At 37.2% G+C, this 72,089-nt stretch overlaps 1 pseudogene; it reads left to right on the top strand.

Annotated features, from left to right (window-relative positions):
* Positions 1-42,241: 42,241 nt before the first annotated feature.
* On the top strand, positions 42,242-43,297 carry LOC144284003 (L-lactate dehydrogenase B chain-like; annotated as a pseudogene).
* Positions 43,298-72,089: the final 28,792 nt, after the last annotated feature.

The following is a 72,089-nucleotide window of genomic DNA, read 5'->3' as shown; positions in this document are numbered from 1 at the left end:
AGCCAAAAGTTGTACGTGGATTTTTGACTGTGCCTGCATTGGTGCCTCTAATCCGCCCTCTTCTCTCACCTTGCACCATTCAAGGGTCAACTATATACTGAAATGTACAAAAATCAATTATATATATTTATGGGATTATAATGTGAAATGTATTTCCTACCCTAGACTATGTTTAAACCATTTGAATGGTACTGTAAGAGGAAGTGAGAAATAAGAGAAATATGGTCCTGTAAACCATAGAAGTTAACAGGACATGCTTTTCACAGGTTAGATACGTGCAGGTAGAAAGAAACATGGCAAAGCCATAACTACATCCAGCCTGAAACATCAATCCCTTGTCGCAGGGGGAACATCATAAAGCTGGGCCATACCAGGGCCTGATCCTCTCTGCTTTGAACATGGGCCCTATGCTTCCAGCAGATGGAATTGCTGATGGCTTCCTGAAGGTGGAAGAGAGGGTGCATTTAATTTCAACTTATAAAATCAAACACAAAAGAGGGCCTACTTAGAGCTGTTATCTGCTACCAGTTAAATGTTTCCACTGGGAGTTTTTCTCCCTTTAGATGTCCCTCCACCTTTTTTTTTTTTTCTCCTAAGAAATAAGTGAATAAAAAGTAAAAGCAACCTTGAAATGTTGGTGACACCTTGACTGATGCATTTACATGACTTCTGGGAATGGACCAGCTTCATGGGACAGTAACTTCACTGAATATTTCTTATGGGCCATTAACAACAGAGAGGGAGGTCTGTCCCAGGGATAGCTTTGCTGGCACTTTTTTGTCAATAATGATTGACAGGTCACTTCAGCCACAATGATGGGGAAGACATCTTCCCTTCACCATTTTTGCAAAGACAACGGAGATTTCAAGCATTGGATCTTTTAAATTACTCATCCTAAGGAGGATTTTGATTTTGCTGGAGATATAGGGGAAAGAGAAGTTCTTGAAAGATAGTCCCTGAGAGAATAAAGTTGAACATTTAGCCCTCACTGAACTAGAAAGATGGATCCTGTTTCAACTTTGGGAAGAGAATCTCAGAAGTAGAAATGTAGAATTCTGCTGTTTTGTCATGTGATCTTATACAAATAATTTAATCCAATTTACTTTTTCTGTGCCATCTGGTAGAACAGGAGTTAAGATCGAATAATTTCAATTTAATGCACATTAGAGTTATCTACATGAAAGGCACTGAGCAAAGTACTGGAGGCATAAAGAAGAATAGAGGGTCTCATCTGTGAATTTGACATAATGAATGTTAATGTAAGGTATTATAGGGTAGGCTGCATGCATCATAGAGAATAAGAGCACTAGGATATGTTGACCTAGGCTGTGAGGACCCATCCTTGGTTCCTCATGAGAGTGGTCTCCCACCTGTTAACAATCCTGCCCTCTTATTGTTGCTGCTCTTTGCTCCACCAAAACCACCCAAGTAGCCATCCTCTCTCAACTGGTTTCCAGCAATGGCATCCAATGTTTTGAGCATACCATAACATTTAGCTCCATGGAATTCACACAAGTTGTTCTGTTTTTCTGACTAATTTTGACTAACTTCTGCTGATCCTTTAGGTCTCACCTCAAATATCTTTTCTAGGGAAGACATTTCTTGACCCAAGAGCTTATTAGATCTATGGGCTCACCCCACTCCCCCCCACCTCAACACTCATCTACTGTGAACTGTAATTTCTGGTTTAGCACCTCTCTTCCCTGCTCCACTAAAACTTCTTTTGGGCGAGTTGAATTCTATTTGAGAATGGAATAAAAACAGTCCTTCCAATGACTCTGCATATAGATTATTGCTGTTAATGTCACATTTACTTTCCTATGAAGAAGAAGGCAACAAACAAGAAAGATTTATCAGTATGACTTCTTTATCTCACTTTAAAATGATGGAGTAATGCTTAAGTATCTCTAAGTTCATTCAGCAATGCCATTCTATAATTTCATTCTTAGAAAGGATATTTAGAGATGACAGTTAAGAGTGGGGGACTCCTGAGACCCTCCCCTCTTCTACCTCTTATTAACTCGGTACATATGGAGGTTCTTTGAGAGCTAGATTTCAGAGAAACTGGTATATGCCAGCACTCTTCAAAGTGGAAACTGGTAACTGCATTATTTGGATCAGCTCAGATATACCTAACAGGGATTTTTTTTTACCTCTATAAAGCCACCTCATTTGATACATCATTATAATTTTTTTTTCAGGAAAGTGAATTGAGATTGGATGGCATGGGGTCATGAAATGTGTTTGGACTGCTGAGTCAGCAGCCCTGAACAGCAGCCCATTCTTGGGGGGAGAGAGAAACTTGAGAAGGGCAGCCTGTCCCTTGGGGGAGGATTTTGTCATAGAAACTGCCGCTGCATGGTGACAATAAAAAGTAGGCTGACTTTTTATAATTGTTCTTAATTTCTCTTTAAGACACTACACTACCCTCTTATTGCCTGCAGAGCAACAAGGGATTTCCTTTTTTTTTTTTTTTTTCCATCTCACCTAAGCAATCTTGTGCACACCAATGGATGGGTTTGTTCTCTTACAAAATTTAGAAACTTACAGGTTTGATATTCCTTGGTTTATAATGCCAAGTCATATACATTTACTTGGAAACCTTAATACTCTCTGAATTTTGTAATAAGTGCAACTATGGTCTCAAAATTGTCATCATTCCCTTTCACCTCTGCGATCTGCACATTAGAACATTTCAGTATTAAATATTTACTAAAAATGTTAGATAAGGGGAAACACACACTGTGTTCGTTCTAATCATCTGCCAATTCTTCAAATTTCCAAGCTTTTGAAATAGGTCAACAGAAAGCTATTTTCAAATCAGATAATTCTGCTAACCAAGAAACTTCTTTCTTGGCTCTTAGTAAAGTATGAACTCCTAAAGCTTCCAAAAGTCATTCCATCCATACTTAAGAGGTGAAAAATATCTTTCCTAAATTGGATTAAATAAAGTAAGGTGTGGATAAATATGTATATAATATTTTAATAAGGGAAGTAGATTCTGCTTTCTTTCATTACATCTTCCATTCATGTCACCCTGACTATAGAGTACAGAGGAAGCTGTTAAATTACATTTAATAACAGAGCAGGGTGTAGAGTGTATATTAATTAAATATCAGCAGATGGTAAAGGCAGACCTTGCTGAGTATGAATAAGGAGAGAGAGAGAGAGAGAGTTCTCACTGCCGTGTAATTAGGCTGAATCTGTAGAAACAATAGAGGTGAGATTACTTTTTTATTAACACATTATACTTACATGTGATGTGGAAGGATTTTAATTACTCTGTAACATCTATTATGTTAATCCAAGTTGCTATCACATCTAGTTGGTCTGTGTTACCCATAAACACGATGAAGCAGTCTAAGTCACATTATTTCTAAGCATTTTGATGTCATGTTGTGCAAGTTCCTGAATGTGCCTCTGTACCACAAGGTGGCTGGCATATCACTTCTATTTCCTGCTAAATATTAGTGGGTAACTCCAGAACTTTAGAGAAGAGCAGAAATAGAAGGGCGAGCTTGTGTTTCTTGCTGTGGCATGTCTTGGACATATAATGTTTGTTCATCAGGTTTTACACAAGTTAGAAAAAGACAGGAAAAGAGAAAACAAATCTGTTTCTGCCTTGACGTTGGTAAGCAAGTTAGTTGCCTTGAATTGTAAGCAAGTTCAATCTTTGAGGGTATGTTTGCTTTTCATGATCACTTGTTCATTTGGATACAGATATATACATATATAAAATTTTATATTTTAATATTTTATTATATATATATTTATTTTATATATCTATGCATACATATTTTTAAATTTTAAAATAGGAGAATTTAGTCTTTTCTTTTCTGGTGGTGCTGGTCCAGGTCTAGCATCCACCAATGTTTTCATGGAATTCTCAGAATGTTGAAGGTTTTTTTTTTAAGGTTTATTTATTTGAGAGAGAGTGAGCAGGAGGGTGGGGTACAGAGAGAGAGAAGGAGACAAGTAGACTCTCTGCTGAGTGGGGAGCCCAAAACAGAGCTCGATCCCAAGACCCTGAGATCATGACTTGAGTTGAAATCAAGAGGCAGACGCTTAACCAACTGAGCCACCCAGATTCCCTTTGAAGCTCTTAGTTAAAGGAAAAATTGATAGATGTTCATGGGCAGGGCCCTTGATTAATATTTGTGATTCATCTAGACCTTCCCTAGTCTGATTATGGGCATATGAAAACTGATTTCAGGAAAGCCAAGGATGAGTAGCAAACTGGTAGTTCCTAGTATGATGAGCGCTTATGGAAAGAATTTGTTAAACAGTGCCAATCTTTGGTGAATATTTGCTTTTACGAGGAGAAATACCCTCTGAAATTATCTGCACAATTTCCTAACTGGGAAAGTAAAAGTATTAGCAAACAGGCAAACCATAGAAGGAAGCATTATGGATCACCCCTCAAATACCAGCCTTATCATTTTCCACTATATTGTGGTAAGACTTGATCTCTACCTCTTTCTCTGTCTTCTCAATGTTGGAGCCATGAATGATAATACCAGTTGTCACTGACTGTGAGCTCTTGATTCAAACATAGCCCAGGTCAGGGATAGTTTAAGGGGAGCCCTAATTAAAATCTGGGATGGCTCAATTCAGGGTCAGGCAAACCTTAGTTCTAATCGCCTCTTTCCTCTTTTTTGTTTACATTTAAATATGGATTTCAAACCAAATTCTCATCTTACACTTTACTGCCTAGAATTGGATCTTGGTTTTCTGGGCTGGCTGAATTGTGAACCTCCCAGTTTTCAAGTCTCTTGGGAATGTAGATAGTAAAAATAACTCACCCAAGATTACAGATTTATCAGTGAAGGGGCTGAATTATCCACAGCTTTGACTTAAGGGCCTGAAAATATTAGTCATGAAGTTCTGATGACCTGAGGTTTTTCTGTTTGGGGCCATTTATTTCTAATGCTCCAAACATTTACACCCCCTCTCTGAAATTCTATTTAAAAAAGACATATTCTGCAATCAAAGTCTTCAGTTTCAGGAACTGAAACAAACAAATAAAAAACTAAGCACACTCTTTTTTTTTTTTTTCAAGGCGGTAATAAAAGACATCAATCACTTTATAGACCTGGCTGAACCACTGACCATCTCTGCAATCCTGCTCCAGTTACTTCAAGTCTCTGTTCCTCTGTTCCTTTGTATTAAAAATGGAATGATAAATCCTGCTTAATTAGGATGCTGTAAGGATGGAAGAAACTAACAATGTGGTCAAATGTTAAGTAGCTGGTAGTCAGCTACCTTTTTGCCTTTCCTAACATCAATATAACGTTATATAGGGCTTGGGAGGGAGGTTCTCCAATGATGATGGGATCATTTCAAACCAGGAATAGAATACAAAGGAAATCTCTAAAGATCAATCCGTATCTGGGATGCCTGGGTGGTTCAGTGTTTAGCATCTGCCTTTGGCTCAGGTCGTGGTCCTGGGATCGAGTCCCACATCGGGTTCTCCATGGGAAGCCTTCTTCTCCCTCTGCCTATGTCTCTTCCTTTCTCTCTGTGTTTCTCATGAATAAATAAATATTTTTAAAAAATCAATCCATATATAGGATTTGTATTTTTAAATGATGTGATGAAGTAAGAATGCTCTCTCTTTTTTCTTTCTCAGAAGGAGATTCTCAGAAAAATTCTAACTACCCACTTTGGTTAATCCTGATAAATTTTGGATTCAGACTGTGCTTTAAATTATTAGGACCCAGAGTTTAAAGGCATTTGCTCCTGAGTCAAATATAAATGGTTCCAGTGATGGATCCTCCTGGTATAAGAACAGGAGTATGGGATCCCTGGAAACCTCCAGCCATATTGCAGAAGTGGCTGGGAGCTAAAGGGCTGATATTGATCCTGAACACAATACACAATCTTTCCTAACTGACAGTAAAGGAAGAAAATATCCACAGACATGTACATTATTATTGATCTATGGATAACCATTCCTTTTTTTTTAATTATCAAAAGTCATTTTAAAATACTGGTAGTCTCCCAAAGGACATTAACACTTAAAACACTTTTAAAGTGTTTCAAATTTCGAAGTGGCTTTAAAAGTTACTGACTCTGGGACACCTGGTGGCTCAGTGATTGAGCATCTGCTCTAGGCTCAGGGCATGATTCAGGGTCCGAGGATTGAATCCTGCATCGGGTTCCCTGTGAGGAGACTGCTTCTCCTTCCTTCTGTGTCTCTGCTTCTCTTTCTGTGTGTCTCATGAATAAATATAAATAAATTTTTTTAAAAAAAGTTACTGACTCTAATTGTTCCCATCCCTTTTTTTCAAGTAAGGAAACAGAAAGCTGATGTGCCCTGCCGTTCCTCACACCATTTAATATCTAGTTCCACCCTCTGCTTCCGTTACCCTTTCCATGCTCTACCCTCAAACATCACTGAATTAACTGTGTTGAATTAGCTTAATCATGCCTGGGAAATAGAAGGAGTATACATGGTCCCTCACGAATCTGGCATTAAATCCTCATGGGAGGCCTGCTTACCTGCAGTTTTTAATGAATAAATGGAACCCTTGTGTATATAAACACAGTCATTCCCATTAGACCCGACAAGCTCACTGGGCTTATACCAGCTGCATGCATTGCCAGAAACCCCAAGAGTAAAGTTTAGAGTATCTCTCTGCTTTTGTAATAGCCCAAGTGTCACACTCCATGCATGGACTCCTTTTTTAAATCCACTTCTCCCTCCTTTGGTTCTCTGGCAAGATTTGTAACCAGAGCTGCCTTCTCCAAAAGCAGGATTTGAAACAGAGTAGTATATCCAAATGTGCCCACTATAGTTCTAAATGGAACCTCTTTCTAAAAATAAACTTAAGAAATAAGCCCTCAACTATTAAATTATAAGACACAATTAATAATTCATTTTTATTAATACAGATAATTCCTCTGGGTCATTTGCAGTAGGGGCCAAGCCAACATAAATTCACTTCAAGTCAGTCTTACTATTTTTCTAAGAACCTGCAAAGATGTAGGTAAACTGACACACTGTGGAGGGAAAAGAAAAACATGTTTCAGACTAAAAAAAAAAAAAACACCAATTCCCAACAATAAATAAATCCACTATGGCCTTCAAAAATTGCAAGAATACAGGAAACCTTTATATCTAGAAATAAGATAGAATATTTTTTTTAATTTATTTTTTATTGGTGTTCAATTTACTAACATACAGAATAACACCCAGTGCCCGTCACCCATTCACTCCCACCCCCCGCCCTCCTCCCCTTCTACCATCCCTAGTTCGTTTCCCAGAGTTAGCAGTCTTTAAGTTCTGTCTCCCTTTCTGATATTTCCCACACATTTCTTCTCCCTTCCCTTATATTCCCTTTCACTATTATTTATATTCCCCAAATGAATGAGAACATATAATGTTTGTCCTTCTCCGACTGACTTACTTCACTCAGCATAATACCCTCCAGAAGATAGAATATTATATGTATTTCTTCACCACTGGCAAAGAAACATCTGATTTTTCTAAATTGTGAGAAGAGCATTAGGGCAGCAAAATCTCCTATTCTGCTCTATAACTAAAGAAAATACTCTAACCTTCCAGACAGTGGAACCCAGTGCATTTTTTTGACAAATACCCTATAATTTCAAGCATGGTGTTCCTAAACTGCAAATAAATTCCAGGATATTTAGTCCAATAGAGTAACACTTCTAAAGTGGTTATAGAGTGCTCGCTTCGGCAGCACATATACTAAAGTGGTTATAGAGTAGAACCTATTTCTGGCCCTGAAGAGGACACAGTAAGTGGATCAGATTACAGTATAGGGATGTGAACCACATTGACTAAGGTTTGAACTTGTCTTCATGGGAATGAAACACCCTTGGCTTCTCCCCTATTCGTCACAATCAAAAAATGTCCCTGCAGTTCTTAATACCTCTATTCTATGCAAGCAAGAAAGACCACATTGCTCAGTCTTTCTAGGCAAGGTAATAAGCAAAACACTGCAGGGGATGAGCCTCTGTCCATTTGAAACATTATATATCTCTCAATGTGTGTTAATTTCAGATCATTTTCCTTTTCTCTTGGATATGGGATGGTTTCCCCAGCAAGGCATGAGAGACTGTTTCCTGATTGGGGCCCATAATAGATCATAAATAATTCAGACTTGATTTTTATTGATGCTCACACCCAGACTTTGTATCCATTCTTAACTTCTCTTTATTTTTGCACATCCCACATGACTTTTCTTTTTTTTGTAGGTTCTACATTCACAATACTTTAAGAAAATCACTGCATCAAACTTCCACTTTCTCTCTCTCTCTCTTTTTTTTTTAAAGATTTACTTATCTATTTGAGAGAGAGAGAGAGAGAGAGAGCATCTCAAGCAGACTCCCTGCTGAGCACAAAGCCAGACTTGGAGTTTGATCCCACAACCACAACATCAGGATCTGAGCTGAAATCAAAAGCTGATACTTAACAGACTGAGCCACCCAGATGCCTCATCCTCTGTTCCCAGTCTTGTCCAGGAATCCACCATTCATCTTCTCCAACCGATTTCCCTTTCACCCACATGCCAGTGCAGCTTATTTGCCCAATGACCAAAGGGCTCCTTCTAAATGGTGCTAAAAATCCTCCTATAGCTTCATAGATAGGAAATTCACCTCCACACTGATTTTCGTTATATATTCTCATTTACTTCCTCTCTCGCTATGACTTTCTTGCTGATTCTGAAATATGTCAGGCATACTTCCAACTATGAAACTCTGCATTTGCTTCAGGGAACTCAACTTTGTCAGTATTAACACATACCGCACACCCTCAGTTTCTTACATTGTTGCTTAGATATTCTAAGAGAGGGCTTTTTAGACTGATTGAACCAAATACCCAACTTATCTGTTCTCCATATGCTTCAGCAATTTCATCCCTAGTATTTATTATCACCTGAATGATTTGGATAGATGGATGGATGGATGGATGGAAGGATGGATGGATGGATGGATTGACTAATTGCTTTTCCTCTAGGATATGAGCATCCTGAGAGTATGGGCTTTACTGTATAGATCTTGCATCTATGACAGTGCCTGGCATCTAATATCTATTCTATATATATTTGTAGAACGAAGTAGGGTTGAAAAGATTATTCTAATTGATTATAATTAGCAAGATTCAACATGAATGGCCCCTACTAGCTTTGAATGGTCCAAACAGATTTTTCCTGGATCAAAGAGGATCCAAGTTGTAAGGTTCAGTTTTCACATAGCTTTCTACCAACTCAAATAACAGGCAGCAGTTGGCTACTCTGTGATGTTTCTGAAGGAGGAACTATCACTTTTTTGTTGTTTTACCTTCGCCACCTAATATACACATGACCTGTATCAGGCACTTAATTAAGGATCATGAATTAGGTGTTTACCAGAACACAGTGCAGTAAGCTAATTCTGATTAGTTTGCGTAAGACACACTCTGAAGTTGTATTTAAATATGATAACTTACTAAAATTTCTCCAACAGCATACCTGCAGCTGATGAAGAAACTATATTTCATCATTGCCTTTTCTAGTAAAAACAAGTATATAGATCTTGTCTTTTACAAACTCAACTATCACAAATAGCATATGAAGTCAATTTGGAGAGAAGCTTTCTGAGTCTTGTAGAAAGTGAAACAAATTAAGATTAGTATAAGCAGAATATTTGAACTTTTAAAAACATATGCACTGAACTGTAATTTCAGTATGACAGAGTTGAGGGTTTCTTCCAAATTCATAGTGAGATCAATTCTGCCTTTCATGTAATTCCCTAGGAAAAAACTGTTTGCAGTTATTGATAGTCTTTATTTAAAGAAAGAAATTATGACAGAAAAAATTGCTAGCCATAGATAACTAGCTAATTACAAAGTCATAGTAATTATTAATTACTATGTAATACAGTAATTAACAATTAATATATTAATACTTATAATGCATAATATATCAATAAATATAATATATAATTAATATGCTATTTAATATAATTATTAAGTGTACTGTATTAATACACTTAATATTATTATTACTTACATCTCTTAGGTGCTTCACCAAATGCCAAGCACTATGTTAAAAGCTTCAGATGAAGTGCATATTTAATCCTTAAGCAGCTTATAATACAGATACTAATGTTATCTTTGTTTTGTAGACAAAGAAACTGAGATTTAGATAATGTTAGTTTTCTCAAGACCACACAATTAGTACTTGATTGAAGTTGCATTCAAATTCAGGTCATTCTGGCCCCAAAGTCTGGGTTGTTAGTATTCAGTTTTATTTTATTTTATTTTATTTTATTTTTTTTTAATTTTTATTTATTTATGATAGTCACAGAGAGAGAGAGAGAGAGAGAGAGAGAGGCAGAGACACAGGCAGAGGGAGAAGCAGGCTCCATGCAGGGAGCCCGACATGGGATTCGATCCCAGGTCTCCAGGATCGCGCCCTGGGCCAAAGGCAGGCGCTAAACCGCTGCGCCACCCAGGGATCCCAGTATTCAGTTTTAAAAGCTACATTCAGTTATGACTGGGGATGTATCCTGTTTTCTTATTAAAATACATGCAAATTAATTACAAAAGATTATCTAGAGTATACTATTAAGTATATAGAAAAAAAGAGATATGAGAAGATATGCACACATCTGCTCATTTCTGCAAAATGGAGAAAGTATAAACCAGAAACTAGTGAGATGAGTTGCCTAACAGGAGCATAGAGGAAGAAGGGGTGGGATGATAATATGATAAAAGGGATGAGGAGAGAGTGACTCTTTTTTAAGTATACCTTTTTGGGGATGCCCGGGTCTCTCAGCAGCTGAGCATCTGCCTTAGGCCCAGGGCGTGATCCTCGAGTCCCAGGATTGAGTCCCACATTGCGTTCCCTGCATGGGGCCTGCTTTCTCTCTGCCTATATCTCTGCCTTTTTCTCTGTGTCTCTCATGAATAAATAAATAAAATCTTAAAAAAAATAAAAATAAAAGTAAATAAATAAACATACCCTTTTGTTTTCTTTGGGTAAAGTTTAAATGTTTAATGTGATATTGTGACATAATTATATCTATATCTATCTATATCTATATCATCTATATCTATCATCTATCTATCTATCTATCTATCTATCTATCTATCTATCATCTATCTATATCTATTTGCTTTTCCTCCCCATTTCTGGCATAGAGCTCTTAAAACTCTTGGAAAGCAATATAGCTGTCTTTTGTTGTATTAATGAGGTGACTTTTGGAAGGACCTAAGGATGGGGCTGGTTGCCCCATCTATTGTAATTAGTGAGTTGGAGTTTTGAATCCTACACTTGACCTCTGGGGAGGGGAGAGGGACTAGAGTGGAACTGTCAATGGTCCATGATTTAGTCAATCATGCCTGTGTAATGAAGCCTTCATAAAACCCAAAAAAGAACAGGTTTAGGGAGCTTCTGGATTAGTGTACACTCAGAGATTTTGAGGGAGTGGCTCTCTCAGAGAAGGCATGGAAGCTCTGCGCCTCTCTTAACTCCATACCTCACCCCATTCATTGCTTCCATTTGACTTCCTGAGTTATATTCTTTTATAATCAGCTGGTAATCTAGTATACAAAATGTGTTTCTGAGTTCTGCGAGCTCTTCTATTAATTGAACCCCAGGACAGGATTGTGGAAACCTCTGATCTGTAGCCAGACAGACAAGCATAAGTAACAACTGGGACCTGCAATTGGTGGCTGAAGGGGGGCAGAGAAGTAGTCTTGTAGGACTGAGCCCTTAACCTCTGGTACCTTATGCTAGCTATTTCCAGTAGATAGTGTCAGAATTGAGTTGAATTTAGGACATCCAGTAGATGTCTGAGAAATGCTTGTGGGGTGTGAAGGGAAATCTACCTCCTCTTAGAATTTAGTGATCAGAACCCTTTATTCCACAAATAAATAAATAGTTAAGGGACACCTGGGTGGCACAGTCAGTTAAGCATCCAACTCTTGGTTTTGACTCAGACTGTGATCTCAGGGTCATGGGATTGAGCCCCACATCTTGCTCCAGGCTCAGCACGGAGTCTGCTTGAGATTTTCTCTCCTCTGTCTGCCCCACTTCCCCCCTTTAAAATAAATAAATAAATCTTTAAAAAATTAGTTAAAATCAACAAGGATGTCATGAGGGGGACCTCAAATGGAATTCAAACTCTAACAAGTAATGGTGACCATGTCATTCTTGGCTTGAATAACTTGAATAAAATAATCACATTTAAGAGGGAAGAAAGAAAAGGATTGACTTAAATAGCTTTGAGAGACATGACTTTGGCTACATGCTGTAAGGATAACAAGAAAAGGAACTGTACAGTAGCATGGCTTTCTTATTAGTAAATTTTGTTTCCACAGGGATATGACTAATAATTCTGAAACTAATTTATGTATATATTTGGAATGAGAAAATAAGTAAATATATAGTTGATAATGAGAGCTAGGTTTCTCACTTGTAGAGGAGGAAAAATAATTTTCCCTCTACCTTTCTAGGTTATTGGCTGAGATTTCCCTGCAATAAAAGACAAAATAACAGGAGAAATGAGAACAGAAGTTTAATAACTTGTATACATGGGAGAGACTTAGGAAAACTGAATAACTCTCCCAAATGGCCCAAGCCACCACCTTAAAGAATATTTCCAGCTAAAGACAAAAGTAGATGTTGGTGGTGAGGTGATGAGGGAGGTCAGTTAAAAGAAGTCTCCAGGAAAAGTAGTGTAGGCAAGTGTAAAATTTTTATGCAGATTTAAGTTATCCCCTCCTTGTAGCCCAAGTGTCCTCCGTGTCCATCAATTGATGAATGGATAATGAAAATGTGATTTTATATATATATATATATATATATATATATACCCACATATATATATATATATAAAATCATATATATATGATTCAGCCATAATAAAGAATGAAATCTTGTCATTTGCAACAACATAGATGGAGCTAACGAGTATAAAGCTAAGTGAAATAAGTCAGTCAGAAGACAAATACCACATGATTTCATTCATATGTGGAATTTAAGAAGCAAAACAAATGAGCAAAGGAAAAAAAAAGAATAGAGAGAGAAACAAACCAAGAAACAGATTCAACTCTAGAGAGCAAACTGCTGGTTATCAGAGGGGTGGTGACGGGGGGATGGGGAAAATAGGTGATGGGGATTAAGGAGAGCACTTGTCATGATGAGCACTGGATGACATATAGAACTGGTGAATCACTGTTATTGCACACCTGAAACTAATATAACCTGTATGTTAACTGACTGGAATTAAAATACAGACTAAAAAAGATGTTATTGCCTAACCATTGATAAATTTCTAGAGATTTAAAGTCCTTGTATTCCTGGTACTGAGAGGAAGGCCCTCTTACAAATGGTGATTTCTCTTTTAAATGTAAATGTCTCTTATAAAAGGGTAACTTCTACTTAGTTTTTACAGTTTTTCCTACGTCTGCTGACAAATAATAAGCCTAAAACAATTCTTATGCCAAAGAGGCATATTTTGGAGTGACAAATTTTGTTCTCCTTCACACTGTTAGAAAAAGAAGTTAAAGTTAAGAAAAATCAACAAAGCTGTATCTATGTGCACGTGAATAGACATACTTCTCACTTGTCTCTATCTAAACAAAGACCTACAAGCAAGCATACGCTTGTAGCAAGGAACACATCTGGTGCCCAGATCTTGGTTTCTAATATCATTCTTCAATAAAAAGAAGTAGGGCTCCTTGGAGGTATGATTGATATAGGGCTGGGGCAGGAGAAATACAAGATGACCTTGGGATATCTTTTGCTGCCAGAAAGTCAGAGAGTGTTTAAAACAACAGAGTTATGCCAAAAGAACACAGGAGCAAACTGAAGGATTTCTCAAAGGCCAAATGTGTGACAACTTGAATAACAACGAAATGATACCAATAAATCATAATACAAAGAATAAAAGAAATATCTTGGGACCATATTGATACAGATAAATAACTAAAATAAATAAATAAATTAGAGAGAAGGAAAAGCCTCTTCTTAGAGAAGAATTCCAGTTAAACAATGTAGAATGAACTATGAACAGAAATTTAGCACTAGGAAAACTTTGCAGTAATAATAATAGTTGCAGACAAGAATTGATGTAGGAAAGATATTAGGGTTCAAAGCTGAGGGCAAAGAAAGAATTCTTGAGATGCCTTTGGTGCAAAAAAGTGGGGACAGGACTCATGGGCAGAAAGAGCTGCACCGAGATCATGAGGAGTGGCTCTTTATGTATTTTCAGGTTGGGAGGGGTTTAGGGAAGGCATAATTCTCTAAGGAATTTTGGAAGAAAGGTTTCCAGGACCTGACTTGAACTATCATTGGGAAAAGGTCATTTATTACTCTCTAATAAACCCTGAGTCATGATACCCTTCAGATGTATATTAGTGGGCCTTATGCTTGGGGGATGATTGCCAACATGTATCTTGGGGGTGTTTGGAGATAAACAAATTTTCTAAAGGAATCTTTATATGTTAAAATAGACTTACAGAATCCAGGGGGGTTGGCTAGAATTGCCTTTTGCCCTTAGCAAAGTATTAACATGGAGGCAGTTGAGTCCCTAGAGGAATGTCACTCTGCCTGTTTCAAGGACTTGTCAATGGGCTGTAGGTAGCAAAGAAATTAATAACGTTTCTTCTGCCTTTGTTTCCCACATCCAGAACCACTGAGGGATGTGAAAATTAGTGACAGAAACATGAGGAAAAAGGAGACCTGTCTAATCTTAAAGTATCTCCTACAGGATACTTATTAATGACTATGGAAAAATTGTAACTATAAAGTGGAGATACCCATTGGATACTATCTTAACAAAGTGATCAAAATTAGCATCACTAATAATCATCCCTGCTAGGAAGCACTGAGAAGGGCACATAATCCTTCCTGTGGTATTCCTGCCAAAAGTACAGAGCCTTCATCTCATCCTGAGCAAATAGTAGAGAAATCTAAATTTTAAGATACTGTAAAAAAAAAAAATGCTCTTGACCAGTATTTTTCAGATACTGAAGTACACGAGAGATAAATATACTACTATATAATCTGGAAATAATAAAGACTGGAACTGTCACAAATTGGAGAAAAGAGATGCATAATAATGAAATACAATACAGAATCTTGAATTGGACCCAGAGCTGTAAAATAGGTATTAGTTGAAAAATTGGTGAAACAATTAAGTGAGTCTATGGATTATTTAATTATGTCATGTTAATGTGAATTTTCTGGTTTCAGTAATTTTACTATGGTAATATATGATGAGAACATTAGAGAAAGCTGGGTGAAGGGTATACAGGAAATTTGTGTCCTATTTTTGAAGTTTCTATGAGTCTACTGTTTGGAAAATCCATTTAAAAATATAAAAACACTTGAAAATAATTCTAGGAGAGCAGGATGAGGGAGTACACACAATTTAATGAAACATATTCATCATCAAGAAGAGAGAAGAGAATTTGGAACATGCTTTCTATTGAGCACTCTATTAGTCTGTTTAAGTTGTGGCAGAATATCATAGGCTAGGAGGCTCAAAAAAATAGAATTCTATTTTCTCATAATTCTGGAGGCTAGAAGTTCAAGATCAAGGTGTCAGCAGGGTTGGTTGCCAATGAGACCTCTCCCCCGGGTTTGTAAATGTCTACCTTTTCACTCGGTAGAGGAAAGTATGGCCTTTCTTCTCTGTATATGCACAAAGTGAGAAAGCTCTGGTATTTCCTCCTCTTTTTTATAAGGACTCCAGTTTTTTTGGATTAGGGTCCCAGCCTTATGACCTAATTTAATCTTAAACTTCCATAAAGGCCTTATCTCCAAATGTAGTCACACTGGGGCTTGGGCTTTAATATTTGCATTTGGGGGGAACACAACTCAGTTCATAAAAAGACCAACCAGACTCATAATATTTATATGTAAAAAAGAGACAGTTGGTGGAGATTTTTTATAGAAGGAAGAGAACAAGGAGGAAGATGAGAGGAGGGGAGGCTGACAGATTCTGTGTAAGATGATGTGGTGGAAGCATGCATACGTTTTGGGTGAATACTTATGGAAAAGTTTTGCTGGGGTAAGACCCACAATTTGATTCCCACATAAATCATATAGTTAGTGACACAAGAGACTACATGGAAATTATGTGTGTGCACGTACGTGTGTGTAAGGCAAAAAACCACTTCTATTTCTCATCAGACTGCCCAGATTTTCACATAACCTCTGAAAACAAGGGGAAAAAGGGGATTTAGAAGCAGAAGTAGCTCCATTAACTCATACTAGCTGAATCTCGGTTATATTCAATCTGACATAAAACTCCATGAAACAGACAAGAATGACATTTAAATGCAAGCAATTGACAGACCTACCTTCCCCCCTCCACTCTAAATAATAATGTACAGCCACATTCTCTAGCCAATTCCACTTCGTAAGTACCTTGTTTGACATTTTCCTGCAATGAATGGAACCCCTACCAGCATCATTAGCTTTGCAAGATTTTCTCCAGGGAATGGGCAAAGCAGCTGCCAATTCTAACCAGCTAGGATAGAGGGGAAATAAAAAGAAACAAAAAGCAGGATAAAATAAAGTAAATCCTCGCCGTAAATTTGAGAGGTTTTATTTGCAAAAGTAAAAGATGAAACAAATATTACAGCTTTTGGGTGCATCAGTAATAAACTACCAGACATTTACTGCAATTTAAAACAATCAAATCAGAGGCCACAGTGAATCAAAGGGTAAAAAGGGAGGGAGAGGGGAGAGAAATAGCCTCAACTTCCATGACCTACACATCTGGATATGTAGAGTTTTATACGTATGTCTGGTTAGCTTGTCCTCAGCTGGGGAAAGATTATTGGCTGTAAATATTTCAGGGTTTTGCTCATTAGAGTTGTTGTTCTAGTTTACCTTCGTGCTCTGGTTATAACTCCCCACACCTCCATCAGAAGGTGAGGTGGAGAGGCTCTTACATGAATGAAATCCATAGCACTGATGTGAGATGCTAGAAAATATGCATATTGATCTTTGCCTTCCGTTCCTGACACAGAACTCCTAAAACCCTGGATTTAGGAATCTTGATATCTGGGCTTTGTCTCATTCCTAGTCCAGATCTTAAAGCCTAAGTCCAAAAGTTCAAAACACTAGAAATGATCAAAACAGTCTTTAAGCCAAGATATTCTAACTTTATACTCTAAATATCCATGTGGCCTTTGATAAAGCCATGGAAGCTTCATAATTTCAATTTCTTTTAATCTATAAAAATAGATTATCAACAATTCCCATGTTACAGCAATATTCATCTGATGAATGAGGAAGTGTGTTGTAAGCTACAGAGACTATGGAAATCCAATCTATTGAAAAAATGTGGCCAAATTCTTGAGGCTGCCAGCCATTCTTCTTCTTCTCCTATGGAGAACTTCTAAGATTGCAGGCAGCAACATAGTACAAGGAAGAAATGAGACATGTATCAAGGTGTCTAGGAGGAGGTCAAAGGCCAGGCACTGGAAAGACTAACTTGATATGTCACATTTAAGACTGAGGGGATGAAAAGGAGCAATGCAGAGTGTTTCCAAGCTGGAGAGTCACCTTTGGTGGGAGGAATCTTTGAAGTGGGCTTGCCAGGACAGTTGCTATCACTCCAGGTAGATGTCTGCATTTGGTCTTCATGAGTTGAGATGTGTGGTTTGGACTGATTTAAGGGTCACAGGACAGACAGCAGGTAAGGGAAATAGAAACATATAGCTAAGCAAGGCCTGCCTTAAAGTGTGGGGGGAGATCCCCCAAAAGCTATCAAATAATAGAAGCAAATGTCACAGAACCTTTGATCACAACAAAGATGAGAATTTGACCAGCACCATTATAATTCCATACACCTTCCCATTATATATGCAACAATGTAATAAGAGCATTTCTTTGTGCAATGAAATCTTGTTAAATTGATATGGTTTTATTCAAAACAGCATGAATTTGAAGTAGCTATTTCTCCCTAGTTGACTTAAATGTCTTATCGCTCTTAAATAAAATATCAGATAATATATACTTAAGGTTCTTTTTTTTCATAGCTCTCTTAATATAGAATTAACAAGGTGTTCCTCAATTATTTAGAGTTTTCTGGTAAAGTGCCCATAAAGCTTTCACAAAAATAATGGGAAATATGTCCATAATTCTCATCTGACATGTGATAAAACTCAAATTTTAGAACGTGGGTCAATTTTTGTAGCTAGCAGGCCCAGCCTTCTGTTTCATGAACTTCAGTGCTGAGGCATGGGGCTGAGATCTGGAGTCAGTGGTGGTGAATGCGAGAGCCAAAGCGCGGGTATTGGTAGAAGCACAGCAGTCGCCAAAATCAGTATCTGCATTCTCAGCATATGCTGTTAAGCAAAACTGATTTGGACAAACCGATTGCTTCAGAGAAATAGCAAGAGGCGTCCTAAAAGGGAATAGGAAATGCAGTGGTAGAAAATAGAGGAGCAAGCTGTGTGCATCTATGGCTTCAGCACAGTAGATTGTTACAATAGGCTTTTGGAGTCAGACATACACGGGCCTTTGATGTCTTCCACTTTCAAGTTGTGTGACTTTATGGAAGACATTTCTGAACCTCGGTTCCTTTATTTGTTAAATGAAAGGCTAGCCTAATATTCATGCCAAAGGGCTAAAGTGAAAGTCCCAGAAAAATAAAGTCCAAAGATATTAATATTCTATTCTCATAGAATTATTTTGAGAATTAAGTGAGCAAAATTATGTACAAGTGCTCTGTACTCTGTAAGTCATTATGCAAACACTACTCTTTAATTTATGTATGCCATGTGAAATGGAAAAAAATGTTCTCTTCAAATTTTAAAAGTTAACTATAGAAATTTAAATATATATATATTTTGAAAGAGAAAATTTAAAAGGTACAGTTAAACTCACTACTCAAAATATTTTTAAAAATGATGGCAGAAATTTTTCTCTCTCTTTGTATGTATAAATACATGTATATGTATTTCAATCAGCATCATATAATACATACTAGACAGAACTAAAACTACTTTTTTCTTTTTATTTAATAACATGTTTCCACATTCTTGAATATCTCATTTCTAAATAGGAAAAAGGAGATATTATTGACTTAATCCCAATAAAATGAATCAGAGGTGACTTTTATAAGAAAAATATTTATTTAAGTCATTTGTTGGCAAGTACTTACAACTGGCTGCTGGGATTTTTGTTACCTCAGCCAAGGACTGTGAATAAAAGATTGAAAAATATATATATTCAAAGCAAAAGTCAATATGGTAATGAAAAAAAATCCACAGGGAGAAAAAACAAAACTCCTTACTACATGGTAAAGATTATAGAAAAGTATTAAAGATTTAAGATATGTTACCAGGCTTGAGGTTTAGAAGGCTTGCTTATTATAAAAATGAAATAAAATACAAAGAATGTATTAATAAAAGAGAAAAAGACTAATTCTGTAACTCAGTGAATAGTTGAAGAATGGCAGACACTAACCTTTACCAGCGTTGTAGAGACCAGCTTTTTTGTAAACCCATCATCAGCCCCTGGTAGAATAACTAACTCCACATTAACTCATTGAAATATGCATTCAGCTGTTATGGGGTACCTGGGTGGTTCAGTGTTTGAGTGTCTGCCTTTGGCTCAGGGCATGATCCCGGGGTCCTGGGATCCAGTCCCACATTGGGCTCCCTTCATGGAGCCTGCTTCTCCCTCTGCCTATGTCTCTGCCTCTCTCTTCTGTGTCTCTCATGAGTAAATAAATAAAATCTTTTAAAAAATATGCATTTAGCATGTATATAGCATGAAAGAGACCAGATAAACTGCATGTGATGCTGTTACACTTTACAGCCTGCTCCAAATTAAGAATTTTGTTTTAAACAAGTATTCCATCTAAGCTGGCATGTTCTTTTCACTTTGCAGCTTCAAAAACACTACACGTTCTCCCCTTTAGGTCATTGGCACTGGAAAGTATTACGTGTCCCAGGTGTGCCCATGTTTCTTGGCCAGGGAAGTTGGTTGTACACTTATTAATTATGCTCCTGGGTAGGTATCACTGTATAACAAATAGCCCTGCAACTTAGGGATTTAACAGAGCAATGTGCATTTATCTTACAGATCTGATACTTGGGCAGGATGTATGGTGTTGATCACCTCTGCTTCATGGCAGTCTGGGACCTCATACTTACTCATTAGAGAGGTTAGAATAGCTGAGCCAGGGCATCTCTCTCCTTGCTTCATGTCATTGCTGTGGTTTTCCACGTGGTTTCTTCAGCATGGTGGCCAAGACCTAGACTTGTATGGCAGCTCATGACATTAAGGAATGGGGGTAAGGGGTATTCCCTGAGCCCTTGGCAGAAAACTAATACCAGAAGGCCTGGAATTATTATTGGTCAGATGAGTCACTAAGGTCAGCCCAAACATAATGGGAGAGGAATCAGATTGGACATATCAGAGACAGGAGGAGCAGAGTATGGGAGCCATCTTTAATCTCCCATGAATTCTCCTATGAAAAATGCTCTTCTTTGAAAAAAATTTTTGAGAGAATAACTAGAGAGGAGTGTGAGACTGAATGTAAGAATTCATCCTAATTTTTTGACTATTAAAAAGAAGAAGTGTGGTATACAGTATCCCTTTTTCCAGTTTGCCTTGACTCTTAATAGCTAACTCCTTTGCGGTTCCTAAAAATATTGGTATCTGGGACCCACTGATTTATACTTTCAGGGAATTTCTCCCCTATGGTATTGCAGTTTTCTTCTTACTTAAAAAATAAGCAAGATGCTATAACTTATAAAAATATTGCCAGAATTACCAGATACCTTAGTTTTGGAAGAACAAAGTCTTCATTTTATTTTCTCCTACCCAGAGGCCACATGGGCTGAAACTAAGAGAAAAATTTTGTTGTTGATTTAATATTATCAGGTAAAATCTGCACAGGAAAATCATTTCACATCTATTCAAATTGCCACTGAATAGCAGTGATGTTTGGCAGGCGATGAGCAAAATAAACTGAAAAAAAAATGATAAAGTTAATGAAAGCCAGATTCGAGAATGGTACTGCTTATGGATTACAGAACAAACAGTGGAAGAATGAAATATCGGGGGAAGTGTGAACTAGTGTCAGTAATATCTCCATCTTTGGAGAAGCTGTCCTTGAACTGAGAGAAAAGCAGAAGCGCATTATTGTTTGACAAGATGATAATTTCCCTACTCTGAGCTGTAGCTTCCTTTATCACCACCTGCTGCCAGTGTAGGTGCAACTCACAGACGTTCCTTGGGTTTGTGACTCAAAAGCCTCTTTTGTGGTCTCTAAAGCCTCATGATATCATCCAGTTTCCAGGTTGTCAAGCTCACAGAACCCTCCTGTTTGAGGGGTAGTAATAGAAAATACCCTTATGGAAAGGAGACTATAGATCAGGAAAATACCCTCACTTACTTTTTTAGATGCCATGATGGTTCTCTTTCCCCTTCTCTCCCTGGAGATTACCTATAACCCATGTTGGGCATGGTGTGCTCCTATTCAGACTTCTTGATACCTGACATTATTCAGAACTCTTATACTCCCTAGTGTCTCCGGTCATTATTTAAAGCTATGGAGTTGTACTGAACATGCAGGACTCTGTAATCAACCTGCAGAAGAGCTACAACTTATGTGGCATCCATTATATCCCTTGTAGTTCTGACCACTTCATGTACAATCCTATCTTATCCTATCTTACCCACATGTTATCCTTACAACAACCCTATGAAGTAGTTACCATGAATTATGTCCATATTGCAAATGGGAAGGCGAAGACACTGTATAGTTAAATTAATCACTCAAGACGTTACTCAAATAGCAGGTGGCAGAGGTGAGATTCAAACCTAAGCAACCTGAATCCAAAGTCTGAGTTCTTACAAGGCCTCTTGAAAGGCTCATAGAACACATTGCTACAGAAAGTTATTAAATGCCCACAGAGAAGGAATGCTCTTTACCCAAGCTCAAATTTAGTAATGAGAATTATGGCTTTTCAGAGCTTTCTTAAATTTTAAGGCAGATTTACCTGCTGCTTGGTCCATTGCAGTAGGATGGAGCAGCCTGGGAGAAGATGGAATCGAGAGCTATCTCTGACCTTTGCTGTGGCTGATGGTCTTCCAGAAATGAATATCCTGGTACATAAATCCTTACATACATTTTTTGTTATTTTTAGACAAATGGATGAATGAATAGTTCAACTTCTTAAAGGTATTTAGCACATTTTTCCAAACCATTTTCCAGAAATGTTGTACCTATTTACCTTCCCCCCATAACTTGAAACATTATCTATTATCCTTTATTTAATCTTGGCCTATTTTATGGTTGAGAGTGGAATTATGTCACTAATTCTTCAGTAAATTGAATATTCATTTATGGAATGGTTATTGTATAAACATATACCTGGATCTGCTCTAGATTCCAGGGCATCAGATAATGTCTCACAGTTGCTTTATTTTCCACTTTAATAGCAACTAGCCATGTTTATCATATGTGAATTGATTGTGTCTCTTCCTTCATGAACTTTGTGTCTAAGTCCTCTGTTTTTGTTGAAATGTTAGTCTCTTACTTTCATATTTGTAAGATCAAATCACATACTGATTCAGTTCAGATTCAAGTACAAGAATATTTTGAAAGCTTTACAAAATTATGCAAGCATAGGTTCTGGTTTGAACTGATTCACTCATTGTTTTCATTCATCCATCTACCCATCAAACAGTCATTGAACTTCTATTATGCGTGCAAACTCAAACCTTCTTGTAAGCACTGGGAAATAGAATAATAAGATGCTATTTCTGCTGTCAGGTTGATCACAGACCAGTAGCAGAGAAAAATGAGACAAGCAATTATAATATAGGATCATTTTACTGTTAAACAGATACATTTGTTTTTCTATTTGGCATTCATGCCCCTTTTCTGGTTGAGAATGCTTTCCCACATTGTGTTGCTTTTTTTGGTGGCTGACAAGGTTGGGTTTCTAGTGTGAATACCTGAGGAGCTAGGTACACACACACTCTCTCTCTTCACTCCAGCAGCTAACTTGGCCATTTGATGCCAATAAGATGCTCTCATCCAGGACTTTGAATTTTAAGCAAGGGCTGCAAACATTAATGGCTGTGATACTAATGGTGTACAACAATGATCACAGAGGTGTCCTGGAGTGGCATCAATAGTATCCAGTTTTACTGGCAGTGCAGTATAGAGGCAGCAGTAGTGTCCTAGTAGGGTGTACCTGCTAATAGACTATAGTTGAAGTTCCTATTTTATAAGACCTGGAAGCTATGTTTATTGCTGTTGATTTTCCAAGTCTGTCCGTATGCTTTGAGAAGTCCTTTGTAAACCATTTAGATTCTCCTGGAAAATTGCTTTTCTTTCTCTTCAAACAGTAAGACCTGGTTTCTCCTACATGAAACCAGAGCATCGTAACTGTATGGACGTTAAGTGCTAGGTTATAAGAGAAACACAATTAGGGCTCAGTTAAGCAACGAAGAGTTGGTGTTGGCTTCATTATAATTTTCATAAAACACTTTTTTTTGTTTTATTTTACTATTGTTTGGCACATTGTATGGATCAAGAAATTTTCTTTAAAATGATTACTAGACAATTATTAATTGAACCCATTTAATGATGGAAAAATATCTTTGCAGAAGCCTCAAAAAGAGTTCAGTTCATAGAAAACCTCAATCTTTCTGTCTTGGTAGTATTTTACTAGCCAAGAAATACTTATCTCAGGGTGGGGCAACCTGTCCTTGGAAGATGTGTTTTTCTCGCCTCTCTGTATAACTCATCTGTGGACTGCTTGTAAAGTCTTTCTTGATTTATATGAATGTTTACCATATATCCATTATTTTCCTAACTCATGTAAACTCTTTTGGAAAAACCATCATGTTATATACTTCTTTGAGTTATCACAGAGCTGAGAATAAAATAGACATTCACTAATTATTGCATAAATTAATCAGTGTAAAAGAAAAGTTAAAAAAATAGAAGCAAAAATAATGCCTTAGAATTTTGATTTCAAATGCCATTTGCTTCATATAACCAGAGCCTATGAAGGCTGTGTGATAAGCTACATCATTTATTTAGTGAATGCAGAATGAAATCCATGAATTTTTCTACACTAAACACATATATAGAAGTCTGGATCAAGAAAGAAAATATTCCCAGCTCCCTAGAACACCAAACAATTCTGTGTGCCCTCCTCTACTATCCTGACTTGAAACTGCAAAAATTATGTTTTTTGGATATATATGTTTTAGTCATAAAAACATATTATTTATGTTTGTCAATATTTTGTTACTGATATTTTAATATATATCTATCTTGTGTGCAGCCATAATTGTTCTTTGTTACTGCTCTATAGTATTCCCTCATAGCAATGCACACAATGTGTTTATCCATTCATTTTTTTTTTTTTTTTGTTTATCCATTCAGCTGTTGGCAGACATTTGGGCTTTTTCCAAATGGTGTTTCTTTGAACAATCTTATACATACCTTTTGGTGACTAAACACACACACACACACACACACACACGCATGCAAGCATGCATGCACCTACTGGATCCATAGCTGGGAATGGAATTGCTTAATCATAAGATCCGAAATTATACACACTTAGAAATAAGAAAACCGAGAGCATATCTAGAAATGAAGAAAAATTATTAGGCAATTATAAGATTCAAAAATGATCTCCCCGGAAAATAGACTTTCTCAAGTGTGTAGCTCAAACCAGTTGGCAAATATCTGTAGTGACTTATTTTAGCATCACCACTTCGCCTCAGAGGGATATTTACATTCCTACCTGTGCAAGATTGTCTCTATTTAAATAGACTCTGAAGTGGGTCCTATGCTCCTGAGGCAAATTAAAAATGAAACCCGGGAAGAATTGACAGGCTGTTCCCTAGAACTCTGAGCAGCTCTAATTATGTTACAATACGTTTAGATGGTTTAGCACAAAATACTCTACCTGCCTTTTGAGAACTGAAACCTGAGTAGAATTTCCCCAAAGTGCTTCTCTTGATGTGCGCAGGGAAGCTTCAGTGTTACACATTAATGAAGGGAACAATTGTAGGTTTTTGTACTACTTAATTCATTGCTGTGTTTGACTTCTGTTTTTACATTCAGTAATACGGACAGTTTCATGATGCTAATTCCGAATCTGAATCTCTAAGTGTTACTGTTTGAGTTATGCCTGTCGCTAATGCTTTCGTCTTTGCAATCACTCAGCATACAGTGTGAGGTTCCTATTCATTAGCCACAAATCGGGTAAAACCCCAGTCCTAGAGGGATATGGGGGTGAGAGAAAGAGAGCACCCAAGCAGGAGGATAATTTGCTCAGCATCAGCAACTCCTGCTCACGGGAACTTCTCTGTGTGGTGTGACAAACTTTAGGCTTACCTGTCACCAGCCTGCCTGCAGGAAGTCCACCAGAGTGCCTCTGCTGTATTACGGTAACAGCAGGAGCTTGAAAGTTCTCCAGATCATCATGTCCTGCTTGTGTTACATAAGCATCCTGGGTGACATATTCTGGGAGAAGAATACAAATAAGATGATAATAAATGAGCAGAACTGTCTCAGATGGTAATGTATTTCCAAAGGTGTCTGTGGGGAGTCAGTGGAGATGTCGTAGTCCCTGCCTAATTTGCGTGGCTTTCTATAATCATTTCCATTTATCTGCAATCTAGTTAAAAGCTGCTAGCTAGTTCATCCATTTCTACATGGGGATCCATTATACGAAAGCACTTCTCTTGGCAAAGTAAGATCCATTCTTCCCTATTCCCCAGAGTGAACTATCAAAGGTTAAATTATTTTCCAGGCAGGCGCTCCACGCCACTGAACAGCTCAATCTGTGTTCTTTTATCTCTGCGTCTCTCACTCGATGTAATTCCTGTGCTAGTTCATTAGCTGCTTGTAGTCAAGGTTCCTCCTTTTCTAGTAGGCTTTATAGCCCCAGAAGGGTCTTCATTTGGGCTCCTTTCTCTTCATGACTTGATTTTCTGTTTACTTTGTAAATAGGGGGAAAAAAGAGAGAGAGAGAACTATCCCATCTCTATTTGTAACTAAACTGCATTTTGCAATTCTTATTTGTGTGTGTGTGTGTGTGTGTGTGTGTGTGTGTTCATGTATGTGTTGTTCGGTGGGAGGAGACTCATGACGGATTCTCAAGGCCAATATACTAATGAGTTATTCAAATTAAGATTAATTAAAAAAATGAAATTAGAAGTTTCATTCCTCAGTGACACTGGCCACATTTCAAGTGTTCAATTGCCACATGTAACTAATTGCAACCTAATTGGACAGTGCAGATTGTAGAACACTGCCCACACAAAACACTTCCCACGGAAAGTTCTATTGGATGGCACTGCTCTTCCAGAGAGTCAAATCCTTTGAAGAAGAGTGCCCTTTTTAGGCACCCTGATAGCCAAGGACATGGTTAGGAGCTTTGTAAAAAATAAACCTACTTTAACAAAAGTCTGTTTGATGCATGAGTGGCAGAGGAATGGAGCTGATGTGCTGGCAATGCCCAATCACAATTCACTGGGATTTTCTGATTAAAGAACATTTACCCATAGAGGTCTTAGAAGAGTATGTATGATTAGCAAAATGATATAAGGAAGAAAATAAATGTATTACCTGTTACTGAGAAATGGGAGATTAAAGCATTTGCAGACACGTGGCAATAACTAAATAAAACTTCAGGCTAGTGAACCAAATGCTACCAGGAATCACATGAGTAATTGCTGGGTGACTTACAGTAATACAATAGTTATACAAAAGGTCTGAGGAATGAGAGCATGGATAGATGGTAATCAGTGAAAGACTTCACAGAAGAACCAAAGCCCCTGTACATCTCTTTAGTGTGACTGGCATCGCTGACACCACCCAAATGTGGTGAGATGTGTGGCGGTGCCCTGGCTACATCATTGCGATCCATCTCATCACTAAGCATGATTTCAGGCTAGACAAAAGTCTTTTCCTCCTTTCTGTGTAATTCTCAGATTTTTTTTTAACATTTTATTTATTTGTTTGAGAAGGAGAGAGAGCAAGCAGGACCACAAGAGCAGGGGGAGGGAGAAGCAGACTCCCTGCTGAGCAGGGAGTTGGACATGGGGCTCCATTCCAGGATGCTGTGATCATGACCTGACCCGAAGACAGACTTAACCAACTGAATCACCCAGGCACTCCTGTAACTCCCAGAATTGAACACTTTTCGAAGGACCCTCTTTCCTGATGGTGATAATCTAAGCTTCTCCAAAAGATTATGGTAGCTCTGCTCTTCTGTTGAGGTCAATGAACCAGACGTCCTCATCTTTGCCCTGGGCTCTCTGGAGGTCTTCCATCATAGGAACCCAGGCCTGCTACCCAAGGGTCCCATCCTGCAGACATCATGGAAACTGCCCACTCCCATATATGATTTAATTAGCTCTGGCACAGGAAGGAGGAAGGATTAAAGGCTGATTAAAGAGCTTATAGAAAATAGATGTGATTTAGGAGAATAATCCTCTGGAAACCCAAGTATGCATATGACAAATCCTCCTGGGCAGACTGTACTCTGGCAGAAATCACTGCTCCTGTAGGACTTACAACAAGAAGTCACTCTGGAAAGTCAGGTCAAAGAAAAGATGCTTCATGTGGAAACAACTTGAGAAATGGACAGAAACACACACAATATATCCTGTATTCAAAAAGAAAAACAGATGCAATCGTTCTCCATCATTTCATGAAAAATAATGTAGGAAGTATTTCTGAAACATAATTTATGCAACACACTTTTTCCTAAGTAATATTTTATTAATTAACATCTATTTACCAACAAAGGAAAGCAACTACTCTGACAAGCACCTTATTCAAATTTTAATGTTTGATTAGAGAGTTAGCAGAAACTACACAGAAGGCATGGTGTCATCTCATCCTCATCTTTAACATTTCTATACATACTTGAGATGACTCCAAGGGGGGGCGGGGAAGTGAGCGCGTTAATTCCTCGGAGGGACAAAACTTTCCACTTAAGAAATTTCTCCCTTTCCAAGACTTGATCACAACCTAAAAGCATTAGCTACAGAGAAAAGGTGCTTGCCACCTTGAGTTGTCAAAAATAGAAGGAAGCAGAGGGCAAAGGATGACAGAACTCCAATCAGCTTTGTGAGACCCCTGGCAGCCTGTGTTTGCTTTAAGGTACCATAGTTCAAACTCAATCAGCTTCCATTACACAGGGCAGGATCTTGATGAGCTTGTAACCCTATAAACTGTTCTCTGGAGAGATGTGTTAAGTTATTTGAATATAATTCATCCAGGCAACAAATTGGCCCATCACTCAGCTCACAAATCTCTCTGTTGACCAGGCTGCCAAAACAGGAATAGTGTTCCCCTCTGCAGAATTCTTCCTTTAAACTGTGCTCATCGTACCAAAAATCCTGAGTCTTTTAAGAGCAAAATAATAATTAAACAAGTAAAAACAGCTATATTTTTTTCACAAGTTCTTCCAATAGTTCTGCACGTTAGGAGGTATTCACAGTATATATGGAGGAGATTGAAATTCTGAGATGCTGATATAATTTCTAAGTTATAAAACTGCAGAAAGCTACACTCAAATTCAGGCCTCTGTTGTTCTTCTGCTAGGCTCCACGGTTTCCTTATCTTCTGCTGTGAGAACAAAGTTGCAAACAACATGAAATTCAAGAAAGAAACTTCTGGTTTTGATGATGGGAGAAAGTTGATTTAATGGTCTGATAGTTTTTGAACAAGTATTAATTGATCATCGACTTGCTTGACACTACGCATCTTAGGGAGAAAATGTCTTCATTTCTGATCTCAAAAGACAACAAATTCCCCTCTGCCGTAGTTTCAATTTAGGACTCTTCAAATGTGACATTCTCAGATCCTGACATGGGCAGCCGCGGGAATAGAAAGTGACTACCATCCTGACAAATATGAGACCATGTTTGGGGGCAATAACAAAATCAAAAGCCAGAGAGGAAGGCCAGCTGTATCTACTCAAGGGGCAAGAGAGAGGAAAAAAAATTGGTACAGGTAGCACCAAGGGTTTCCTTATTAAAATCTGAGGATTATCTGTAATACAGTTCTCCTATTTCCTAGTTCTCCTATTTCTCCATTTTCTTTGGTGACTGGGTATAAACAAGGCAAGAGAGTCCAGTAAAGTGGTAGTACGTTAGGATTTGAATTGTAATGGAAAATCTAGATGGCTCCCAAACCGAGTCAATAGGAAAAGAGATTTCATTTTTTAGGTGAAGACAGACTTTATTGGAGGGACTGCTTGGGAATAGAATTAAGGAATAAAAATAATTAAAAAGAATAGTAATTCTTGGGGGACCTGGGTGGCACAGTTGGTTAAACATCTGACTCTTGGTTTCAGCTCAGGTCATGAGCTCAGAGTCATGAGATGGAGCCTGGCATCTGGCTCCACACTCAGCAGGGAATCTTTTTTTTTTTTTTTAATTGGAGTTCAATTTGCCAACATATAGCATAACACCCAGTGCTCTTCCCATCAAGTGCCCCCCCTCAGTGCCCATCACCCAGTCACCCCAACCCCCCACCCACCTCCCTTTCCACCACCCCTTGTTCATTTCCCAGTTAGAAGTCTCTCATGTTCTGTCTCCCTCTCTGTTATTTCCCACTCATTTTCTCTCCTTTCCCCTTTATTCCCTTTCACTATTTTTTATATTCCCCAAATGAATGAGACCATATAATGTTTGTCCTTCTCCGATTGACTCATTTCACTCAGCATAATACCCTCCAGTTCCATCCACATCGAAGCAAATGGTGGGTATTGGTCATTTCTAATGGCTGAGTAATATCCCATTGTATACATAGACCACAGCTTCTTTATCCATTCATCTTTCGATGAACACCGAGGTTCCTTCTACAGTTTGGCTATTGTGGACATTGCTCAGCAGGGAATCTGTTAGAGATTTTCTCTCCCTTTCCCTCTGCCTCTTCCTATACTTGCATGCTCTTTCTCTCTCTAAAATATATAAATAAATCTTTTATTAAAAAGAATAGAAATTATCATAGTAATCTCACCATTATTATTATTGCCCTGAACTTTGAACTTTGGGTTATTGTAGTCCAGCAAGCATATTGCAGTTTAGAATTCTGAAGCCAGTTTATTCCTTACTAACTACATTAAAATCTTATTTCTTAAGTACTTTGAGTAGGTTTCCCTCTTGGCTCTTTTTGTTTTCTGCTTGGGGGTCTCCTATTAAAACTGTTGTAATTATTGGCTATTGGTATGGTATCCAAGAGGACTTCTCTTCTGACTGGCATGGTATTGGTACCTTTGCTGAACAGTTCACCAAATATCACAAACATCTTCCCTGTGTAGTGGGATATTGAATGTTCAACATAAATACTTTATACCTCTTAAAATTTTTTTAATCTCAGAATTTTACCCTTTTAACTTTGTACTGACAAACTGAAAGAATGCTTTGGCTTAATTTTCCTACAAACTAATTTAAATTTATATATTAAAGATATGTAATCTGTGAACATTCTACTCTTTATTTCTATTTCTTTTGTTGTTGTAATCATAATTTGTAGAATTTAATTTCCAACAACTCTGATTATTGCTTTTTTTGGCACTCTATCCTTTATCACTCTGTCTTCTCTTTCTCTTTCTCTCTCCTTCTTCTTTCTTGCTTTCATTTTCCTCCCTATTACATTATTTATATCTCAGAGTTGAGATCGTACTTGGTTTCACAAGGAAAAATTTTTTTCATTTCTTTTTATGGTATCTACATGAGATGATGAATGTTAAGTGCACTTGTTGTGGTGATCATTTCACAATATAGGTAAATCAAACTATCATGGCTATATGCCTTCAACATATATGGTGAAGTATATTAATTATTTCTCAATAAAACAGGAAAAAATGCACCTAATTTCTCTTTATGTTCCTTGTGTTAACTCTGTTCCTTTATTGACTGACCCTTGTGTTCATTTCTAAGCTTAGTTTCATAATAATGTTTCCTCTCAACCTTTTTTTTTTTTTGTAAGGTTTTCTATTTGACTAAGTTTTGTCCATGGAGAGGAATGCTTTCGCTTTGTAGAAAAATCTCTATTTTCCCAGCAGTCAACTAGGATTCTAGTTGTGGCCTTTGTTTCTGGTCACCTAATGTAGGGCAGTCAAGAGGAGATCTGTGGCCAAGCACACTGTCCTTGGAAGCTGTGAAAGACAGCTTTGCCTTTAGAGGCCAAGTAGGTAAGGCAACTTTTTGAAACTGGTGGGAGTGTTTAAGATAGTAAGGTTTGTTGGTTACTGTAAAGGTGAAGAACAGAAGAGTGTATGATGTCTTCCTTCTTTCAAATAAAATGGAACAATGTCAAATGAAACAAGTCTTCTGTCTGGATAAGGAGTGATCCTCCCTTATCTTGTCACATTAATAAATCCTGCTCTGTGGTTTGCATGGATCTTCTGGGCGTAAGATTTCCCTGCCCCTTTTGGCAGAATTAATTTATGTAGGACAATGTCCTACTTCTACAGTGCCAGCACCTGCTTTGAGAGTCTCTTGTCAGAATTTCTAATTATTTTGTAAGATGTAAATTTGACTTGTAGTTTTATCCTGAAGGCAAATACTGATGCCTATTTATATGAAAATGCATACTTGACACAATTTTTCAACAACAGCTATTGATTAGTGCCTGGTTCTGGCAAATTGCATTGTTATTTAGTATATACTTATTTCTGTTTTACCCCATCTGTGGGAGGGTTATACCCATCTGCCCCAATAATGCTGAGCTTAGCCTTATCTTATATTGATCATTGCAAAAACACGTTGAATTGGCACAGACACCTTTTTTTTTTCAGACGCCTTTTAAATATAATTGTGCTGTTTATGTATCCTCTTTTACTCCTGCATTTAAGCATGAGATGAGAATTTCCCAGGTAACTGCTCCTTTAGCATGGATCCTGGATAACCAGAAGATATAAAGTGCTGAACACTCTGACCCTAATCCCAAAGTCTAGAACAGAGCCACTGGAGATCTGTGAGCATGAAATAAATGTTTGGTTATTCTAAGGCATTGAGATCTGGGAACTATTTGTTATTGCAACAAAGCCAACTAATATAGAATTTGGTACCAGGAATGGGGCAATGCTGTTAAGAAAGCAAAAACAACAATGAAATGAAACTAAACTATATATCATTAGCTTTGGGGCAGAACAATGAATGGCAAAGGAGTTGTTACAGAAGGTTGAAATAAGGCAATCCATATATAATAGCAGCAAGGCAATTGATTAAACTTTCTCTTGCAAAACCTAGAAAGCAGTCAAAATATCTGAAAACTCATGCGTTTGGTTGATGCATCAGGAAGAGAGATTGTTTGCAGTTGAGTGGATTGTTACTGCTAGTGTTTGAGACATTTTTATAAGAAAATAACATCAGCTTAAAGAAACACAAAAGCAAAAATAAACTTGTTGGAAATTAGGAATGAGAGGTAAAAGAGAAAATCCACAATTTTCCTTACGCGGGGTTGAATGATGCAATTTTTTTCTCTTTGCCAACCAAAGATAAAATTGAAAACCACTCTGAGTGAGAAAGGACTGGAGAGATCCAGTTTAAGACTTGACCTCAGGGCAAAGATCGAAAAAGGACATGATTACACTTTCTGTTAAATCTACTGATTGGATTAATCTGACCCCAGATGATCCTTTCTGGTGATCAAAATGACTCATAATAGATACTAAGGGCAAGCTCCCACGGACACACAAGAAACTCAAAGTTACGAACTCAGAGTCATTTCTTGCAAAGAATTAGGATTAAGGACACCAGTATATTGAGCTGATGATAGATTAACCAACCCAAATCAAATAAAGAAACAAAAACAACAAAATTTTTGACCAAAGTATTTCCTATCTATATTAAAAGATCCTGTGACTCTGAGATGTAAAGTATCCTTGGAACCCAAATTTAGATAGAAACCAAGCTGGGAATGCTGCTCAGCCACCCTAGAGTGAGTATTTTCTAATGCTTTTTTTTTTTTTTTTTTTTTGGATGTGTTCCAGGAGAAAAATGGAAAAGGAATAATTTATAAGGGTAGAATTAAGAGCCAATGAAGAATGGAATAAGGGTTAATCCCAGGGGTAAGACTGGTACCTAATTAGTTTTTTTTTACCACTTGGATGAGAGACCTTGCAAAGTTTGTCCTGCTGGATTTCAGAATTGCTATGAATCAGTGACTGCCACATGTCTTCCATTCTTACCCTTCCTGAATGTATGTGTTCCATGTTGGGTGTTGTGGGAGGAGATAACCTGTCATTCTAGGTCAAAGGTCTCTGGATCAAGAGGACCAATATCTGCAATCACTAAAAGGGATCTGGGGCTTGATGGCATGTTTGAAAGGTAATTTGGGGCTTCTTCATTGAGGAGAAGGTGACCGTTTTTTGTATTTTGTATCAAGTGAATATTTGTGATTAAAAAGGAAAACGAGTGGATCTTATTTAAATACATACACTGTTCTCCCACCCCCACCCCCTGTGGATTGGATTATACTTGCTGTCCCATTGATTTTGGGCTTGATCGTGTGACTTACTTTGACAAAAGGAATCTGCCCCAGTTCCAAACAGAGGTGTTGAAATATTGTATGCCACCACTCACCTTATTGTGCCCCAGGCTTTGACAATGGAAACAGGATACTCCAGAGAAGATGTGCTTCTTTAGCCTGGGTCCTGGAATGAAACATTTGGAAAGAAACTGAACCTAACTCTCACCTCAATCAAAGCTCTCATAGCCAACCTTCATAGACAAGATCAAGAGATTAACATTGATTACTGAAAGCCAATAAAGTTTTAGATGTGTTTGTTGCCCCAGCAAATGCTGATAAATACACCAGCCTACTAGCCCATGGCCCATTTTTTTTTTTTTTTAATTGTATCCCACTAACTGAGTCCTTATAAGTTTCTGCTAGGAAGACATATCTCCTTCTGGAGAATTTGCTGTTCATTTGTATATACTTCTTAGTTTCTTTGTTCTGTTAGCTTTCATTCCATAGAATATGTTCATATATTTTAGAAATCACTATTTCAGCCTGGAAATAGCATTTTTTTCATTCTTCCAGGATTACCATGAATTTATTCTTATTTTTTTTATTTATTCTGCTTTTTCAATTGGAATTTTAAGAAGGAGAGATAGCTTGAAAATTTAGTGAATCAACTTGACTGGGCCAATCTGGTTAGATTCTCTTCAATCCCACTGATATTAGAAAAGGGTACCTATAAGAAAGTTGGCTAGATAAGAACATCTCCTATTTGTATGAAGGTTTTCAAGCTAGAAACAATGTTACTGCAATTGGGGAGAAAGGGTTGGAGGTACCAAAATTATCTGAGAGGATGTATGTATCTCTTTGGGGCTTCATGGACCCACTGAAGCTCTAATAACCCCATAAAAATCTGAAAAAAGTTCTCTAATATAGATGCTCTAATATCTAATTGATTTGATTCAGTTGATGAAACTGAGATTCTAGCCAATATAATAGCTATCATCCCCTAGTGAAGGCACAAGAATTCTGTCTTAATTCTGAATTTATGAAATAAGTTATAAAAGAAGGATGGATTCTGAATAAATTGAGGCAAAAATATGAGAGGAGAGGTAGGAGCCACAGAGACATTCTCAAAGGAGCCTACTCGTATGGAGGATCAGCACTGTTCTTTAGTTTAAAACTATGTACCATTAACAATTGCTGTAAGTACACTGGAATTTTCAGCAGCTATTGCTACTGGAACTCTTTTACCCTGAGTTGTAAACAATCATATTATTCATATTATTCTGAAATTTTCTTTGAAAATTAGACAACTGTCTATCAGAATTTTTCTGGAGGTATTACACAGATTGGAGTTACTAAAATCACAGGCTAGAAACAGACTTTCCAAATCCATCTAGCATCTTCCATGTCAAAAGTTCTAGTGCTCTCCTTTTACCTCCTGCTCCACACTGCTCGGCTAGGAGCACTTAGTACGCATGCTTACAGTTTAGCATGTTATAGGGAGCATTATCCATTATGATTCCTTTCCCATTGTATATGCCCAGGCATGTGCATGGACATCTGCATGGCTGAATTATTGTATCATTCTTTCAAACAAATTCCTGGTGAATGTCACCAAATTATTAACTCTAATTGTCATCAAAACAAACAAACAAGAGAAGTAAATCAGATGATTCTAAATCTTTTAGCCTTTAGGATGCAGAGGAGTTATTTAGTTTCTTGAGGAGTTATTTAGTTTCTTTTTTTTTTTTTTAAGATTTTATTTATTTATTCATGAGAGACAGAGAGAGGCAAAGACACAGGCAGAGGGAGAAGCAGGCTCCATGCAGGGAGCCCGACATGGGACTTGAACCCAGGACTCCAAGATCACGCCCTGGGCCAAAGGCAGGCGCTAAACTGCTGAGCCACCCAGGGTTCTCCCGAGTTATTTAGTTTCTAAATAGAATTTTCTTCTTCTTGTATCTTAGAGTAGATTTGGCACCCTAGAATCCAGCTTTGTCATCAATCATGGTACACTAACTGCAGTGACTATTCTCCAAGATGATCTTGGAGTGATCCCGCCTCTTGATAGTCAACCATTTGTATAGTCTTTTTCCACATTCTACCAGGTTTGGTCTGTGTGATCAATTCAATATGGGAAAAGTGATGGTATTTCTTTTCTAAAATTATAAAAGACACTACAGCTTTTGTTTTGCTCTTGTTCTCTTGCTCTCTCACTTAGTCTGGATGAAATATGGTGAGAAGTCTCATGAAGAATCTCTAATGGGAGAGAATTGAGGCCTTTTGTTAATAGTCATGGCCATTGAATGACCTTGAAAGTGAATTGTTACCCCAGCAATAAATACACCAGCCTACTAGCTCACGTAGGGGCTTTAGAGATGCACAGACTTGGCTGACAGCTAGGCTACCACTTCAGGACAGACTCTGAAGCAGAATCATCTAGCTAAACCTTCTTGGATTCCTGAACTGCAGAAGCTCTGTAAGATAATGTTTGTTGTTGTTGTTGTTGTTTTAGAGAGAGACTGGTGGAGTGTGCAGAGGGGCAGGGGAAGAGGGAGACAGAATCTTAAGCAGGCCCCATATCCAGTGCAGAGCACATTGCAAAGCTTGATCTCACAACACTGAGTTTATGACCTGAGCTGAAATCAAGAGTTGGACACTTAACCAACTGAGCCATCTAAGAGCCCCTAGATAATGTTGTTTTAAGTTGATGTATTTTGAGATAATTTGTTATGTAATAGATAACTAAAATAAGAACAAAGCCATGGAACATGTCTGTGTCTACCTTCTTACCTATAAAATAATATGACATATTCTTACCTGTCTCATAGAAATAGTTTCTAAATATATTGAAAATACTTAACCATTTAGAAAGAAAAATATAATTTTTTATTATTCCTTATGGAAATCATTTATATTATTTTTAAATTACTACATTTGATAGCATTATAGCAACTTTTGTTTGTAGAAAGAAATTGTATTTCTTTTATTCAACCAACAAAAATAGTATGCATTTACCAATGCAATTATACCTTCTTCCACAGGTGTACAACAAACTTTTGTCTCAGATCTCTTTGTATTCAGAGTTTATTTTTAAATCACATTTGATCCTCTACAAGAAAGTATAATATCAATACGATACTTGGCTTATCATAGTCCTTGACTTCTAGCCATCCTTTAGCCATGATAGGATACTTTAAGACTTGATGTCACATTAGTTTTGTTTTTTCCTTGATTGAATTAAATTTCTATAGAATTTAAACACAGACTCTCTTGAGAGTCAGTTGGAAAGCATTTGAAGATAGATGTTCAGCATCTGAATGATAATTTTTCATGAGTCATGACTTGTTCATATAACCTCCTGACTTTGAAAGCCTATGATCTATTCCAAGATATTTGGTAATTTCTACAGCTTTTAATTGCTTTGCCTGACATGTGACAGGCAGTCATTTTGCATGTGTCTCAATGACAAGGACACATAGCTTTTCTTACTTGTGGGTGTCTTCTCTTTTCATGTCCTGTCAAGTGCATTTTTCTATCATGAATTTATACCATAAGATCTGTTTCTTTGCTCCTCTGCATATAAATGAGTTTTTCTTTTAATGCAGCATCATAGTGTAATTTTTCTGAAAATATTTCAAACTAAATATAGAAATCCAAATGTAAAACTCAATAATTCTTTGGTACTGTTAATGCACACATTGCAATAAGATGATAAATAGAAACATTCTACCATTGAAACTTCACAAATACAAACAATAATTTTGTCACAATGTATATCTTTTAAGAATGCTCAAATTTGAATGAAGTGTGTTATAAATTGAGGGAGTGACTACCTACTCTTTCTGGAGCACTTCATATACATCTATATATTGCTTATTTAAGTTTACCAATAGTCTTTCTGGTTTCCAGATGAGGAGATTGACATTCATGAAGTTTGAGTAACTTGTTCAGGCACATAAGATGTAAGAGACCAAGTCAGAATTTAATTCTCATTTTCCCTTCCAAAGATTGTGCTCAGCCTAGCATTTACTACTGCTTCACAAATGGCATTATTGATTTTACTATGTCTTTAGTCTGTTCCTATAAAGCAATACCAGTGAGAGAAAATTCTGTTAGCTTTTAGCTTGGGAGATGGAAAGGGATCTAGTACCCATGCTTGCTGTCTTGATAGTCTCTCTGTAACTGAGCTCACACTGTGCAAGCCTGTCCTGGTAAAATGTTAACACTACACACTTTTTCATTTAAAAGCTGTACTAGATTTGAAACAAAGTAAAAAAGAAAAGAAAAAGAGGAAGAAAAAACTAAGTCAATGTAATAATAGAGAAATCTAAGATTTTTTCTAGAATATAATTAATCTTACCCAGTATAACTAGAAGTGAAGAGTCCAAAGTGCAGGTTGTTGATGCCAAATATTTTCTCTGAACTGCTTTCAGATGAGCCACTATTTTGCCTAAAAAAAAAAAAAATCTATGTATGTATATAAGGGAGTGGTAGATACACATGCCTTTGCCCATAGAAACATATGTATAATGAAGAAAGAATTTTAATTTTATTTCCTGCATCCCCAGGATCTCTTTCCAGTTACTTACATAAAATAGATTTTAATTAAGGGGACTCTCTATAGAGGGACTGCATGATTCAAATAAGGACAAAAATCCATAGAGACGCCTTAGCAATTCAGGGTTATATGCTGGCAATAGTTATAAAAACAATTTTTCCAACTAGCTAGCTGCTGTTTTGAAACTTTCTGGTCAAGCTACATCTATTATGATATCTAATTATACATCTACTTTGTATATGTTAATCTGCCCATACAAAATAAGATGGAGTAGAAATAGGTCTTTTGTAGGATGATTATAGTTATATCCTTCCAGATGCAATGGGAACCTTTTTGTAATTCTGGTGTTTAATTTGAAATTTCACAATCAAGCTGATCCCTCCTTACTTTAGACTAAAACCTTATTTTGTGCCTACTTATTGTATAATTTCCCTCCAAGTTAAGAAAATGCCATAAAGAGCAATTTTTATATAAATTATTTGGATAGTGAGTTATCAATATGTAAAATAAATCAGACTGCACTATGCTAAAATTTGTAGAATTCATGTTAACTGGCTTCTATCCCAGTTGAGGAAATTGAGTACAGTCTCAATAATATGTCACCCAACCACATCTATCTTTTATAATGTTGAACTTATTTCCTGTTAGCACTCACTTTTCTGGTGATTTTACCAAGCCTCATGGCTTGACATATTATATATTTGCTACCAGCACCAAGTTTATAATTCCAGGCTGTACCTCTTCCTTTTATTCCAGACTCAATATGTCCACCTGGCATCTTCTTTTTGATATATACTACTTGAGTATTTCCAATATGGAGGCCTCGACCTTTCCACCAAAGACTGCTCCTCTTTCATCTCCCCATTTTATTGAATGGCAATTGATTCTTTTAGTTTCTTGGGCCAAAAAATGTGGAGTCATTTCCGATGCTTTGATCTTTCTGTCTCTCTCATCAGCAAATACTGTTAGCTCTATCTTCAGAATAGATATAAATAGTCATAACTTCTTAGCACATCCACTGCTCCTACCCTTGCCCTTGTCAACGTCATTTATCATATGAATAGTTTCCGTACTGTCCTAATACATCTCCCTACTTCCGCCTTGGTCTTTCTAAAGTATATTTTTGACACAACAACCTGATTGATTGGGTGAAACCCCAAGTAAGCTTATATCCTACCTCTAAGCAAAGCCCTCCAAAGGCCTTCCCTTCCACCCAGAGTAAAGGCCAAAGTGCCACATAGGCATAGGGTGTGTCCCCATCTTCTCATAGTGTCTGCCCTGCACACACAGACACACACACACACACACATACACACACACTCATACAGCTCTCCTTACTAACCTCTTCTACTGACTCTGTTATTTACACTTTTACTTACTCTGCCCTGGTCTCAACGGGTTCTTGCAGTGAGTTCTTCAAATGTGCCAGGCAGCCCCTCTATTACAGACATTTGCTTCATCTTGGAACATTGTCCTCTTAGTGTTCATGTGGCTAGCTCCCTTGTTGTTTTCAAATTAATGTCACTTTCTCAGCGAGGACTTCTCTGACCACTCTCTTTAAAACTGCAATCCCAGTTCCGCTTCTTGCTTTACTTGCCTGAGTAGAGTGAAAACTCTATCGAAGCAAAGATGGTCCCTATTTTGTTCAGTAATGTATACACAGTACAAAGGACACTGCAGGACATACAGCATGTGCTCAGTAAGTAACTGAATAAGTGAATGAATAAATGCTTTGTTAATTTCTAACAATCAATCAATATATCAAAGAATTGGGAAAATATCTGAGCAAGATGTCCTCACTTATCCTATGTATCTGGAAAATCATAACCCAATAGGAAATGTTTTTTAGACATGAGTTATTATTACTTTATTAGTGACATCTTGGTTGTTTAGTGATTTAAAGCATACAATACTACATAAATAGTTTTTTTCCATTAATGAAGTGCCAGAGTCACTTCAGAAGCTAATGCCACTCTGGCCCAAATGAATTTTGTGGTTCCTGTCTTTTTTTTTGTAAGATTTTATTTATTTATTCATGAGAGAGACAGAGAGAAAGAGAGGCAGAGACACAGGCAGAGAGAGAAGCAGGCTCCATGCAGGGAGCCCGATGCAGGACTCGATCCCAGGATTCCAGGATCACACCCTGAGCCGAAGGCAGGCACTCAACCGCTGAGCCACCCAGGCATCCCAGGTTCCTGTCTTTGAAAGGAAATGATCAGGAATGACCTCATTTAATAGTTACAGTTTAAAATGATGATGCAGATGGTGGGTGGTGGGATGAGGTGGTGGGTATCTCATTGACATTCTCAGTTGTAGATTTGGAGAATTTTAACTGGTATTTTTTAAAAAGTATGTTTAGGTCTATTAAAGGATGCTTGCAGAAATCTACTCAACGTTTCCCTAAGGCCACTCAAACCCTAACCTCCATGCAAACCATCTATTCATGTGACTTTTATGAATGTATGATGTCACAGCATTTATGTAAGCAGTGGACTTATTTATAAATATAGGAACTTATTTATTATTTATGAATAAGTTGTGAGATCTCTTATTTAGGTACGGAGCATGCTCTATATTTCTTAGAACTCGTCATAGGAGTGGCCACTCAGTATGCAAATGATAGCTGATTTGATTGAAAGCTAACCAAGTAAAGACTGTATTTACTTAAGAAAAGGATGTTGATTCTTTGTCTGTATGAACACAATGTAAAATGTCTCCTTAATTTTATCAATTCAGTGCAACATTGCATTAGTGCTATCCATTTTTCAGCATCAATTCCTAGCAGGCCTTCTGACTGTTGAACTTTTCTCTGAGCAGCAGTATGTGCAAGGGGATGCTTAATAAATGCCATTAGACAATGATTGCCTGTGTTTAATATTTATTGAGCACCTATAGGGACCTTGAGACCTTGGTCCAGGATGAAAAGCTTTAAAAAAGCCTGTACTTAATTAAGAAAAACATGGTCCCTGCTCCCAAGAAGCTTATCTGCTAAAGCAGACAACACTGATGTGGGTGCACAGAGAAAATTAATTTTTTTAGCTAAGTGCAGAAAACAACAACCACTTTTATGAAATTGCAGAATTTATCTTCTCTCCTAAACTTGTTTTTTTTTTTTTTTTTTTTTTGTGAGGGCCTCATGTTAAATGTCTGGCAAAGAATGAAGGTAGAGGAGCCTGGAACAAGGACAAAAGGATGAGGCATGAAGAAAGGGGGCGCTAACAGATGGCGAGGCAGTAGGCTGTATGGCCTGAGGGAAGGAGCAGTTGGGGAAGAAATAGAATTTCCGTAGGTGGCTGCTGTGTTTTCTGTATTTTTTAATAATTATAATGTACCATCATCATCATGATTAATTAATATTTAAGTTCCGGTTGCAAAGAAGACCAAATACAAATGAATCAGACATGCATGCTAAAAAGCACAGCTGTGATAGAGGGCAGGATTGGCATGGATTTAGAACATATCACAGTCTATTAGAAATGGTTTCATAATGCTTCTGTGTTCCTGATGCCAGACATTGGAGAACTGAGAATCAACTGGGAAATAATCACAAACTGTAGTTCTGCTTACATTTCCATTGTAAAAATTAATATTTTTTTTACCTCACTTTCATTCCATCTCTTTAATATAATAGGGTCAGTACAAGGAAGATTTGGTTATGTATGGAAGACACATCTAGTTGTATCATCAAAATGTTTGTTTTATGCAGGGAAATTTTGATTACATCAAGAGAAGAATTTTAATTCTCAGTTAACATGTTCTGAAAGTTATCTTTGCCATATTAATTGGTATTCGATATGTAACTAGCATGTGATGTTCCTGGTTTCTCAGCTTAGGATGACAGTGGATCGAGGAGATGAGACCAAGAGACAAAACCCGAAGGAAAAGCTGGAAGTCAAGTCTGGGAGCACACCAAACAGTGTTCACCCCCAAATCACAGTGAAGACTGAGGCAGAGACGAACAGGGTTAGTCAAAAACAAGGAAAATATCAAGATAGAGATGGTGGGAACCAGTAAATGAGGCAAAAACCCAGGAAATATTCTTGAAACCAAGGATTTCTGGGCAGGGCCAGGTTTAGATTAAAACCGTAAAAGGCATCACAGTGCCTCTAATGCACACACACACACACACACACCTCACAGTCTCACACTGAAATAATTAAAGGCAGTACTATTTGAATAAAGCTAAAGGAAGGCTATAGACGCAGCTAACCTGGTCTTCACGCAACTCTTACAGCCTCTGGTCTTGGGGCAAAATGGCAACTCTTAAGGAAAAACTGATTGCACCAGTTGCAGAAGAAGAGGCCGCGATCCCAACCAATAAGATCACTGTAGTGGGTGTTGGACAAGTTGGTATGGCATGTGCCATCAGCATTCTGGGAAAATCTCTGGCTGATGAACTTGCCCTTGTGGATGTTTTAGAAGATAAACTCAAAGGAGAAATGATGGATCTACAGCATGGGAGCTTATTTCTACAGACACCTAAAATTGTGGCAGATAAAGATTACTCTGTGCCTGCCAATTCTAAGATTGTGGTGGTGACTGCAGGAGTCCGCCAGCAGGAGGGAGAGAGCCGCCTCAATCTGGTGCAAAGGAATGTTAATGTCTTCTAATTCATTATTCCTCAGATAGTCAAGTACAGTCCTGATTGTATCATAATTGTGGTTTCCAACTCAGTGGATATTCTTACACATGTTACCTGGAAACTAAATGGACTACCCAAGCACCGTGTGATTGGAAGTGGGTGTAATCTGGATTCTGCTAGATTTTGCTATTTTATGGCTGAAAAACTTGGCATTCATCCCAGCAGCTGCCACGGATGGATTTTGAGAGAACATGGCGACTCAAGTGTGGCTGTGTGGAGTTGAGTGAATGTGGCACGTGTTTCTCTTCAGGAACTGAATCCAGAAATGGGAACAGACAACAACAGTGAAAATTGGAAGGAAGTATAAGATGGTGGTTGAAAGTGCCTATGAAGTCATCAAGCTAAAAGGATATTCCAACTGGGCTATTGGATTAAGTGTGGCTGATCTCATTGAATCCATGTTGAAAAATCTCTCCAAGATTCATCCAGTGTCCACAATGGTGAAGGGCATATATGGTATTGAGAACGAAGTCTTCCCGAGTCTTCCATGTATTCTGAATGCTCGGGGCTTAACCAGTGTGATCAATTAGAAGCTGAAGGATGATGAGGTTGCCCAGCTCAAGAAAAGTGCAGATACCCTGTGGGATATCCAGAAAGACCTAAAAGATCTGTGACTTCTGGCTTCTAGGCTGTAGAAATTTTTTCTTTTTTTTTCTTTTTTTTTTTTTTTAGGCTGTAGAAATTTAAAGCCATGATGTGATTAACTGTGAGCCTTTAGTTTTTCATCCATATACATGGATCGCGGTTTGCTTTTATCTTCCTAAATATGTGAATCTGGGCTCACAGGATCAAAGACCATGCTTGGTTTAATGCTTGCAATATGAGTCTTGAACAAATAAAATTAATTATTGTAGTGTAAAAAAAAAAGGGAAGGCTATAGATTCAAGAATATGAAATAAATTGACAAGATGCCTTTGTCATAAAACTTCTTTTGATTGACTAAAGTCTTTTCGCTCCGTGCTTCCCTTCTTGGTGGCTGTTCTTTATTTCCAATCACTTTATTTTGTAGACAAATTCTTTCCTATAGTAAGGTCTCTTCAGAAGCCACTAATAGGATCTTTTACCTGATTCATCCAAACAGATGCGATTGTCCTCTCTCTGACCCCTTTTAACTTTTTGTTTAAATCCTTCGTATGACATTTATTATATCCTGTTGTGCATTGCTGTTATGTTTGTATTTGTCTCATTCCTCTTAAAAGGCCATATGCACCATCCATGATGCCTCCTATTTGTGTCTTATTTTATCCTCCTGGTAATCTTTAGGCACCATTATAGGTAAAATCCTTATCTCTTACTAATAATCTATAGAATAGGACTGATCAGATGATTTGGATAAATTAAGGAGAGAGAGACAAAAATAAACATTCATGTGTTAATGTTGATACTTAAGCAAATATTTCACTGTAGAAATTTGTAATTTTGCTCTTTTGAAGAGAATGCATTCACTTCACGAAGATGAAATACAATTCCATTTGAATTTCTCATGCATCCTAGAACCGTCTTTCAAATTTACTTTTTATCCTGTGATAAATCTACATTCTGGATCTGATTGTTCACTCTCATTTCAGGCCATATTGCTGACACGAGCTGCAGTCAGCTCAAAATATTTATTAGGCTTTTAATTTGTGTTCATCACTAAGAGGTAGACGGAAATGAATCAGATACAAGTCTTCTTCCTGGAAACTTCCTAATATCATGGGGGTTCAGGTCCCCTCAAGGTAAGAGATAAAAGTACCATGAAAGTTATAAGAGGGGTGGGGAAAGAAGGTAGAAGAGTATTTGCCTTTGGGTCTTGAAGGATGAGTACAATTTTAATGAGAGACTGGGGTGAAAAACAGTCCATCGAAGAAATTGCAGCTGTCACAGGAAACAGACCATCACATTTGTCTCCCAGGCAGAAACACACCTACAAATGTCCAGGAAGATGCCTGCTGTCCATAAACATACCCAGGGTCTTTTCTCTGTGGAAAGTGGATTATAAACCATTTCTTCATAGACTTCATTCTCCTATAAAGTGGGAACCTGAAGTCTTAGCTGAACCCATGACAACAGAGTAATTAAAACCCTTAGAGGAAAAAAAAATAGTGCAAGATAATTCCAGTAAAGTGACACAATCATTGTCTCTATTCTTTCTACCTTTCAGGCTTGGACTGGTAAAGATGTAGATTTATATTTCTTTATGGTGGGAAGGGATAGGGGGTTGTTGAGAACAATAAGCAATAAAAAGCTATTCTGTGTTGCCCTGGGAGGTCCCTGCTCAGTAGTTAGTAGCACATGGCTGGCACTTGAGATGGAAGGTTTGGGGCGTTAACCAGAGTGCACTAAAGCTTGTAGGAAAGGCTCCCTTGGGGAATTAGATAATTTTAGTGGGACAATGAAGTTGCATGGGCTGTGAAGAGCTAAACAAAACCTTTACCACAGGTCCCAGGGAATGGGAAGAACATTGGGGGAGGTTTGGTTGGGAGGCATACTACACAGCATCACTTATTCTGGTATCCTCTGAGGCTTCTCCCTTACACCCTGGTCTGCCTGAGGCTATGCCAAGCACCTCCACTCAGCAGCTTGTCCAGAGGGCCCTATGCTCCCTGTCTGGAGTCCCAGCTCTTGGTGTTTGCTGTTGAGGTTCTGGCTGAGACCTCTGTTGTCACAGCTACTCAAGGCTTCAAGCTGCCAGAGCACCTTCCTTGGTGGAGTGACACCCTTATCCTGGAGACAGGCCCTCCCTGTGTTCTCAGTTGAGAATTAAGAAACTGGTGAACGATTCTGGGGCCACGGATTGATTAAGGAGAGCTAAATGGGACCTGCAGGAACTCCCTTCCCTTTTTTCTCAAGGAAAGAGACTGAAGAGCATCTCTCATACAGATTGCATTGTTGATGTCATAATGTAAGAACACCATTGATGCGATGATGGTAATCATAATAAAGCCGTCCAGCACCAGTATGTTCCAGGCATCATTTAAAGTGTATTATATAAATTAGGTCAATGATCCACTGGGAAGAAACCATGTGTCAGATAAAGCCTTACAAAACTGCCTTTGTAGCTCCTACGGAAGAGACTGGCTAGATGCTCAAAACCAAAAATATTTCCTCCTTATGGGCACTCAGGAAAATTCCATTTTCTGGACTTCTTGAAAATAAGCAGGAGCTTTCTGGCCAATGGAAAGAGGGTGAAAGCATTTTACCTCACTCCCTAGCATTTCACAAATGTAACAAGCAGTTCTTGACATTCTTCTCTCTTCGATGGTAGGATACAGAGGATCTAGTGGAAGACTCCAAGGAGATCCTAACAGTCTTTCACATCTGAGGTTCTGTGAGCAAGTTCAGGCCATAAAGAATTATTTGTGCCACTATTTCCTGATTTCTTCTCAGGATGGCACAGAGTTAGTAGATGCCTTCTATGCATAAGAGAGAAGTTAATTCATTACGTTCATGGATGCCTCAGGTTATTAGGTCTGAAGTTTTTCCTGGACTCTGAACAAGGCTGCCCCTGGGTGCTGCTGCTGCTGCCATAGAGTAGCAAGAGTCTGGATCCCTGAGTCTTTACTTGGCAGGGAATTGCAGGGACTCTCAACTTAACTTCACAGAGGGAAAAATAAGCTATTTTGGGGTATACTCACTAAGATTTGAGACTTTACATTTTACCACAGGACAGTCCTTATCCTGGGTAATTCCTTCTCTAACCAGCTTTACCGGGAGGAACCTCTCTCCCTTCTTCTTTGATGTCAAGACATTAAAGTATTTGTTGTGAGATGACCATTTGTGTAATTCTCCTGTTCTGTCATCACAGTACAGCACACATTCTTTGTCCCTGCTCTTCTTTAGGGACATCATCATATCAAGAACAGGATGGCTTAGACTGGCTTGAAGTATGAGCTGTCGGGATCCCTGGGTGGCGCAGCGGTTTAGCGCCTGCCTTTGGCCCAGGGCGCGATCCTGGAGACCCGGGATCGAATCCCCACGTCGGGCTCCCGGTGCATGGAGCCTGCTTCTCTCTCTGCCTGTGTCTCTGCCTCTCTCTCTCTCACTGTGTGCCTATCATAAATAAATAAAAATTAAAAGAAAAAAAAAAGAAGTATGAGGTGTCTACATAGACGATAGGAGAAAATCTGTTCTAAACAGAAGATAAGCTAAAAAGACAAAGCTAAATGCCTCAGAAAGAAAACCTAGAGAGGAATACTTGCATTCCTTTGAGAGAAGGGAAGGTTCAGAATTGTACCTATTTTTCCAAGAGACTGAATTTTTTTCAATTGTTTTAATGGTGATGGGAAACAGGGTGAGATTGTTATGACTCTCATACATAGGCTAGCTTAAAGACTAACTCCAAAAGGACATGAAGTTTATGGTTTGAATCTGGTGTGGGCTGGGGAGAATAATGTAGACTGCAGTGTTTTATAAACCCATCAGCATCCTAACATTACATTAGGACTCTACGTTAGCAGGGAGGGCAATGAAGAGAGGAGAGGTCGGTGTACCGTATCTTCCAGAAGCTGATTCAAAGTCCTCTCTTCTCTTGGAGAGAAGTTAGGCTAAAGATCTCTAAAGTTTCCTAAGGTTTAAAACTCTGATAGTAAGAAACAGAAAAGATACTGGCAATGCTTGTACAGCATTTACCTGTGATCTGATCCCCTCAAGCCCTGCAGAGGGACCGAACAAGGCAACATTTAATGAAAGACTAGGCATTCTCTCATCTGCTTTTACAAGGCTTGCAGAGTAGGTGGCTGTGGGGGCTGGAAGGCAGCCCTGCTATGCAAAAGGAAGAGGATAACTGCCTCACTGTTCCGTGTGTTCCCAACTAAATGAGATTCCACCTGAGCAGAACTCTGTTTTATATTCTTTCTTTGCCCCCTCCCCATACTTATCCAGTAGTACCTAGGAAAGTTCTCAGCATTGAATAGGTGCTGAGATTGATTTATTGATTTCCGCAGGTAATAGACTGCATGCTCTCATTATGTGTGACTCATATTTATGAACTATTAGAAAAATAATAACTAGTTGTATTTTTGAAGACTAACATGAGTCTTGGCACTCTTGATTTAAAGACATTTATACAAAACTTCATTATGAAGACAGTCTTTATTGTGGGAGCAATCATGCACTACTTAAAGCCTCCAAGTTATAATAACAAGAACATTAAGTTTATAGTGTAGATATTAAAATATTTGAATTTTTTTAATAAAGCAAAGTGGTAAACACTTTTGGGTTTAACTCTTTCCTTCTTCATCTCCTCTACTTCATTTGAATAAACCATTCCTGAGGTTGTTTGTTCACAATATTTTCCCTTTAGTACTAAGCACCCAGATAGGGAGCATATCACAATTTCAGACTCATATAGTACCCCTATGGTATCATCCATATCTAGAGATTTAATCCAAATAGTATTTGCTGAAATAAAGGTGGATTTTCAATCACATACATTTATTGAATACCTAGTAGTTTTCAGGAAGTGGACCAAATACTTTTGGTCATGAGAAAATTGGAGGAAATAGGAAATTCATACCAAGACACAGGAACAATAAGGGGAAAGAGGATTGCTAGTTCTTACAGAAAGAGAGATAATGCAATATATGTTTTATACATTAATCCACTAGAAGAGTCAGCTCTCTTTGATCTGGCATAAAATAAATCCTAATTTCAGTTCTAAAGGATCCTTCCATCTGTTAATTTCTCAATTAAGGTATATGGACTGGTTAATTGAGTCAATTAAAGAACACAGACCTCGGGGTTCTTGGCATCAGAGTCGGCCTTGTTGTACAGAAGCTGACATCATTCATTTCAATGACACAGAATGTTCCCAGTCCCTGTTAGCCACCCAAGCCTAGAGCAGTGCTACTCAAAGTGTGGTTAGGGGATGGCCATGGGCCGTGGGCCATAAAGAAGTGAAAGTCAGCACTAATCAAGTATTTAGAAACTTACAGCAATTTTCACAGTAATTTTATGCATGTTGAGACTCATGATAATTTAAAAGTTGGAATTCTATTTTAGATATTGTTTCAATTTCATTTTTGTACTAATTGATTTTTAGTGTAGCTTGTAAAAGTATTTGGATACAGTCTATAAAATGAGTCTTTGACCATAGATTGCTCAAGAATTGGCATGGGAAACATCATCTTGTATGCAAGAATGTGCTCTAGGACTAGACTACCTGCCCACATACCATCGTTTTCATCACTGTGTGATACTAGGCAAATTGCTTAACCTCTCTGTGCTTCACTTTCATCATTTCATTCTGGGGATAACGTTAGTATTACCACCTAGGATAGTTGTGAGAATATAAAGCACTTCAAACAGAATCTGCCATATCATGAAGGATCATATTATCCTCAGATATAAAAGGACAAGGCTGCAGTATGACAGCATAGCCATGATAAGAACTGAGAAGGAAAGAATCTAAGAAATAATTTCTGTTAGCCCACTGGATCCTGCCTTGATTCTCTCCAGAAATAGCCATCTTGATATGCTGAGAGGGTTTAACTGTTCAGAAAGTATATCATAAGAGTCTAATAGTGTCATTACAGCCTGTCTTATACCAGCTTGTCAAGGGTTGGTTAACAAGGCTGTACAAAACCTAACTAGGCCTGAGGTACACTTATGCAAATGACTATTTCTAGCCCTATCTAATTTGTGTGTTTCCTCCTACTGATTCAGATAGATGAACCACATATCATGGGCAGATGTGTTTAGTTTTTTACACTTTTTTTCTCAGTCAAGAGCCATCTCTTCATTCACTTATCTTAAGCTACTCTATGAAGTAATTTAAGTGAATGTGGGATGTATTTTATTCCTATGGCCTTGCCCCCAGATTTTCCTTCTTCTGCTACTATTCAAGACCAATTACAGCACCATTCTCTAATGTACCTCTTTAATAGTAGGACATTCAATCAAGAATTAAAATCTTATGCAACTCGGGGAGGGGAGGGGAAACTAAGGTAAAGCGAAGGTTTTACTGCAGGCCTTTTAATTTTTTGTTATGTATGTAGTTTCTGAATTTCCAGAATGACAGAAGTAATCGTTTACATGTTTAAGTGATATATTTGGGTCATGGCTTTTTTCCTTTTCATTTTTGCGTTATGGGGAAAGTCACTGAAATCGGAGCTTCAGTGTTCTCATTGCTAAATGATAATGATTCTAAATCACATGGCATTTGTGATTAACTACTAATAGCCACCTTGTAATGAGAGAAAATCTATATATTCCATGAAGTGTGTGAATTATATATAACACTTAAATTATATATAGATATAAATCCAAACAATGACTTAGGAAGATAGGCATGATTATGCTCCAATTTATAGAGAAACTTGAGAAACTTGAGTTTAAAGAGCATTAATAATTTGTTCTGGTAACTATAACTAGTGAGGAGCAGAGCTGGGATTTGAATAGAGAGCTCAGATGGAGAACCCATATTGTTGCCCTTATACCATCGAGTTAATAGAAGTGCATGCATTTTTTAAACCAAGGTTTTAATACATATCTGGCATTCTCATCATTCATTCCCACTTTTGAAAACTCCAACCCCATCCATAGCAGGTCAATAGTGTGAACTTCAAAGGCATCTAACAATTATTTTCAATTAGTTTAGTAAGCAAGAGGAGATGACTCTAAGCTGCTGTTTTTGGAGGCAGCCAGAACAGTGTGCCATTTTAGTCTCTGATACCAATTGCTTTTGCTACAGGCATCTTCACTGGTGGACCAGTTGCCAAAGCAGATCTGTCCTTCAGAGGCTTGCTTTTGCTCACATTCTCTGGGCTCACATGATAAAGAGGCTGACTCTGAGCCATACTTAAGCTTTTGCTTCATGGGCTGTGCTCTGGAGTTGGCTCACAAACTGACCCTCTAGGGGAGAGGGAGGGAAGTGACAATAAAGGGAGAGTTATGGACTGTGAAGCCTTGCCCGACAGGCTGCCTTTCCCAGAATTAGTAGGAAAGCTAAAATGGATGTTGTGAGAGGGCAAATGTCTGGTATTGCAGCTCTTGTTGGGCTCTCTTATTGGTAAGACTCCTTAATGGCTGAGCTTGGAAGGAATGCATGATAGCTGTGCCCGGAGATAGCACACATTGAGTGTGATTAGGATAATGTTTTCTTCATTGCTTAAGCAATAGAAGATCTGGGCAAATGCATCAGGCTTTCATCTCAGGCACAGGGCAGCAGGAAGAGTCCAGACAGCTAGAAAACGGCAGTCCCTCTGATCCAGATATAATTGAGTTGTTTAGCTTACAGAAAATAGGAAACAGGAAAAAAATGCATAGATAACCTCCTCTTATAAAAAATATCTCTCCAAAACCTTGGAGTGATATATATAGAAATTATGGGGAAAGAAAGCATGGATCTATAGAGGACTCATGGGAAACGGATGGTATTGTGGTATAAATGATAGAAAGTCTAATTCCTTTCCAGATCTGACTCTCAATTTCTGTGTCATATTAGCAAAGTCACTATCCTGCCCTGTGCCTCAATTTTTTCATCTGTGAACTGGAGTTAAGACACCTAATCTATCAGAGACATTTTGTAAGGATCAAATACATTAATGGATCTAAAAGTGTTTGGAAATGTAACTATCTATTATTGCATTCATATTAGGTATTTGATGGTGAGTACATTCATTTCTAATTGTGTGAAATAGAAAATATGAGAGAAAATATCAGAAAACATGTGTGTGTATTATGTCAGGAGTTTAAAAATAAGCTCTCAAAACTTACAGTTACATGTTTGTTTGTTTTGATTTTTTACCTGTTCAGTTTCTCTTAAAAAATGCTAATTACAGACAATGAATCAGATATTCTCTACCAGTCTTTTAGAATTCAGTGTGTTTCCCAAGAAAATCAAGACTTTTTCTAAGACTTTTCTAAAGATCAATAAATCCTAGATTCTACTTTATGTTTACCTCATCTGCTGGTGGAGGAATAGTCAAGAAACAATGCAAGTGTCAATTTTGATACACACACACACACACATACACACTTCTCTGATAATATAAAACCCTCCAAATATGTGCGTCAAGACTAACTGGGGTGAAGAAAACTTTACCCTGTGTTTGTTTTTTACTGTAGGTTAACACAAACTGTATTCATACTTACTTGATCTTTCACATAACCTAAATTTAATTTTGGATTTCTCTTCTTGGAGGTTTTTATCCTTTGCAAACACATTTGAATTAAAAGCATCATATAAATATTTTTACCACAATACTATAATGAGCATATTTTTTTTTTCCAAAAGGAAATGACACCAAAGAGTCACGGTCACTTAAATTCTATGGATTTGGTATAATGTTGGTCTCTTTACTTCTAGTCACTATGATGATTAATTTTATGTATCAACATGACTGGGCCACAGAGTACTCAGATATTTGGTCAAATATTTCTGAAGGGTATTTTTGGGTGATATTAGCATTTAAATTGGGGGTCTGAGTAAAACTGCTATCCTCTTCAATGTGGGTGGGACTCATAAATCAGGTGAACACCTGAATAGAACAAGAAGGCTCACCTTTCCCCAAGTAGTCAAATAAGTTCTTCTCATTTTCTAGCCTGCTAGCCTTCTAAGTGTAACTAAACCATCAAATCTCCTGGTTCTTTCTTTCTTTTTTTCTAAATTTATTTATTTATTTGTATTTATTTATTTTTATTTATAAATTTATTTTGTATTGGTGTTCAATTTACCAACAATAGAATAACCCCCAGTGCTCATCCCATCAAGTGCCCCCCTCAGTGCCCATCACCCAGTCACCCTCACTGCCCCCCCCGCCCACCTCCCCTTCCCCCACCCCTAGTTCATTTCCCAGAGTTAGGAATCTCTCATGTTCTGTTTCCCTTTCTGATATTTCCCACTCATTTTTTCTCCATTCCCCTTTATTCCCTTTCACTATTTTTTATATTCCCCAAATGAATGAGACCATAAATTGTTTGTCCTTCTCCGATTGACTTATTTCACTCAACATAATACCCTCCAGTTCCATCCACATCAAAGCAAATGGTGGGTATTTATCGTTTCTAATGGCTGAGTGATATTCCATTGTATACATAGATCAATGGAACAGAATAGAGAATCCAGAAGTGGACCCTCAACTTTATGGTCAACTAATATTCAATAAAGGAGGAAAGACTATCCACTGGAAAAAAAGTCTCTTCAATAAATGGTGCTGGGAAAATTGGACATCCACATGCAGAAGAATGAAACTAGACCACTCCCTTTCACCATACACAAATATAAACTCAAAATGGATGAAAGATCTAAATGTGAGACAAGATTCCATCAAAATCCTAGAGGAGAACACAGGCAACACCCTTTTTGAACTTGGCCATAGTAACTTCTTGCAAGATATATCCATGAAAGCAAGGGAAACAAAAGCAAAAATGAACTATTGGGACTTCATCAAGATAAGAAGCTTTTGCACAACAAAAGATACCGTCAACAAAACTAAAAGACAACCTACAGAATGGGAGAAGATATTTGCAAATGACATATCAGATAAAGGGCTAGTATCCAAGATCTATAAAGAACTTATTAAACTCAACAGCAAAGAAACAAACAATCCAATCATGGAATGGGCAAAAGACATGAACAGAAATCTCACAGAGGAAGACATAGACATGGCCAACAAGCACATGAGAAAATGCTCCGCATCACTTGCCATCAGGGAAATACAGGGAAATACAAATCAAAACCACAATGAGATACCACCTCACACCAGTGAGAATGGGGAAAATTAACAAGGCAGGAAACAACAAATGTTGGAGAGGATGTGGAGAAAGGGGAACCCTCTTGTACTGTTGGTGGGAATGTGAACTGGTGCAGCCACTCTGGAAAACTGTGTAGAGGTTCCTCAAAGAGTTAAAAATAGAACTGCCCTACGACCTGGCAATTGCACTGCTGGGGATTTACCCCAAAGATACAGATGCAATGAAACACCGGGACACCTGCACCCCGATGTTTATAGCAGCAATGTCCACAATAGCTAAACTGTGGAAGGAGCCTCGGTGTCCATCAAAAGATGAACTCTCCTGGTTCTTAAGCTTGCCAATTCACCTCGCAAGTCTTGGGATTTGCCAGCTTGTATAGTCACATAAGCCAGTGAGCCAATTCCTTATAATAAATCAAATCTCCTTCTCCTCTCTTTTCTCATTCTCTTTGTGCACCTGTATACACACACACACATGCAGATGCACACACACATACATATATAATACATGCATATATTCTATTGGTTCTATTTCTCTGCAAAACTCTAACACAGTTTGTCACATTTTGTACTTTTAAATTCCTTATAAGAAATGGTTGGTCAGGGATCCCTGGGTGGCGCAGTTGTTTAGCGCCTGCCTTTGGCCCAGGGCGCGATCCTGGAGACCCGGGATCGAATCCCACGTTGGGCACCGGTGCATGGAGCCTGCTTCTCCTTCTGCCTGTGTCTCTGCCTCTCTCTCTCTCTGTGTGACTATCATAAATAAATTAAAAAAAAAAAAAAGAAAGAAATGGTTGGTCATTCCTCAATATTCCATCTTTTTTTCTGTACTGATTTTCCAGGTTAAATGAAACAAGGAAGTTACCATGTATGCATGTATGTGTATGTGTATGTGTATGTAAGCAGTTCTTTTACAGAAAATTTTTGCCAATGTAAGAGGTCTTTATCATATTTAAACTCACACTTCTTTTTTATGTTCACCTAAAATATGCCTGCTCCTTATTTCTTTTCCTTCACTTTTGATCTGTAATTCTTTTCTTGGATAGTTTGCTGATGTTTTCCATCGATGATACGTTATAAGATTGATGGCCTCAAAACTTCAACTTCAGCTTTTCCTTCTTTTGCAAGTTAGGATTGAGTTTGGGTCAACTCTGGGTCAGCAAGATATTAGGTTAGTCTTTTCAGATTGTGTTTAGATCCATATATCAAGACCACACTAAAATTGAGATGGCTTCCCTTGACTGCCCTCTCAAACCAGTTGACCTTTTAAGATTCTTTTTCCAGTGCGGTTTCCTCTTTGCATTCTGTCTATACAGTTTATGTTCAAAGTGCTGCAGGAAAATCCTGTCCTAGAATCTCAAAGCCCCACACATATTTAAGTTTATTTCTTTATCATTCCAGAAGACAGAGCACCCCCCAAATAATTTGGGGGCAATTAGGTAGTGCTGTGTTAGAAAGAACACCATGCTAGGAGTCAAACCATCCTTTAGGTGCTAGATTCCTAACTTTGGATCCATGTAATTTTCAGTAAATCACTGAGCCTCCCTAATTGGAGAAAGCACTGCCTCCCTCACAGGAATTGAGGAACAGATGATACAGGATTTGGAAAATTAATTTGTAAGCTATCAATTAATAACAAAATGTTTTAAATTTGTCTTCATTTTCTAAATAAATGATACTTGATCTGTGCTCCCACTTCTCGTTTTCACATTAAATCAAAACAAACATCTCCTATATGTTTGGTGTTGGAGAATGAATGGACGTACTGAAACCTCTCAAGTATATCTGCTTTAGTTATTTTCCAAAGTCTTTCTGTATGTGAGAATGGATGATGTAATTTCATTGGAATTTGTGGTGGAAATGACCTGGTCGCTTATGCCAAGGCTTCTTGTGATTTCTCCTTTTCCAATGTCTCTCACTGGGACTGGTTTCATCTCAGGGCTGTTCTTGGTGATAAACTGATCCCCACAGACAGGCCCTAAGTCTTCATAGAATAGATGAGGTATATAACATTTGGAAAGGTAAGACATATAAAGTAAAGCTGCAAGAGTGTAAATAATTTGACTTAGATGTGCTAAACTTAGAAAGCACTAGAATAATAGACAAAATGGGTAAAAAGGGAAGAATGATGGAAGATCTTGAGATTTGAGTTCTAATCCTCATCTACATCATGAAATAGCAGTGGAATTTTATGGACATCTTTTAGCTCAGGTTCAGAGTTTTCCTTGGTTACAACCCCCCCCTCCCCCCCCCGGCCGCCGCAAAATCGATTAGAAAAACCCTTAAGAAGTTTCCTAGCACTAACCTGTCTGATTCTGCTCTTGTCAAGCTTCTGGTTCCCAGTACTACCCCCATGCTTTCTATTTACAGGAAGTAACGATAAGCCAGCTTCCTCTTGGTCTCTAATATCCCAGCTTCCAGCTAAGTTTATGTGAGAACTAAAAGAACTGTCTCCTGCAGCATGTTATAATATATTCACTAATCATTCATAACAAAAAAATATGGTGTCCACCTTAACAAAGCTTATTCTATTGCCATCTTTTAAAAGTTTATTGGTTCTGGTCCAGGAATCGGTCTATTCAGATGTAAATTAGGTCCTATTGATAATAAAAATATAATTATTAAGGGGCATCTTGGTGGCTCAGTGGTTGAGCATCTGCCTTTGGCTGAGGTCGTGATCCTGGGGTCCTGGGATCGAGTCCTGTATCAGGTCCCCAACAGGGAGCCTGCTTTTTTTCCCTCTGCCTATGTCTCTGCCTCTCTCTGTGTCTCTCATGAATAAATAAATAAAATCTTTAAAAAATATGATTATTAAGATCAATAATAACTTGCAGTTTTTAAGTGCTTATTATACTCAGCACTTTACATAGCCACCCTGCTGAAACTCCACAATGTTATAAAATAAATAGTATGTTGGCAATGAGGGCTCTGAAGTTCAACAACACAGTCAAATCACACAGATCATAAGCAGTAAGATTAGGAAATAGATCTCATTCTAGATGGCTGTCTGCATGGATTACCCTGTGATCAAATAATCATTTAAATCCAACACTGACATTCCCATGAAAGCTGATATGTTAATGTTTTCTTCTTGATGCCTTGTGCATCTTTAGGAGAGTCACTCAGATTTAGTTCTCTTCCATTTCTGTCCCTCTGAAATAGGGACACTATAGTTTATGTGAAACTCACGTGGTTCTGTGGATTCTGAATGGATTTCCAATTATCTTTTAGAAGTGATTTTAAATATCTTTGAACATTAAATGGCAGAAAAGAGATATGATTTCAACTACACTCAGGGTGAGGCTGCATGAACAGAGGATGCTCAATAATTTTCGATGCCTGACAATTAAAAAATAAATTAATGTAAGAAGATGATCAGAGGCATTAATTTAATCCTATTGAAGGATCCTATGCTAGATCCATTCATGGTTCTAGTGTTTTCCACCTTAGAGATGAGCCATCCTCTTAAGAGACATACAGGTTCTAAATTAACAGTGAAAAAAAAAAAAAAACACCCTGGGAAAGGGGTCATTTCCAAAAGAAGAGGAAATTAAAAAGAAGACTACTAAATATTCCCTTTAATCATTCAAACCCTTGTTGTCAGACATCTGTGCTCTGTGTTTGGAATGTATTCTCTTTCCCTACTCACAGATTCTCACTTGCCTTTAAAAATTCTCTTGCCATCCTTTTTTACCACAAGAGTATTTTTGCTTTATTGCAAAGAAATGGGCAATTTCTTGATAAATTTACTAAGAATGTATCAATACTATTTTCATTGAATATATATCAGTTCATTATCACTGTGTGTGTGTATGTTGAATATACATATCCCAAGACTTATTTTGGATTACAGGACAAAACATGATTTGATTTTAGTCAATATGATGGCTGGAGACACATTATATTTATCTGTTTGATCCTTTATGTATCGATTGCATTTCTCAAACCATTGCAGGTGGCTTCAAGTGGATAGATGTGAGTCATCATAGCCTTAGTCTTTAGCTCCAGGATCCATTGGCTTAATTTCTTGAACCAGCCTATCTAGTCCCTTCTTTTCTTTATGGTGGTAGTTCATAGATGTGGTTGCTCATTAGAACCTCAGAGGATTCTAGTGACAGTTTCATGCCAGAACAACTGAATCTGAATCCCAGAGGGTAGGACCCAGAAATCAGCAGTTTTTTTGAAATGCTCCCTAGATGGTTCTACTGTGTAGCTAGGGTTGAGAAGCATGCATTGCTGTTTTCAGTGATGATCTGTTCAGAAGTATTCTCCACCCAATGGTTTTTATCTTCCTAACTCTGTAATCCCACTCCTGCCTTCTGTAGTAGGATCTGTTACTCTCAGCTGATACATTAGTTGACTTTGGAATTTATTGGTGTCATTCTATGGATCATCTCTTTCTGATGTCTAGCCTTACTTTAACAATCACCATGCCAGATAAGGGCTCTGTCCCCTCTGTATTATGGTTATTTATTAAGCTACAAACAATAGAGGCTTGGACTTACATTTCTTTATTTTTTTTAATCACGCATGGTATTAATTGTCTATTATTTAAAGCTGTTCGTTCTACTTATTTAGACAGTGATTGTGTATGTCTTCCCTGAAGGAATAGGTCACAAAATACTTTAATATCATACAACATTCCACTCAAATCATTCCTCATTCCTGCCATTCAGTGTGTAACAAGATACATACCAACTTAATTTTCCCTTGAAGTGATTTTCTCAATTAATAAATTTCCCAAGAGTGAAGGACTATTACTGCCTATACCTCTTTTTATTCCATTGTTCCAGTGTTCTGGCACTGATGGTTTACCATCTTAACCATCTCTGCCACTATGTTTATCTGGTCTTCATGCAATCAGAACCTCCAACAATTCACAATGCTCAATTCCAGCAGGCTAACCCCTTTCCCAGTCCCTTGGAAATCCTAGATATAAATATTTATATGAATATGTTCAGTTAAGTTTTCATGTTTATAAGAATCAAGGCCTTTGAGGACAGTTGCTAGAACTTTATAAACAATCTCAATACATATTTAATGAATGAATGAAGTCGATGAGCACTACCCAGTATAAGTCAATCAGCAAGCAAAAGCCTCAGACATTATTCATCATAATGCTCCTAAAAGTCGTGTTGGGATTTCTGAAGAATAGGAATAAGATATCATTATTCCCTTTGCTCTCTTTCCAAATTCATATTATCTTCTTATCCAGTAAGTCAAGAAGATGCTGACTCAGGACCTTTCAGGGAGAAGCAGTTCCTGCTGGCCAAATTGGGTGAAACAGGGTCACGTGCTCACCTGGAACCCCTGCCTCCTACATAGACTAGTTACAATAATCAAAGCTGCTGTGACATGTAAGCAACAAATTAGACATCAAGACCATGGCTCAGTGAACAGAAGCAGATATTCACCCTCAAATGTGTAAATCCATTTAGCTGTAATATCTAGCTGCGGCTATAGTTAAGTCCCTGACACATTAAAAGGATGCCCGACAGGTATGCCTATTTCCCTTTGGGGAGAAGATAAGATAGGGGCAGGTGGGAAAGATAAGGAACTGGAGGAGGGGAAATTGAATCCTTTGGGATTTCATTTACAAGCTGTTTAGTAAAAAATTTAACATGTGCACATGCTGTGCTGAGTGGCATTATCTTCCATTTGTGTTCAGCATCTGGCCATTCTCTGTCCCCTCTGCTGGCCATCTCCCATCCTCACTGCTGTCTGACTTCGATGGGAAATAACCATCTTCCTTCTCAAAGACCCGTTAAAAATCGGTAATGCAAGGGAGCAGTCAGGCGAGCCTGCCGGCCACTCATTCCTTATGAATCATCTGGCAATTTTTTAGTTTGACAATTGCACCTCATATATTTTAATATTGGTTTTGAAAGAAGAAAGCGGAGAACTTCTATTTCTTTACAGCTCCCTGTAATTTCAACTTGCTCTTTACTTATGTATGAAGTCGACTTGGGTGGAAAGGTTAGAGGCAGATGAATTTCTAGTTTCAGAGCCTAGGAAAGGCCAATAAAATGTGCAATAATCTTAATGCTAAGGTTTCATGGAGCTGAAAGTATGTTTTATATTCATGGATGACACTCCTTGAAAATGATGACAGAGATGTCGTATTTTTAAGGATTTTTTTCTTTGATTTTCTTTCTATATTCTAACACCTGCTTAAAATTTCTTAGACAAGTATAAAAAATAAACCAAAACAAACAAGAACCTATCACGATATAAGAGGTTTTCTAATACTTTCAGATCCAAAAAGATCCACGTTTGTTTGATTTTAATCTTTTTTTGGTCCAATCAGAAAAGAGTTGACTACTTTTCCAACCCTAAATATTTACCAGTCTCTTCCTACCTATAAATTCTGCTTTCTTTAAATTTTATCCATGACTCTGCTTTTTATTGACTGCTATGCACAATTAAAGGGTTAGATTAGAAACAGTGGTAGACACAATAAAGGATTAGATATCTCTGCTGCCATAGTTAAAAATAAAACATCATATAACAATATTTGCTCATTTAAGTTCCTAGACTTACCCTGATAATGGGATGAAACTTTGATACCCCTTCTTTTCTTCCTATTGTCCTCTGGTAAAATAGAGGACCAGGAGGGAAAGAAAGGGAAGGGAAAAAGTGAAGAGACAAGATATATTTTCCAAGATGAATTTTGGGAACCACTAGAGCATATCTAACTCAAAATTTCTGTTCTATTTTATTCTAGAGGTTCACATTCTATTTAGTACCAACAATTGTATTTATCATGACAGTACAAAGCATCAAAATAATAGCATATTTTTATGGAGATTCACACTTTTCAAAATACACTCACTTACATTATTTTAACAACACCCTTGAATAATAGAATTCTATAGGTAGGAGGGTCTTCCTATACCATTACCTCAAAGATAGTTTCCAAAATTATGATCTAATCTTTAATTTTGGAGAATTTACTATAAGACAAACAACTCCATTATTTTTTTTCTTTATAATGAAAAAGCACTTGTCTGTTTCTGAAAGTTTAGAAGTTACAGGTCAAATAATAGAAGTAAAATCACTTTTAAATTTACCACCATGAATTAAATGCTATTAATGTTTTTGCTATACTCATGTGCTATCTTTCATGCATGCAAATGTGATTAGTTGGGAATGTATTATTACTGTTATCCATGTATAACTATATAACTATATAACTATATAACTACTATATATATATATATAATATATATATATAATTTATATATATATATATAAAACTATACTTGTTGATCTATGAGGTCAAAGTTGATCCCGGGGTAGGGCCTGGTTATTGAATAGCAGCAAGGCACCAAGAGAGAGGGGGTGAGAACTAGGGATAAGAGGAGAAGGCAGGGGTGGGGGGCAAGAACTGTGGAGGTCAAGAGATGCAATGCAGTGTAAGTTCCTCTCTGTAACTATACTGCCCCACCCCCCCACACATGCTGTTATCTTCAGTGAATTCAGTAAAAACACATAAATTGCTTGATGTAAGTGGACATTTTATGGAAACTGATAAAAGGATGGAACATTTTACCTGGGGTGATGAAGCCTGAAAATGACATCATCCATAAATTTAGGTGCTGCATCAGGAGTGCTTGAGCTCTTGGGAATGAACAGAAATTTAGGGGAATAGTTTTGCAGTTCCATAAATCATTCTAAAGAGTAGAGATCAAGGTTTAACTAGTTCTCTCAGAGCCAATGTGATCCGGGATGACCTTGGAGTAATATATGGAATTATGATATGACTTTATAAAATATTGTTCCAATGATCTTATATTTTGGTTTTTGTCTTTCACTTTTGTACAGTATTATTTATCTTGTAATTACACATTATTTATAATTTTTAAAGTGTGTTGCATCTGATATACTTTTTTACCCTCTTTATAGTCTTTATTTAAATTCTAGTTACTTAATATATAGTATAATATTAGTTTTGGATGTAGAAGTTAGTGATTTAACACTTCTATACATTACCTGATGCTCATCACAGCAGGTGCACTCCTTTTCCCATCACCTATTTTACCCATCTCTCCACCTACCTCCCCTCTGGTAAGCATCAGTTTCTTTGCTATAGTTAAGAGTCTGTTTCTTGGTTTCTCTCTCTCTCTCTTTTCCCTCTTGATCATTTTTTTTTTTTGCTTCTTAAATTCCACATATGAGTGAAATCACATGATATTTGTCTTTCTCTAACTTATTTTGCTTAGCATTAAACTTTCTAGCTCCAGTCATGTTGTTGCAAGTCGCAAGATTTCATTCTTTTTTATGGCTGAGTAATATTCAATTTCACACACACCTGCACACACATACACACTTACACACACCCATATATACATACCATCTCTTCTTTATTTATTCATCAGTTGATGAACACTTGGCCTGTTTCCATAATTTGGCTATTATAGGTAATGCTGCTATAAACATCAGGGTGCATGTATCCCTTCCAATTAGTATTTTTGTATTCTTTGTGTAAATACCTAGTAGTGCAACTGCTGGATCATAGGGTAATTTTATTGTTAACTTTTTTTGAGGAATCTCCATACTGTTTTTCACAGTTGTTGCACTGGTTTGCATTCCCACCAACAGTGCAGGAGGATTCTCCTTTCTCCCCATTCTTGTCAGCATCTGTTGTTTCTTGTGTTGTTGATTTTAGCCATTTTCACAGGTAGGATTTGATTATCTCACTATAGTTTTGATTTGTACTTCCCTGATGATGAGTGATGTTGAATATCTTTTTATGTGTCTATTAGCCATCTGGATGTCTTCGTGGAAAATTTTCTATTTATGTCTTCTTCCAAATTTTTAATTGGAATATTTGTTTTTGGGGTGTTGAGTTGCATTAGTTCTTTATATATTTTGGATACTAACTCTTCATCAGATATATCCTTCACAAATATCTTCTCCCACTCCATAGGTTGCCTTTTAGTTTTGTTGATTGTTTCCTTTGCTGTGCAGAGGCTTTTTATTTTGATGAATAAAAATAATTTATTTTTATCATTGTTCAATATATATTTTATATTATTCAATAGTTTATTTTTGCTTTTGTTTCCCTTGCTTCCAGAATCTTATCTAGAAAGAAGGTGTTATGGTTGATGCCAAAGAGGTTACTGCTTCTGTTCTCCTCTAGGATTTTTATGTTTTCAGTTCTCATATTTAGGTCTTTCATCCATTTTGAACTTATTTTTGCGTATGGTGTAAGAAAATGGTCCAGTTTTCCCAAACCATTTGTTGAAGAAACTGTCTTTTTCCCATTGAAGATTCTTTTCTGCTGTGTTGAAGATTGACTATAGAGTTGTGGATTAATTTCTGGGTTTTCTATTCTGTTCTGTTTGATCTCTGTGTTTATTTTTATGCCAATACCATACTGTTTTAATCACTAAAGCTTTGTAATATAACTTGATGTCAGGAATTGTGATGTCTTCAGCTCTACGTTTCTTTTCAAGATTGCTTTGGGTATTTGGCATCTCTTGTGGTTCCATACAAATATTAGGATTATTTATTCCAGCTCTGTGAAAAACATTCCATTCATATTCTGATAGAGATTGCATTAAATGTGTAAATTGCTTTAGGTAGTATAGGCATCCTAACAATAATTGTTCTTCCAATCCATGAGCATGGAATGCTTTTCTGTTTCTTTGTGTCATCCTCAATTTCTTTCATTAGTGTTTTATAGTTTTCAGAGTACAGGTATTTCACCTTTTTAGTTACGTTTATTCCTAGCTATCTTATTGTTTTTTTGGTGTAGTTGTACATGGTATTTATTCCTTAATTTTTCTTTCTGCTGCTTCTTTATTGGTATAGAACTGCAACAGAATTCTGAACATTGATTTTGTATCCTGCAACTTTACTGAATTTATCAGTTCTGGCAGTTTTATGGTGGAGTCTTTTGGGTTTTCTGTATAAAGTATCATGTCATCTGCAAATAGTTTGACATACTTTACATAAGTATATATGAGTTTATAGATGGGGCAGCCCCGGTGGCTCAGCGGTTTAGTGCGCCTTCAGCCCAGGGTGTAATCCTGGAGACCCGGGATCGAGTCCCACGTCAGGCTCCCTGCATGGAGCCTGCTTATCCCTCTGCCTGTGTCTCTGCCTCTCTCTCTCTTTCTCTCTCTGTGTCTCTCATGAATAAATAAATACAATCTTTAAAAAAAAGTTTTATAGATGTATATATGTACATGTCACTGACATGTGCTCATTTGCTCATTTTTACCATTTCAAATAATGTAATTGGTACTTATGTATATAAAATACAAAAATTAAACAGCATGTCTGATGATCTCTTTGAAAATATCCCCAGATGTAAAATATTTGATTCAAAGATTATGCATACTCTTTGTTTTTTATATACTTTTTCCAAGTGTTTTTTTTAAGTTCATCAGTGAATTTACAATTACATCTGCAATTTATGAGACTACCCAGTATCTATTCCTTATTCCATAAGTTAAATTTCATCCACCTATCCAGTCTGTTGAAACATTTTTGAATTTTGATGTTATCCATTGTAGAGGAGTCCTATTGGGTTTGGTCAATCAAAATACTCATGCCATTTGTTTCATTTAAGAGAACTATAAAAAAAAAGTTAGTGAGGTAAAATATAGGCAGGGCACAGTCGTTTGTCAAATCAAGTGAAAATTCCATCCAGGAAAACACTCATTGACTTATGAGCACTTTTTTTTTTTTGATCCATCAATCACTACCTCATCTGTATTTGCATTATATTTTTACAATTATCACAATCTATTATAATTATTACCATTTATATCTACCATACTCTGATCTACCTATTCACGTGTATATTCCCCATCAACACCATGCACTGTAAAACTGTATAAATTTGTACAGCATTCTAAGGGGAGGATGATTTACTCTGCCAATAGAAACAGGGACAGGTACCATAGAAAATGTTTTGGAGAGGAAGTAACATCTAGTGTTGGCTTTGGAAAATCAATTGTAGCTCCCTGCACAGGAATGGGGCTAAAGGGAATTCCAGAATTGGAAAACATTATCTTTAAAAAGCACAGAGATATAAAATAGGTTGGCATGTAGCAAAGACATAAGAAATGGTTTGGTATAACTAAGGCATAGTAAAAAACCAAAAACCAAAAAACAAAACTATGGCATAGTGTTAGGGGTAAGGAGGAGGGATCTGGAAAAATAAAATAGTATAACCTTCTTAGTGTCCTCAGGATAGAAGTTGACTTAACTTTTGCCAGACTTAGTAGGCTTCTGCAACAGAAGTTATTTCAGACTGCTCAAAAGTAAGAGATTCATAACTAATTTCCAACATATAACAACTAAATAGATGGGATTAGAAAGGGTGAAAGGGAAATTGAGCTCCCCTTATCTAATCTGTACTTACCTAAGGCTTATAATCATTAAGATATCCTGGACCTTTGTTCCCCACAGCTTTATTCTGTTGAAGAATAGTTTTTACTTTCATCTTCCTGCTGAGTTGCTAGAAAGAGTATATTCTGGGACAATATTTGAGGTGCCCTGAAATTAAGGGTATCGAGGTGTCTCATAAGTAGATCCAGTAATCCAAGTTAGGTGTGCAAGGACAGACAGATGAATCTGATTCTACCTACACAGGTGTTAGCCAAGGTCAGGATGAAGAGTAGAAGATGGAAATCAGGACTGAATCTAACTGGGTGTAGATAGCATTGTGTGTCTATACAGTCATAGGGATAGGCATCACAATTTCAGGAAGGCTTGTATAAATTCAGGTAGAGCTCCATTCAGACTCTAAGACTCTTGGACTTAGATCCAGAATATGGGGCACTGGCATGAACTGGGTGGCAAAAAAATGAGGAGGAAATGTACTTTTTCAACCAATTAATCTGCAATTTACTGCAAGGTTCTGGTCTTTGTAGGAAACTAAATTCTTCCCTGAAACCACATAAGGGAACAAATTAAATGGATTTGGGACAACATAGCAGTTTGGTTCCCACATGGTGGCCCCAAGATAGAGGGTATAAAGCTATGGACTCACCCACTCATGAGAAAGGCTCTCCAAATTTCTGTCTAGGCTTAGGCATCATTGTTTTGAGGACTGAGTAGAATCATGTTAGTTGTGTAGTAATTTGAGATATGTGGAGGCTGACATTCATTAGATCTGGGGCAAGTGTAGGTTGGATTCCTTGATGAAGCTCCACTCTCTACTATTGTGAATTCTTTTGTGACAGCATCTGAGGTGAAACATTGCCAAACATTGTGCCAAGAGGCCTTTCAATGGGTCATAAAAATGCTATAAAAACATGAAAATTGCTGCCATAAAAAAAGAGTTATAGCAAAACAGGGAACCTACTAAATTCAAAAGCTAAGATACTGAGAAATGAAAACTGTTCCACATATTCCAAGGAGTTTGTGGGTACAGCATCTCCATAGCCATTTACATAGGTGAGGGTTATTTGTGTTCATAATATACTTCTGAAAATCTCTCAGCATCCTGCCATTAAGCATGCGGTCATGTGGCTTTCCCAGGGATTTACCCTTTACTTGAGTCCCTTCTCAGTTTTGTTGGCTAAATTCGAGAGTATCTTCTGCTCTCTTTCTACTTTGAAAAAACCACAAAAGTCCCTTTATGGGATCGAGTGTTTACATAATTTTGATGCCTGGGAAAAATAGTGCCATATTACAAGCATAGCTCTTGATTATGTCATTAACTTGCAATTAATAAAAAGCTTATTCGAAATATTCCTTTCTAATAAGTTGGAGAATTAAACTTCCTTCCTGACAACTACACCTTTGCTTTTATTTCTAGTGTTTGTTTTTTCGATAAAATTCCTGATATCAATTAACACTGGTAATTTGGGGTAAACTGTGCAGAGGGAATTCATTTTCCATATGCCTTTCATGCAGATGTGGCTATATTGAGATACAGTAAGTACTATTCATATCTCTGTTATAAAATTCTGAACATGCTTAAGCAATAGTCGTAAACACATTAAATAACACCATCCCAAGCACTAAGAGCCTCTGTCTGCCAGCTGGGTGAGCCCTTTCTATATGTCATTTTGATGTAATGCACTCCCATTTCTGCTGTTATTAGATGCAAAGTATTTGAAAAGATGTTAGATTGAATTGAAATCTGATTACATCTGGGTTTGGGTTTCTGAGATATTGCCTATTTTCCTAAGATACATGGTTCTCTTTTTAATCTCACAAATATGTACACACATTCACACCCTTTCATTTCTATTTTCTCTTCTCTGCATTCATGGATCATATGGGATTTCTGATTCTTATTTTAAAATGTAATCAAGATATAGAAATGATGAAGCAGTATATCATAGATTCCAACATAGAGAAAGCAAAAAATAAAGAAAGGGAGAGAAAGGAAGGGGGAAAAAAGAAAAAAAAGAGAAATGTTTAGCGTTTGATATATCATAGATTAATGGTCTGCTGCACATTTGGATAAAAATCCATATATAGTGTGTTTATTTGTACATCATTAAGTTATAAAGCTGTGTCATTTAAGACCATTTCTATAATCATAAATTGCTTCTTACTGTATTTGTTTTCCTTAAAGCACCTTTCATGGGGGAAACTTAAATCAATAGGAACACATTTGATTACTTCTCACAATTGCTTTACAGTTTGGAAGAAAACGTGGTGGTTCCATATTGGTCACATAAAACCGCATGGAATGAGGCCATAGGATTCTTTCAGTTATTCTCTTATTAGATTTTCTCCTTGAAAAGTCACACCTATTTATGAATACTGCATCATAATCAAAATATGATTTATATCAGGATAATCTCTATTGTACCTTCTAAAGTGATCAAATCATATCATTAATGAAAAATTTTACTTCTTGAATGAGCCTTCAAGGGTAAAACAGAAAAGTTACATTTTAACTAGTATAGGGATGATCTCCTCTCCATAAGGCCTGCAGTTTGAAGGGGACAACACAATGACATGTGTACCATATAAGGAGACTACACAACTCATGTAACCAGCACTAGGACAGAACTGAACAAGAAGTATTACCTTGGTTAATTGGACACAGCTCAGAGCTGGCCTCAGAATCTCTGCTTATCCAAGCCCCAAAGTTAATTGGCCCCAGTGAAACACATTCAGCTGGCCAAATTTACAGTAATCATATATGTAAACTGTTGGATGACAATGATTTATTTAGTTCTGCAGAGGAAAAAATTTACTCTACCTTTCAAGATTCTTCTACCTGGTCTAAGAATTAAATTTGCATGAGACAGTTTAAAAGGAGGAATGGAAATGTTTAATTACATGCATAGCACAACCTAATAATAAAATTAAGATTCAAAGAAATGACAAAAGCATGTAGCTTTGTGTTTTAGGCAAGGAAATACAAATCTTTGAGGAATTGACAGGACAAAGAAAACTTATGTTTGAGAGCTTCAAATAGTAAGGAATTCAAAACAGAATTTGGACTGTTAGTAAATTACTAAAAGTGTAAGTTTTGTTTATATAACCTTCTTGGCCCTGAATTCCCTATCTCTGGTGAGAAAGATATGTCTTTATCTCCTGGTACAGAGAAGGTACCTTTGGCACAGGAGATTTATTTCTCCTTTTATGGAGGAAAAGGTGGATTGGGATTTTTTGGAGTGGTTGTTTCTCAAGTAATTTTAATTCAAAATAATCAATACGTCAAAGTTTCACATTTTGGGGTGACCTGCCATTCTCCCTTACAATGGGAATAGTATTTTTTAAAGACTATAGTATGAATGATTTCCAGCAGGTACAGTTCTGATATATGTATATCAGAAATTTGATTGGCGAGCTTGGATCTAGAGCAAAGGGAGGTAGATAGTGTTTAAAGAGTTGAGTATCCCAAAACATATAGGTTACACATTTTTAGTCTCTTGGTTTACATCCAAAGATAACCAGTCTCTTCCATAAATACTGCAGTTTACTACGTTAAGTCTTCTCTCTCAATCTCTTTCTTTTTCTTTCTTTTGAAGTACCAGGAGGACACCATATCATGTCTATACAATGTCTACCTGGTAAATGATTTCATCCTTCCTCACATACTCAAGTAAGTTGTATGGTTATCAAGTCCTGTCTCATTTTTTTTTAAATGTGAATTCCTATCCTTCCCACCCTACTTCTGTCTCTTAGCATCTCATGTTGGAAAATTTTAATAATATCCTATAGGATGTCCCTGCATTCAGTCTCTTTTCTGTGACTTTTGTCCTTTTCAAATAACTCTGCATATAGACACCCAATTTTCCTAAAACAATAGACTTCACCCAGCGATTGATCTTTTTCAAATTTTGATAGTTCTCCATTTTGTGAAGTTCAGATTCTTCAATTCAGCCCTGAAAATCTACACCCAACCTACCTGTCAGAAATCATTTGCCATAATTCTCCAACAAAAACAAACCTCTTTTCTCTAAGCCCTCCATCATATCATTCCGTTTTTCACGTTACCCTTTCTTGATAATGAATCTTATTTTGTTCTTTTTTTAACCAACATATATATAATCTTACTCAATATTTTGAAGACTAGATTCTTACTTTTAGTTATCGTTCTTCTCTGACCTCCTATGTCATATTCTGGCATTCATGCTTATTCAGAAGTTTTGTTTATGAATGTGTGTTCTCAAAACTAGAATATAACTCCTAGGTGATTTACAATCTAGTTAATTTCTACAAAATTGCTATGGCCACAGCAATGAATACACATTATTGATAACTCATGATGAATACACTTAAAAAATCATTCTCCCATTTGCCTTTGCTATTGTTGACTGTCCCATGTGATACAAATTCAGGAAAAAAGAAGTGACTTTGTCATTTTATGTCATCTCACATACATTTAATAGTTTACTAAGTGATTTTCAATGACAATTAAAATGACAACAACTTTCCCTGACTTAAAAAACAAACAAAATCCCTCCAAAACAGGAAGTAGTTTTGAAAATAAAGTTGGCAAGAGTTCATTTATCTCACTATTTTCTGTCAAATTATAATGAGTCACTCAGCCTTTCTGAAACTACATCTACATTGAGCTGTAACCTAGACTGATTTGTCCCTATTGACTCATGGCTTGTTTTTCTATTATGTCTCCTGACAGTTCTACTCCATGACTTACCCAAAAGCATTGTCCTGTTGTGCACAGGCTAAGTGCTTCAAGATTTTCTCCCCAACTTCCTCACTCATCTTCTGACTGAGGACTGAGTACCAGAAGAGAAAAGGATGTACACTTTCTGAACTTCAGTAAACTGACCCATAGGTGCTTCTTTCCTTTCCCATGGTCAGGGATTTTCTGGTGAGTACACAACAGGGGGTAACTAGCCACAAAAAGCAGCAGTTAGATTTTTAGGAGTTTTTAGCAGTTAGCTAAAAATGTGTGGGCTTTAAAACCTTTCAGAAGAATTTCAGTTCTCAGGTCCATCACAACCTAAGTGATCTTGAACATGTTATTCAGATTATGTAATCTTGTATGTTCTGATAGTTGAAGGGAGCAAGACCACTGATTTACTAAATGTCACTATGTGTCAAGTATACTACACGAATTAAGATTATAGTTTTAAAAACAAAGGGCAGTGTATAAATCATGGCTCCCCCACTAATTGGAGTTCTGACAATCTTCCCCAACAGTAAAATGAAGAATAATAATAGCACTTATCTCATATGGGTGTTATGAGGATTGAATGAGTTAATGCACATCAAGTGCTAGACTAGTATCTGCCATATATAAGTGGGTAAATGGTCAATAAGGGTGAGGTATTATTGAGAGGACTGAATGTGTTAACAGATATATAGAGTCTACTACAGTGTCTGGAAAGCTGTGATGCTCTATAAATACCACCCCCCCCCCACACACACACATACACACACCACCATAGATGCACTTTTTTCCTCCATTGATCCTATTGTCAGAATATAAGAATTTATGAAGTTAGACTTCAATTTTCTGTAGTGAATCACCAGGGTCCCTGCCTCTCATTCCTCATGTTCTCAAATTTGGAGACCCCTGACTCATCAATGGACACTGAGTCCCAAACAGGGATCCAGTTTTTTTGTGACCTGAAAGTTACACAAGTTTGATAGCCCTTTTTTAGAAGAAGACTACAAAATCGCTAATATGAAGTTAAGTATAAAAAAGAATATTTATAAAGAGAAAACTAGGGATCCCTGGGTGGCGTAGCGGTTTGGCGCCTGCCTTTGGCCCGGGGCGCGATCCTGGAGACCCGGGATCGGATCCCACGTCGGGCTCCCGGTGCATGGAGCCTGCTTCTCCCTCTGCCTGTGTCTCTGCTTCTCTCTCTCTCTCTCTCTGTGAGACTATCATAAATAAATAAAATAAAAAATAAAAAAAAGAGAAAACTACTGCAATAAATTACGTATTTAAAATATTGATATTAGGCATTCTGACAGGTGTGAGGTGATGTCTCATTGTAGTTTTGATCTGTATTTTCCTGATGATGAGTAATATTGAACATCTTTTCAGGTGTCTGCTGACCATCTGTATGTCTTCTTTGGAGAAATGACTTTTCATGTCTTCTGCCCATTTTTTAAATGGATTATTTGTGTTTTGGGGAATTGAGTTGTAGAAGTTTTTAAAATGTATTTTGGACACTAATCTTTTATTGGGAATGTTATTTGCAAATATCTTTCCCATTCTGTAGGTTGTCTTTTAGTTTTGTGGATGGTTTCCTTTGCTGTGCAGAAGATATTTTGATGTAGTTCCAATAGTTTACTTTTGCTTTTATTTCCTTTGCCATAGGAGACAGATACATCTAGAAAAATGTTGCTATGGTGGATGTCAGAGAAATTACTGTCTGTGTTCTCTTCTATAATTTTTATGGTCTCAGGTCTCACATTTAGGCCTTTACTCCATTTTGAGTTTATTTTCGTGTATGATGTAAGCAAGTGGTCCCGTTTCAGTCTTTTGCATGTTGCTGTCCAATTTTTCCAATACCCTTTGTTGAAGGGACTTTCTTTTTCCCATTGCATATTCTTGTCCCTCTTTCAAAGATTAATTGGCTATATAATTGTGGATTTGTTTCTAGGCTTTCTATCCTTTTTCATTGATCTAGGTGTCAGTTTTTGGGCCGGAGCCATACTGCTTTGATAACTACAGCTTTGTAGTATAACTTGAGGTCTGGAATTGTGATGTCTCAAGCTTTGCTTTTCTATTTCAAGGTTGCTTTGGCTACTCAGGGTCTTTTGTGGTTCCACACAAATTTTTAGTATTATTTGTTCTAGTTCTGTGAAAAATGCTGTTGGTATTTTGATAGGGATTGCATTACATCTCTAGATTGCCTTGGGTAGTACATTTAAAAAATATTTGTCTTTCTAATACATGATCATGGATTTTCTTTCCATTTCTTTGTATTGTCTTCAATTTATTTCATCAATGTTTTATAACTTTCAGAGTATAGGTCTTTCACCTTCTTAGTTAAGCTTATTCCCAGCCATTTTATTATTTTTGGTGCAATTGTAAATAGGATTCCTTTCTTAAATTTCTCTTTCTGTTGTTTCATTATCACTAATAGAAGTGCAAGAAACAATAAGTGTTGGTGAGGATGTGGAGAAAAAGAAACCATTGTATACTTTTGATGGGAATGCAAAGTGTTGCAGCCACTGTGATAAACAGTATAGAGGTTCCTCAAAAAACTAAAAATAAAACTACCTTATGATCTAGGAGTTGCACTACTGTGTATTTATCCAAATATAAAAATACTAATTCAAAGGGATACATGTACCACTATGTTTATAGCAGTATTATTTACAATAGTCAAGATAT

The sequence above is a fragment of the Canis aureus genome, chromosome 15 (assembly GCF_053574225.1).
Source record: "Canis aureus isolate CA01 chromosome 15, VMU_Caureus_v.1.0, whole genome shotgun sequence".
NCBI lineage: Eukaryota > Metazoa > Chordata > Mammalia > Carnivora > Canidae > Canis > Canis aureus.
This window is presented reverse-complemented; position numbering and strand designations above follow the sequence as displayed.